The following is a 72,089-nucleotide window of genomic DNA, read 5'->3' on the forward strand; positions in this document are numbered from 1 at the left end:
GCTCATTAATATCTAGCTTCATAGAAGGCCCAACATGAACTTACTGTTCGAGCAGTCCCCGGCTTAAGAATGGATAGGTACTAAAAAGTCAGTTTTTAGTAGCTTTTTCAGGGTATCACTTATCTACTGCATAACTACAGCTTATTTAAAGTGTGTGACACTATGGTCTTTAATGAATTCACAGTTTGATGACCATTACCATCATCTAAAAGGTCATTTTAAAGAAGCTGAAAATTCAGAGTGCAAATTGATGACTCAGTTGTTTTGGGCTATCATGGGGTTCCTGGAAATTGTGGGCTCTCTCCTAACATCTGAGCATGTGCTCCTGGGCACAAGAATGTCTCCCACACAGCTTCAGGGAGTGCTGGTCCTCCAGCGCTGGCCAAGTCCCCTCGACCAAATCAAAGTGGTAGGCAAAGTGATTTCTTATTCATTTTTATATGATCTTCCCACTCCTGCAATAATAAACTCCTTGAAGCAAAGCAACCAGGCTTGAATGTGCCTAATTAGAATGGATTAACCACACTGGCTCACTTTACAGTCCCCAATCCAAGTGTGGGGACTTTGGCTCTATGCTGACACTTTCATGCACAGTCAGCTCCTACTCCTGGGCCAAGAATGTAGAAAATGGTTTTTCACACCAGTCCTCACTAAACCACTTTCTGCCAAAGACACACAGAATACTTACTCCTCTACACATTATAATCAAGCCAATGGAACAAAAATAAAGAGTCTAGAATTCAGGATTCCCAAACTTGTAAGATGTGCCAATGAACAGAGTTCTAATGGGAATGATGACACATACTTTGGTTGGGATCTTTGGGTTTAAGATGCAGGCCGATAAACAAAAAGAATCTATTGGGAAAAAATCAGGAATTTGCAGAACTCATATGAAGCCAGGAAAACCTGGAACAGAAGTCAGCAGTATGGTAGACTTATGTCCTTCTGGCTAAATCCAACTTCCTTCCTTGCTCTGGGGCATTTCCCATGACATGTAGCATGGCTTGTCGCTCCTTTGGGTTTACCAAAGATAGAGTCTTTCTACTTCTCCCCCAATGGGTGGGCAGTGACCCGGACTTGGCAAATCCCATCCTTCCAATGACTCTGAATCCAGAAAGAGAGTTGTGGAGACAAAGGAATAATTAGGAATAATTTCAGGGTAGCAAACGGTAGCTTAGAGAGGTGGTAGCAGCTGCAAGTTTGTTCTGGTGGACCATTTTTACTAAAACATAATTTCCATGCTTCCTGTTTCCTAACCCTCCATGGCCATGTTCAAAGTCTGGTCCCATAGCCACCCAGTGGTTTCAAGTTTTCATGTCCTTCCCGTGAGTTCCTTGTTCCTCCTTCAGAAACTCACAACCAAGGCTGTAGATTGCAGCCCAACCCCTAACTGACACAGACCATCTGGGCCATCTCCAGAGACTTGAAGCGGGAACTGCAGAAGCCACCCAAGCCACGAGTATGTGGCCAGGGCACTGCAGCTGAGACTCATGAGTGCCAACCTCTAAGCCACCCACTCAGGGGAAGAGACAATCCCCATTGTTAGCAAAACACGTCCATTGTTAGCAGGGGAAGTAGCTGCGGAGTCTATTACACCATGGAAATTTGCCCTTGAGAGATGAGGCCGTTCTCCTCCCTACAGTCGCCAAGCACAGAAAGGTGCAATATCCTCCAGGTACCTCTGGACTGAAAATGTGTTTCAATACCTACAACTTGCAAGCACATGCAACCGGGAGAACAGACGTCCATTATGTCCTGAAGGCTGTTAGTATGCTGAGAAACTGCACCTGCTGCTCTCTGCTGGTGGGGTGTGCAATGGTACAGTCACTCTGGAAAACTGTTTGAGCCTCTTAAACAAAACAAAACAAAAGCAGGTCGAGTTGGTTCAGCTATGCAAGGACAATGTGAGAGACGCTTTGTGTTGATGTGATGGAAATATTTAGTACCTTGACCATGTTGGTGTCAATATCCTGATTTTGATATTGTGCTAGAGCTACCCAGCTACCTGTAAGCCATCCAGTTAGAACAGGTATGGTTTTAGAGAAGGCCTTCATCAAGTTGAGGAGTTAGTTCATCTCTTCCTGCTTTCCAGAGCTTTTGTCATAAATGGACATTGACTTCTATCATGTGTTTATTCCTGCATCGATTGATATGATTATGTAGCTTATTTTTAGCCTGTTAATATATCCCAACTACATGTAGATCTACAATTGTCTCAAAAGAAAGTTTATTACAAAAATTGAAAGAAATGATCACCATGAAAGCTGGGACAGTGGTTACTTCTGGAGGAAGGGTGGAAGGCGTGATTGGGACAGACTGGTAAAATTCCACTGCCACTTGGGTAGCAGTTATGAGAAAGTTTGTACAATTCACCAAGCTAGACATTGGTTTTGCATGATTTTCTATATTTGTATTTACTTTTACAACTTAAAAAAAAGCAGCTCTCTGTGTAGATTCTGAAGGTAATGAATATGGGAAAATAATCCCTGTCGATCCACGATTGACTTGTGGTATGAGCAATAACTGATTATTTGTTCCCATCAGCAGCTAACTCATCACTATTTATTACAGCAGCATAATTGGCCCATCCTGACTGATACTCATATGGCAGCAGGAGAGTTTACAGATAAAATCTGTCTGAATTCCAGGGTTTAAGGATTAGATATAAGCCAGGGAGCTTCACAAGGAATGGCCTTTTGTCGGGGGGTGAGATGTTAGGTGAGCTTAACGAAATGAGAACTAATACCCATTTTCCTGCATAGGCCCCAGGCCACCACCTGCTAGAGTTTCAGCTCTCTCTTCCATGCACCTGCCTTGTCATTTCAACTGGACAGGATCTATCAGGATGTCTGTGCTATAGACTGACTTATGCCCCTTCCAAATTCGTATGCTGAGATCCCAACTCCCAGTGCACCTCAGAATACAGTTGGATTTGGATGTGGGACCTTTAAAGAAGTGATTAAAGCTGTCTGTGGCTACAGAGATGCACCCCAACTGGAAGGACTGGCGTCCTCATAAGAGACTCTGGAATGTGTCCACACAGAGGAAGGACCATGGAAGGAGGTAATGAAAAGGCAACCCTGACCTTCATGGCAGTGTGCTGAGAGGTTGGCAACACTCAACATCTGGATGGGCCTCCAGGACTTTCACCAGATGGAGTTGGAGGGGTCCCCCAAAGGGACATGAGGACCTCAGCTTGGCCTCTTGAGCTCTTGAGTAGGTTTCTTTGCTGTTTTGGTTTTGGTTTTGTTCTGTAATACTAGGGGTTGAACCCAGGGCTGTATCCCCAGCCCATTTTTATTTTGAGACAGGATGCCACTAAGTTGCTAAGTTATTCTCACTGGGCTCAAACTTTCAAATCTCTTGCCTTCACCTTCCAGGGTGCTGGGATTACAGGCAGGTACCACCTACCCTCTTTCTCCCAAAATAAGACCTAGCTGGGAAATAATCAGCCTTGAACATGGAGATCAGATATGCCAGCCCCAGTCAGCCTGTCCTTACCTTACCTGCCGTCACTTTTCTCTTGCTCTGAGTCTGCTCTGCAAGGCAGTTCAGAAGGGACAGGCAGGGCAGACAAGGGTAGACTTGTCCTCAGATGCTTACAACGCGTCCCCCCATTCAGGGTTCCATGTGTGTGGCCTTGGGGCAGAGCTGGCATTGTGATTGGTATGTGTGGCATTCAAGGGAACACACTGCCTGATGGGAAGTTTAGTAGCTTTTAAAATTTAAAAATATTGCAGGAGTCAGGCGTGGTGGCGCACACCTATAATCCTGGCACTCAGGAGGCCAAGGCAGGAAGATTGCTGCAAGTTTGAAGCCAGCTTGGACTACACAGTGAGTTCAAGGCCAGCCTGAAACAAGACAAAACAAATATAAAAATAAAAAATTACAGGGATACAGTTGAAATAGGATAGAAGAAATAAAGGTAAGTACTTTGTTTTCTTTAATATCGTAAAACTCTGGGTCAGATACCTGCCTGCTACTTAGTCTGGAAGTGTTGGTGATGCAAGATCTATTGGCCCTAAACTTGCCTAGTCTGTCTGGTCCCCCTTCAAGTCTGAGGACACCAAGATCAGAGTAACTAAAGTAATTTCAGCCTGCAGGGACACTCAGTTGCCATTTCCCGGCCCCAGCAGTGATGCCGACAAGCCTCCATTCCCACAATCCCCTTGGTTTCCAGGAAAAACAGAGCCTTGTAGGCCACCCCATGATAAGCTCATCTCCCCGAAATTTCCCCATAAGGGACACTGAGGCAGCCCCCTCCCACACAAGGACAGTCATGTCATGGGAACCAAACTGCCCCTCAAGCCATAAGATTCCTCTGGAGCTATGGAAACCAGAACTGAGATAAGGATCCACTGGCAGTGACCCATGTCAGCAAATCCATAAAAGCTGGTCTTGTGCTTTTATGAGTGGGCCATCACATTCTCCAGGTGAAAAGATCCCCCACACACTAGGGACAAGGGCTCCTCCTACCCTGGCTGCTCCTGCACAGATTGGCATCCTCCCCTGGGGACAAGGGTCAGGGGGGCACAAGGGACAGTGGAGGGACCGTGTGACATAATGTAGAGAGCAGAGGCCTCATGTCCATGTCCAAAGAGCTGTCCCAGCCCAGGAGCCCATCTTGTGAGCAAGAAAAGTCAAACCAAGGTCCTCTCCCAACCATGGGCTTGGCAGGTACAACTCGGGGCACATGCTGGTCTCAGCTGGCACATGGGTGGAAAATGTTTCATCAGTGCATACACCTGTGTCTGTGTGTGTGCAAGCATGTGTATGCACGATTGTGTCTGTCTGTGCATGTGTGTCTGTCTGTCTGTGCATGTGTGTGTGTCTGTCTGTCTGTGCATGTGTGTGTTGAGAAGAGCAGAGTCGGGGGAGGCTGCAATCAAACCTTACCTCAGTCATCCAGGGAAGAGCTTTTCAGCAACACTGGGGAATCACCTGCTGCCCCCTTCCTTGCTGTATCCATGCTATAGGGCTTCTGCTCCCCAGCAGAGCCTCATGGAGAGGCTGAGGCACCACGTCTAGCAGACCTTCAGAGGCAGCAGGAACTCTGCAGAGCAGAGGTGCACACAGCTGGCACCAGATAAGCCTGTGAGGGATTCCTAGCTCAGAAGACCCCTTCCCAGCCACTAAGCGGGGCACAGGACCCTTGATTGTTACCTGGCAGGAACTCTAGGTCTGCTCCCCTTGGAGAGCATCCTCTCTCCCTCCAGCCCACTGCTTGAGGCAGATGCAAGGGTGACCCATAGTCACACAGCCTCTTTGGTTTGTCTCATGTACCTCATTAAAAATCTAAATACAGGAGGGAAAATAAACTAAGGAAAGGAGAAGATAGTCTGCACCCAGATCTACAGATGAACTGCTCCCACCTCTCTTCAGGTCCCTGGGCCAAGGAGATGAAGGACACGTCTGTGGTTCCTGTAAGACCTCAGGAAATGGCTGAGAACACAGTTGGGAACAGCTGTTTTCACCTGGGGGCCAGGACAACCCTGTTCTTGCTCTGGGACAGCAGGAGCCCTGAGCATTCCCAAACCTAGAGGGCTTGGGCTTGGGAACTTTGGGTGGCATCAGACAAACCACAGAGCTGTGGGGCACCAGGAGAGCCTTGGGTCCCAGGCATTTGCCACAATTGGAGGATTTTCCATCTTGCCTTCAAGAAGAGACTCAGAGACTCACTCCACAGGCTCTGACCTCAGGGACATCAACCTCTTTAAGGCTCTTTCTCCACTGTAAATACAGGTGCCCTAATAGAAGCTGGCTCTGCGGTTTGCACAGCCCATGCCAAGTCAATGTGCTGCATATTCAGTAAGGTTTGCCCATCAGTGCCCCTTGCCATAGCTCTGCCACTTCCAAATCAAGAAGCAGACTGTAGCCAGGTGAGGGGCACATCTGTAATCCCAGCACACTGGGAGGCTGAGGCAGGAGGATCACCAGCTCACCAGTCTGGCTAACTTAGTGACTTAGCAAAACTCTGTTTCAAAATGTAAAATAAAAAGGGCTGGGGATTTGGCTCAGGGTGAAGGCCTGGGTTCAATCCCTAGTACCACAAAGAAAAGAGGAGGAGGAGGAGGAAGAGGACAACGAACAAGCACAAGGAAATCCAGTGTCCATGGGAAAACTTAGAAGCAAAGTACTGGCTGTATTATTTCTCCCACCACCATAATCATTACTGGGCATGTAGAAAATAGCATCACCTTAAAATTTAAAAGCTTGGTAAGGAGACATTATAACTAACACAGTCATACCCTCACTTAAGGTCTAAGTGTTTGTAATTTAACAACCAACTTAATTTTCCCAGCAACTCTACAAGGAAGAGATTGCAACCGTACCCATTTCACAGATGAGAAAACTAAGACACACAGGTGCAGTAACACATGCCACCCAGCAGGTTGCCATGGTGGCTGCTAATGTTTGCTTCCATAACAACCAATGGCTGAGGACACTAAATAGTCCATCTATAATGGGAGATTTCTTTGGATTTTCTCTATTTTTTTTTCAGTTACCACAACGTACATTCTAATTTAAACAATAGAGCAATGTGGTGTTTAAGGAATCACACAAGCACTGGTCCTGTGCCTCGGTGCTGGCTCAGCGCGATGAGACATTGTGCTCCGTGAAAGAGGGTCCCTCCAGGCCACACTGCAGGCCTCCCTCCCTGGGTCCCAAAGCGGGCAGTCACGTGTGCTGCAGCCCTGTCTCCCTCCCGTCTGTGTCACAGTCCTGCTTACAGCACCTAATGTGCATGGGTAACAGATCAGACCCATCACCCAGCTCCCAGCATTGCTCTGAGAGCCAGCTTGAAAAAGCCCAGGGGTGGCCCTGGTAAGAAGCAAAGGCCCTAGCTGTCCGAGCTCTTTCTTGTCCAAGCATGACACAATTTTGAACCATTCTGCCAGCTGATGCCAAGGCTGGGACCTCATTTTTCTCCCTTTTGTCATTTGGTCTTTTGCACCAGATGGCAAGGAAAGTTCATTTGCAAGTGAAATGAGGCTGGGTGTTACTCAGAAGGCTGAGACAGGAGGACTGCGAGTTCAAGATCAGCCTGGGTCCGTAGTGAGATGCTGCCTCAAAATAAAAAATTTAAAAAAAATTAAAAGGCTGGTAGGTAGCTCAGTGACAGAGTGCTTGTCTAGCATGCATGAGTGTCTGAGTTCTGTTCCTACTACAGAAAGAAGGACTGGAAGAAAGAAGGAAGAGAGAGGGGGAGGGAGGCAATAGGAAGGAAGAAGAAAGAAATCCTATGCAGCAAGTGAAGGTCACAGCCATAACCCCACGATGTAGGCAGCAGTCGAGAGCCACTTGGATGCTGTTTGGAGCCCTCAGGACCCCACTTGACATTTGGCGACCTTCTCATTGGGGGCACGAGCTGCTGTCAGGAGCAGGAGGAGCCGCAGCCCTGCTGGGCTGAGGGCCAGAGTGGCGGATGAGCTCACACAGTGACCAGCTGGAGCCCTCAGGATGACGAGGAACAGGCTGCATTGTTAACAGGGTTGCCAAACTCAGTAAATACTACAGGTCGCCTGGTTACGTTTGAATTTCAGATAAATTTCAATTATGTGGGACACACTTAAAAGATTATTCACTGGCTACCTGAAGTTCAAATGTAACTGGGCATCCTGTGTCTCTCCCACAGCATTACCTCGAAAGAATATTTAAAATAAAAGCCCTGCGCTCACTTTGGCAGCACGTATACTAAAATAAAGCCCCCTACATACCCTGGGCCCAGAGAAGGGCACACAAGAGGCCAGGCACAGCAGGCTGTTTCCACAAAACTGCATCTGACCCCAACATATCCAGGAATCCTGGGGCTGACGCTGGCTCTGGGGTATGGCCAGGACCCTTTGCTCACATGGGACTTTGTTCTACAGGAGCTAAGGGAGTAGAAAATTCTAGGTGGGACTAAGCACTAAGAATAAAGCTGGTACCCAAATGGCACAGGTGACCAGCCACTGGTCAGCGTGGGATGCTGAAATGACATTTGAGCAGAGAGCCATGTGGCCATTGGGAGGAAAGTCACTATAGGCAGAATAGTTTGTGCAAAAGCCCTGTGGCAGAAGAGCTTAATGTGGCCTAGGAGAAGAAAGCTAAGTTATAGTCAAGGCCAGAGGGGCTGCCAAACCAGAAAGTGGAGTTAGACTTTACATGTGTGGAAAGACACATATGAGATACATGTGAGAGCTTATAAAATGACATGATAGGACCTAGGGACACATGTGGAGCCCAGAGAAACAAAGTACCCTAAATTGCCAGGACTGGGACAAGAGGTAAGATATTTCAGGTGCAAAACCGAACAAGACCCTGGGCCTCAGATTCCTGCAAGTGCCAACTCTTCCCAGCTCCACTTGTCTCTCCAGACCCTGCCTGGAAGCCAACTAACCGCTGTCATGTGACTAGAGTGGCCTAGCACCAGCCCCCACCTATGGCAAACTTGCCCTTACTGTCCAACCTGCTGCTGGAGGTGGAGGGCAGGGAGAAACAGGAAGGGTAAGAGAGTTACTGTTAGCTTTATCCTTTGGGACAGGCTGAAGGTTCCATTTTCCTGGTGTCTGGGCAGTGCCTGTCACACCCTAGGTCCCTGCCTTTCCCCTTCAGTCTATTGTCATAAAGGCGAGGGGTCTGGGGCAGGTCCCCCTGCAGGAGCATGGAGTTCCTGCAGCAATGCTGACTTCTCAACTGAGCTGGCCACAGAGCCACGGTGCTGGGGATCCTGAGCTTCCAGTCCTCTGGCCATGTGGAGTCCCACACACCCCAGGCCCAGTGGCTTGGAGGGAGGTGGGTGCAACCTTTACGCCAACAGTCCTTTGTATGTCTCCTTTCTTCTACCCAAGGACCATCCTGAGCAGAGGGCTCAGGAATGTGACCCTGGAAGGGAGTCTCAGAGACCTGCTTTCCACTGCCTCTGGCTAAGCAGCTCTGAGGCCCCAAAGTTCCTTGGACATCAACCTTAACCAAAAGTGCTTGTCTCATTCACTTCCTCCATCCCACCTCTGTCAGAAATGGCCAGGCATCCTGGGCCTCTACTTCAGGGAGGACCCCCACTGCTGGCGGGGGCAGTATGACAGCTGGGGCCCTCTATCCCTCACCCCCTTCAGTTCCAGCAACTGCTGGTGGCTGATGCTACTTGGAAAGCAAAGTGCCTCTGCTCCTCTGGTCTTGCACACAAGTATACTTGGTCATGCAGCAGTATGCCCAAGCCTAGACCTGCCCAGCACTGAAAGTCTCCATTACAGTCCCCATTGGGCTCTAACTGGTCTCCGGCTCATGGGGGTTCCCTGTCTCCTTCTGTTACCTCCCTGGAAGGGGTGGCCAGGGTGGCGGGCTCTGTGGAATCCCCAGAAGGTACTCTCTAGTAGTAACTAAGTCCTCTCCTAGTCGTAACCCAGCACAGGCACAGCCTGATGATCAGGTCACTACTGATGTTGCTTAGTTGTACATCCTGCACTCCCTGCTGCCACCATGAGCCAGTGGTCTGGCTGAGCCTGGAATGCTTGTTTCAGTCATCGCTATAATCCTCACACTTCGGGGACATTAAACTTGGCAGGACATGTAGAGCTTGCTGGCAGTACACCCAACAGGTACTTGGGGTGGGGATGAGAATCTTCATGCAACAGTGACCCTAGGACCAGATGAGCTAACTCACCATGAGAAGACAAAGGAGTAGCTAATTCATATCCTCATACAAGAAAGTGGATCTGAAGATCACCCTCCTGGACAAGGAAGGAACCAAGGGCCGGGGATTTAGCTCAGCGGTTTGGTGGTCTGCCTTGAAAGAGCAAGGATCCGAGTTCAATCCCCGGTACCAAAAAAAAAAAAAAAAAGGAAGGAACCAAGGGCCGGGGATTTAGCTCAGCGGTTTGGTGGTCTGCCTTGAAAGAGCAAGGATCCGAGTTCAATCCCCGGTACCAAAAAAAAAAAAAAAAAAAGGAAGGAACCAAGCTGAGGTCAGTGACCAGTCCAGGGTCACACAGCCAGTTAGGAGATGGGCTCTGATGTGCAGCTGCCACCCCAAAGTCTAAGCTGGTACTCAGCCTGCAGACACGGCTGGATTGCACCTCTGGGCCTTCCTGGTCTCCAGTTTGCAGACGGCAGATTGCAGGGCTTCTCTGAGGTGATGCTCATGTGAGCCAGTCCCTCATAAGAGATCTCTCTGTTACACACATAAAAGCCTCTGTTGGGTCTGTTTCTCCAGACAACCCTGCCTAATACATCCCATCCTCTTTTTGGAACGTGTTTAGGAGAAAAGACGGAATTTTGTGCTCATCTTTCTACCCTCATGCAATATTCGGGCAGGAGCAAAGAGCTTTGAGGGTCTCCTACTATCCACCCTACTATGGTTCCTGGCACCCCCAAACCCAAGAAAATGCACGTGTCTCATGTCCCATCATGATTCACCAGTCCTTGACCCCATCCTTTCCAGGTACCTGACTACTAGGATGTGTGACCAGGCAGATGGGGACCTTTGCCACAGAATTTATCTGCATTCACACCCACCAGAACGGCTAAAATAGGCAATGACAAGTGCTGATAAAGACACAGAGAAACTGGAATCCTCAATACTGCTGTGGGAATGTGAATAACGGGGCCACTCTGGAAAAGTTTGGTAGTACCTCAAAGTGTTAAATAACCTTATGACCCACCTTTCTGCTCCCAGATACATACCCAGGAAAATCTGCACAAAATCTTCTACACAAACATCCACAGCTCAGTTATCTGTAATGGTAAAAAATGGTCAGTGTTCCAAAAGTCCATCACCTGAAGAATGGACATGATGTATCCATCCAAGCGTACATCTGGACTTCAAAAGGAATCAACTACCAACATGTGCTAGAAGCAGGAAACACTATGCTATGTAAAGGAAGCCAGCCCTAGAAGGCTGTGTGTGTCATGGCTCCACTTACACGAAATGTCCAGAATAAACAAATTGCTGGGGACAGAAGAGCAGACCTGTAGTTAGGCACTTGGGGGGAATGGAGAGTGACTGCTCTCAGGTACGCAGCTCCCTTGGGGTTGATGAAGATATTCTAACCTTGATGGAAGTGATGGCTGCATAGCTCTGAACATACTGAAAAACAGCTGGACATCATGGCATGTGCCTGCAATCCGAGCTACTCGGAAGGCTGAGGCAGAAAGATCACAAGTTCTTGCCCAGCCATAGAATTCAGCAAGACCTTCTCTCAAAAAGTAAAAAGAAGCTAGGACATGGGTCAGTGATAGAGCACTAGGTTCAAACTAAGTACTGCAAAAGGAAATAAACCATCCAGTGATCTGTATACTTAAGTGGGAAAATGATTGGTAGGCGAATTAAATCTCAAAGAGGCTATTTAAAGCAAAGAATGCACTTGCACTCACAGGAGACCTTTCTAGTCTTAGCACTGTGGCTTCATTTTCTGATTTGAAAGTAGAGCACCCTTGGGCACCAGACAAGACACCCAGAGTACATCTCCTCAAAGTCCCCAGTTCCTCCCACACCTGGAGTGAAGCCTGCCCAAGTCCCACAGTGTGGACTCAGAAACCTGAAGACAAATCGCAAACACCAAAATGATTGCCACGCCCACACCTGTTCCTACAATCGCTCTTCGAACTTTTATTAGTTATCTTCACATGGCAGATACAAAACCATTGTCTTCTGTGATCCAAACCCATGCTGGAAGACCTTGGAACAGTTTTCCTGACAATCTGGGGGTACTGAAGGGTGACCGGCACCTTTGCACATGCAGAAGAGAGTATCCCTCAATACCCCAGAGCATCTGCTGCAGTTCGCCATTGGTGGAGGTGACTTCTGAGGCTTTGGGTTCGTGAGCTTCCCCCGCTGCAGGCAGGGGAGCCCCCCAGAGTGGAGGGGCTGGGTGCAGTCCATGGATGTGAGCAGTCATGAGACAAAACTGTGTCACTGAGATAAGGAACAGCCACGACTTGTACATGCTTGTGAGCGTTAACTGTCGGAGCACGCGGAAGGATTCCAGTTCATGATAATTAAAAACAAAGGACAGACTTGAGGTGGGTGGGAGACAGGAAAACATGTTGGCCAATGATCTGCATTTTTCTGCCTATGTGAGGACCTCATGAGACCCTCTCCTGGACCTATTATCAGACCTCATATTGCAGCCAGTCGACTAATTAATTAAATAACACATGTTATAAAACTTTAAAAATGGGGCATTTACAGTCAGGGACATAAATACGTGCTTTTAAAAGTGTCTATATACATATTTACAGAGTTGCAAGATTAACCATAGTAGCCCTGAAAAGAAAATCCCTTTATTGTGTGACAACTCTCCCAAGTCTCCTCCTTCCACTTTGGGTTTCATACATCACTTCTGGAATAGAGCTGAGAAGACAGCACCAAAGTGGCCTCAGGCATCCTTGTCCGGGGCCTGTCCCAAAGGCACAAAACCCAAGAGCCTCACTGAACCAGTTTCCAACTCTGAGCTCAGTCACCCGTTTCTCCAATACATGGACTATCCACCAGAGAGGAGGGGTCAGCCTCATCGTTCCCTGGAAAGCAATTTATGGCCTCTGGAAATCTCTTCTTCTTCTTCCCCCCGTGCTTTTTAATCCTTCCATTTTTTCCATTTCCTATTTTTTTGGGGGTGTTTGTATCCCTTTGCAGCTAACTGAAGATGCTCAGGTACTAAAGGTGCAGGTGGTCCCACCAAGCAAGGCAACAGGGACCCAGAAGAGGCCCCTCTGATGCTCCTTCCCCATCACCTGCTTTTCTTGGGGAGGAGTCAGATCTACAGATGTGGACAGATTTTACCCTGGATGTAACTGCTTTCAGGCTTCTCTGCAAAGATTCAAAAGTGATGTGACTAGAATCTCAAACCTGGAAATAGGAGCCAGCAACTTGAACTGCTCAGGCAGGAAAGGGAGTTTTCCAAGTGTAGGGGCCAAGGGTTCAGGCTTGACCCCAATGGGTGTAGGTTATTGATTCCCAGAGATGTTGGGGCAGAGGGACAGAGGGGAGTTGGGATGGTACTGAAGGGAAACTTGGCCTCTATCTGAAGGCCTCCCTCAGATGGCACTGAAACAGACCCCTGGGGTCAGGCCAACATCCCTGTAACAGCAAACAACTCAAGAAGCTGAAAGCAGGGTCAAGGAGCTCTTGAAAAATTGCATAGTAGGAGAGGCCCCACTCAGACAGGAGGGCTGAGCTGTAGAACTGTCCCCGGGCCATCCGCAAGGGTCACCCAGGGGACAATGTGGAGTGGCTTCCTTCCTCCCTCCCTGGGGCTCAGGGCCTGTGTCTGCGACCATGTGCATGCACCTGCAGGCATGGACACACACACACATGCGTGTACACACACGCACACACACACACGTGCGCTCCCTCTCTCCTGCAGGCTCACACAGCTGGGGTGAGTCAGTGCTCCCAGTCAGGGCAGACTGCCAGTCCCTTTGGCTTCACTGATTCCAGGTCACTTCCGGTGCTGGGGAGAAAAAGGAAAGAAAAACAGCCACAGTGACCACGTACTATCTCACTTAATTTCTGAAATTAAACTAAAGTGTATCGTGTACACAGAAAAAAGTACAGCTGATGGATTTTTTAATGAACACACCAGGCAAACCGGCACCTGATGAAGAAACAACAGGAGCAGCCCTCATCGGCCAGGACCACCCCCCAGGGTAACGACTTCCCTCAGAACAAGCCACCCTCGTCTCTGGCACCTTAGGCTGGCTTTGCTTGTTTCTTAATTTAAATACTCTGCCAAGCAGTCAGGTTTGTGGTGGTGGGCCTCAGCCCCACGGCTGCACAGGGTTGGAGCCCAACCACTGCAGCGGGCATAGGAGGTAGGGTGCTCCAGGACACTCAGAGTGGACATGCAGGTGCAGGGTGTGCAAGTGCACTGCGCTGACACCCTTGTGCGTGTTTCCTGGCTCACACGTCCAGCTGGGGCAGCCCTGGTAGGGGAACTGCAGGACTCAAGGAATCCCTGTGTTCAGTTCTAGGCAACTTTGCTGTATGATTTTCCCTGTGGCTGCTCTTCCTATCTATTCATTTGATAGCTCACAGCAGCCCTCCTGGAAGGTGGCACAGGCCCCACTGTCTATGAAGGCAGTGAGGGCTTGGACAGCACTTGGATCAGGTCAGGCCAGTGATGAAAGGCGCAGGTGGACCATGGGTTCTGGCTGCAGAGACACAGCGCCTGCATCCTTGCCCTGCACAAAACGTACTCGCAGTGTTCCTGGACATGCAGCCCGGTACTGGGCTGGGCCCAGTTCACACACGAGTCTGTCACCCGTCCAGTCACAGTCACTCTGATTACTTCTAATGAGTCCTACTATTTGTATTACCACTGCTAATAATAATAAAATGATTCTATAATAACAGCAATAGTGGTTCCAGTTTACAGAAAGCAGGACTTCTCTTAGTGCTTGCTTCTCCTGATTTTCTACGTGATTTCACTATACTCAGGCCTTTGCAGTTGGTGACCCAAGGCAGACATATGAGGTGCTGCCACAGTCTGGAGTTGGGACTCAGCTGCAGAGATGATGTGGGTCACCGGCCCACCGGACTCCCCGAAGCCTCAGGGTGGGACTGGCCGGGGCTGCCTGTGATGGCAGTGACACCTGAACTCCAGAGGGGGCTCCTCGGCTGGTGCTGTGGGTTAGAGCAGCCTAGCCCACCACCCTGTGCCCTGCCTGCAGAAGGGGAGAAAGGAAGGCAGAGCCCAGGTGGGCAGGGAGAGGAGGGCTGCCTGCTCCGGAAACAATTACCTGTCAGATGCCTTGGGACTTAAATAAGGCAGCCTCTGGCTATGGGTGGGTCTTCATCACACAAGCTGCAGCCTCTGCCTCTGCTTTGCAGGGGCTTTCCCTGAACATCCTGGTGAGAAGCCAGTGTTGGGGGATTTTCCTTATCTCTATAGGGGGTTCAGTGAGGGTGACCAGCATAGCTCACACCTTTGAGACTTTTCTGCATACAGGCCCAGTCCTAAGCACACTCTGGCCTTCATTCTGAGCTGTGCACTTGCCTACGAGGGGTGGGCTGTCCTTGTGCCCCTGCGATGGAGAAGGCATCACACTGTGAGGAAAGAAGAGGCTGCCCCAGAAGCCCACCTATCAGGAGACAAGGCAGCAGAGGCTTAGGGTCAGGGTCAGATCTGCCCCACAGAGAGCTTCCGGATTACCAGTCTGAGTCAAAGGAGCGGAGGCAGCTGAGAGGAGGCTGTAACAGTGGCCAGAGGCATAGGTCCCTTTCCTAGACTTGTCCTCTTAGCCCCCTACATAGAAGTCCACTTGCTGAGGTTGGGAAAGAGAAGAGGAAGAGAGAACATACAGCGGAAGCCTCTGCTAACCCTAGGCAGTGGGCACTTTGCTACCTGGAGGTGGGCGGAAAGCTGGTGGGCTGAGCCCGAGACCAGCACAGGGGGGTACAGCAAGGCAACTGGAGGAGCAGCTCCCCGTGTGGTGCCTTGCTAGGTTCAGGCCACCCGATCAGCTGGGCAGAGCCTTGATTCCCACAGGGCAGCAGGGCAGAGCAGCCAGGGCCTGGCTCCTTTGAGAGTGGCCCCCCTATCAGGCACACAGAGCTCTGGATTGGGGGGCACAGCCTTCCTGAAGTCCAGCATCCAGAGTGCTGATGCAGTTCTGCTCCCAGCCCCCGTGCCTCAGTTTCTCTCCTGAAATAACAGTGTTGACTTGTACACACCTTCCCAGGCTAAAATCCTTCGCTGCAGCAGTTGAAAAGTCATCCTGTGCTGTGTTAAACAGTGCTATGGATTGAATAGTGTCCCCTAGAATTCACATGTTAGGTTGGACCCCTGACCCCCAGCTGACACTATTAGATGGGCCTTGGGGGGGAAATCAGGTTTGCTGAGGTTTTGGGGATGGGAGCCCAGGTAGAACTAGTGCTTCTAGGAAGACATCAGGGAGGGCGCCCTGTAGCCACCCCGAGAATGTGCGGGCACAGTAACCAGGCGGCAGCCTGCCAGTCTGGGAGAGGCCAGCCCCAGAGCCTGGACCTGCAGCCTGGAGAACAGTGAGGGAATAGCTGTCTGTGCCGAAGCTGCCCGGGGCATCACATTCTACTGCAGCAGCCACAGCAGACTGAGACCAACAGTGCGAGACAGGAAAACAAACAAATTTAGCAACACATGCTTGGTGGCTTAGAGCAAACACACATTTCAAAAATAAAGTCAAATGGGATTTCAGGTACAATTTGGAGTCACTTAGAAATTAAACTGTTGTCTGGAACCTTAATAGTGAGCAAATAGAGGCTGCGAGTTGCAGATACAAATTAAATAGCCTCTGTTCATTTACATGCTTAGCCTGGGATACTGCATGTGCTTGAAAATAGGGCAAAGGTGGTGTCCATCTACATGGTGCCTGGCCTCGGCGAAGGGACAGCCCGAGCTGCTGAGGCCTGGCTGATGTCCCATGTGTAGTGCTGTCATTGCTGGCACTGCAGTGGGCCTCCATGTTGAGGGTGCCAGTGCAGCTGCACCTGGTCCTCCTCAGGGCACAAAGGACACCTGCTGGGATGGCAGCCTTGCTCTGCTTGCCGTCAGCTTAGGGGCTCATGCAGCAGCCGCCACCCAGAAAGATGCGCTCATTCTGGCTCTGCTCCTGTTTTCCAGGAGACTCTAACTAAGCCTCTCTTTCATCTGTACAGTGGGAGCAGGGGAGGGCTCACCTCTGGGGCCCCGGCTCCCCGCTGTTTAGTCCATTTCAACCCTGCTCCACAGGGTCATGTCTCATATCCCGTGTCAGGGGCAGCTGGTGCTCAGAGACGGGGAACAAGGGTCGTATTGTCACGCCTCCCTAGCCCACAAAGGAATAAGCCCAATCCAGATACTCCAACTGCTTGAAGGAAGGGGAAGGGAGTGAGCTAAGGGGTAGGGTGGCAGCAGAAGGAAGAGGGGTCCCAGAGTTCCAAAACCCAGCCTAGCTTGCCATGCACAGCACTAAGTTCTCCTACCCCAGGAGCTGCCTGGTGGCAAAGGAGGCACCTGCGAGTGCTCATGTCCTAGCACTGCAGGCCAAGCGGGGTGGCCCCTGGGTCTGCATCTGCAACTATGTCCCAGTTCTGCTACTCAGGTGCTCTGGATTCAGAACTCGGGGGAAAAGAGTGAACACAGTTCTGCCATGTCACTGACAGGGAGCCCAGCCTGCTTGTGGGGCACTGCCAAAGCCCAGACACCAAAAAGAAGAGTCTGGCTTCCAGGTTTTGCCATTAAAAAAACCTAGAAAGACACTATTTGGGTTCTCCATAACGCAGTCCCATTTTACAGATGTGGAAACTGAGGCTCAGAGAGATCAGAGGACTCACTTGAGTACCTCCAGCCAGGGAGTGCAGAGCTGAGCTCTGAACACTGATGGAACAGACCCTGCATTTTGGCCATTAAGTGCCCTCCTGTAGGAAGGCTGTGAGTCTGGGCCATGGCCCAGCATTCCTCCCTCCTGGTCACATCTTCCTTTCTCACCCCGACCCTCGCCCAGCCACCCAGATGGTGCCACAGCAGCCACGTCCTGCCTCCTACCTGTCAGGGAGCAGGCGAAGCATCTACTCCTTGAGGAAGGGTCCCTGGCACTGGGCTGCAGCCGGGGCCTTGGCCTTCCTGCACTGCCTGGTGCTGTACGGGGCGGCTGGCGGAGGGCATCGGGACGCCAGGCGGAGGCTATAGCTGCACAGGAAGAGGAATGACATACCGTTACCCCAACACGGTTGGTGGTGGGTGTCTTCAGTGCTGGCTACCACCTCCCAGACGAGAGCAGGATGGCACGTGCCAGACACCTGGAGCTGGGTACCAGCCTCAGCCATGTCCCTTTGCCACGTTCACCTTGGAGGTGATGACAGAAGCCTGGGCAAGAGGAAGTGTCCATCTGCTCAGCTCTAAGACACCATGATGGGCAGATCCTCCTGGGGACCCCAGGAGACACGCAGGTGAGCCAGAGTGAGTGCTGGCCACGGCGAGAGGACAGGGTTAATTCCTTGGAACCGCTCTGGGTCACTGTTGCCAAGGCACAAACACACCTGCCTGGAGACAGGAGGGCGCCCCACTGACATCCATCCCAAGCGCCCCAAGGGGGATGTGACTCCCAACAGAGATGTGAGCCCAGGACCTTTGGAGGCACCTTGGCTCTATTTTTAATGACTCCCCATTAGATGGGGTTTGTTTTTTCAGAAAAGCTTTTAAAAGTTTAAGAGATACATAACCCACACCATGGCTCCTCCCCTTCCTTTGCCTGGCTGTCTTGTCGTCATCTTTCAGATCCCAGCTGGGCACCTCCTCTAGAAAGCCTTCTCTCTTTAACTCTTCTAGGCTGCCACTGGCCTTGTTCCTCCCCACCCTACACTGTGACACAGAGCTGCCTGCCTTCGTTGGAACCTCTTTGCTGTTGCACCTCAGCTTAGCACAAAAGAAACAAATATTGGTTGAGTAAAGAACCACAGGGCACTCACGACCTGCCTGGAACAGTGCTAAGTATTTCACAGACACCAACTGTCTTCCCCTCCTACACCCACCACAGTTATTACCTCTAATGGACAGAGGGGAATGTGACTGTCACCAGCTGCCCCTCTGGACACGTGGATGGGGAGGGAGCAGGGCTATGGTCAAAGCAGGGAGGTCAGGAAAGGAGGAAGTGAAGCGCAAGTCTGCCTGGAGCTGGCTTTGCTGAGGAAGCCACAGTTGGGAATGGGGTCAGTCTCAACATGGCCAACACAAGGGCTTAAAGCAGTGGTTCTCAGCCAGGTTTGAGAGTCCATGGCTGTAATCCCAGCATGCAGACAGCTGAGGCAGGAGGACTGCCATGAGTTCAAAGCCAGCCTGGGCTACACAGTAAGTTCAAGGCCAGTATCATTAAAAAAACAAACAAACAAAGAACATCCTTGGCTGTCCCCAGAGTACATATATAGCAATGTCTGCAGACATTCCTGGTTGTCACAATTGAACAAAGGGGTACTGATACGGGGACACGGTGGGCAGGGGAGGGAAGCTACCAAACACCAATAACGCACTGGACAGGCCCCCCATAACGTCTTGCAGCCCCAGTCACTGACACAGCAGGCCTCATTAGCCACAGGGGACACATTCCAAGAGCTCTGTGATGTCTGAAGCTGCAGGTAAGTACCAGACTCCCTGTACACTGTTTTCCCCCTTACAAACATACTTATGGTAAAGCTGAATTTATAAACTGGGTATGGTAAGAACTTAAAAATAACTAATAACCACACTGAATGATGATAACATATACTACAATAAAAGTTATATCAGCCATCCATGGTGGTGTACCCCAACAGTCTCAACACTCTGGGTGGCAGAGTCAGGAGGATCACAAATCTAAGCATAGTAGGGAGCTTAGTGATTTACTGAGACCCTGTCTCAAAATAAAATTAGTTTTTAAAAAAGGCTGGGATATAGCACAGTGTGAAGGCCCTAAATTCAATGCCTGGCACTGTAAAAATAAAATAAAACAAGTTATGTGAATGTGGTCTCACTCTCAAAATATCTTACTATACTTTCACCTTTTCACTTAAAGGAAGTGCTTCACAGCTTCACCTTGGCACATCTGAACTGCCAGGATCACTCAGGACGACCCGAACACAGCACCGTGACACAGTGACAGCTCTCCGATCCCCACCAGGGAACTAAGTGACTAATGGGTAGGTAGCACATACCCTATGGATACACTGGATAAAGGGATGACCCCCACCCTAGCCAACACAGAGCAGAGATGGCCTGACATAGCCAGCGACTGAAAGTTATTATTTCTCAAATTTTCCACTTAATATCTTCAGATCACAGAGGATAACTAAAACCACAGAAAACAGGTCCATGGTGAGGGAGAATAACAGCCAAAGCCGAAAGAAGCCCTCAGTAAATTTCTATTTACAGACCAGGCCTGACTTCTCCTGGCTGAGTTCTTTCCTGCACGCTGCATCCTCAGCCCATGATCATTCCACTTGCCAGAGCAAGAGTTGGCAGGAAACTGAGTCCCAAAGCCCAGCAAAGCTGGTGCTCCAGCTGGGCCACCAAGGCCTGCAGGGATCACAAGGCACTGAGGAGGACTGCTGGGGATCTCCAGAGCTAGTGGTACCAGCTGGGCTGGTGAGGTGCAGAGGGAGCCCAGCCATCCAGGCAGGCGACACATCCTGGCAGGAGGGGCTGCCTGGTGATGCGGTCAGGTTGGATATCTGTGTCCTGCTGGGGAGCAGTGCTGGCACATGGTAGGTCCTTCCCTGGCATGCAGTTCTTAGAAGATAGCTTCACCAGAGTGTGGCAGGACCATCACTGATTTCCAGTTCCTCTCTCTATTAGGACCCCGAGCATCTATTAAACATTCAAATACAGATCCATCAACAGGAAGAAAGCCAGACCTCTCTGGCTCCTCCAGCTGTCTGAAGTTCTCTGCTCCCTGCCACATCTGCTCCACTCTGTGGGCTCCTGAGCTGTAGCCACACAACTGTTTTCTGGGATGGGGGCTTTCTCCCCTCCAGGGTGTCACCTGGGCGGGGAGCTTATGGTCGGGGCCCAAGTCTGCACAGGATAGAGCAGAGTGTCAGCTGAAATGCACGCGACCCCTGGGTTTTGCAGGTCCTCCCAGCTTTCTCCCTGGACCTCCTGCCTCAGCCCCACAGGCAGGAAGAGTAAGTGCTTCTACACCCACTTCATGGGTGAGGAAATCAAGGCTCAGTCAGACAGACACAGACTTCCCTGAGAGAGCAGCACCCAGGCCTTTTGCAACATGAGCCACAACTGTGGGAGGACACCAGGTCACACCTTAGCCCTCCAGGACTGGGCAGGGACGTCCTGCAGGACAGACACCTTCCCAATCATGATACTGCCACTGGCCAGAGAATGCAAGAGAGCCCAGTGGTGGTGGAGGAACAGGAACCCTAGACTCCTGGATTCTGTAGTCCTGCCTACGGTGAGCCCTTGATCACAGCAGTAGGAGACTCTCAGAACCGCATGATCCTGGCTCCACACTCACTAGCTATGTGACCTCAGCAAGTTACGACAAGTCTGAACTCCAGACTACACCAGAAAAAATGGGAATGCCAGTTTTGTGGCTTCTGTGGCCTTTCGACTTAGAGGAAGCTCCCTGCACCGTGAACACTGGCACTCCAACACGTGTGTGACCAGGAGCAGGTAGCATGGCCCTCAGATACATGGAGGCATGGGGAGCTCCCTTCCTCCTATTCAGTGGCTGCGTGACCAGGCTCAGCACCTCCAAACCTGTTTCCTCCTCTGTGGAAGGGAGACACTCACTGCCAGACGCAGTCAGAGCACTGCGCTTTGCCTGCTGGGAAGAGTTCAGCGCATGTGCGAAGTGTCTCGCAGGTGTGGTGATGCGGGGCATGCGCCGAGGGGCAGAGCACAAGGTGAGCCCGCCCTCACCCTTCCTCAAAGGTTGGACAGCAGGGGCTTCTGAGCTTCAGTGTCGGGTCAGACACTTGGCCCCATCTCCTGTGCAGGGCCCCTCCTGGGCACTTCCATGTGGCTAAGCCACTGAAACCTTAATGTGGCCTCATTGGGACCTTGTGTGGTCCCAACTTGCCCCCAGCCCCACCCCCACACTCACCAATCACACAGGACTCTCCTCCCCTCTTTTCAGCCAAAATGTTGTTGTTAACGATCAAATCCTAACAGCGCCTTGCCTTCCTTTTTCTTTTGTGGCTTGCACTTAGAAACCATCCAACCATGCTCGTTTCAGCTGTGGGTACACACTAAGCATGGGGCCTTCCACATCTCCCCTTGCTTTACCCCAAGCTAACCATCTCTGAGTCCCTTGATCCTATCTGCAAACCCGTGTAGCTCTTTGAGTTCCCACTGCCCACAGCCTATAGCATGACCATCTACCACAGGGACAGCGCAACAGCCACTTCAGGGGTCCTCACTTCCGCTCTTTCCTTCTCAATCCATTCTCTCCCAAGCAACGAGAGTGCCCTTCACAGAGACTGCTGGACTTGACACTGGACTACATCACAAGACAGTGTGCCTCTCCTTGCCCTGGGACTCCCTTCCCCCTATGGGAGAGGCCGGTTTCACATCCAGACCAGGCACTTCCTGGTGCCCAGCATGGTCTGTTCTGGCCCCGCCCACTCTTCCCCTCAGCCAGTGCCCCCCACCTCTCCAACCCACTAACTTGCCCACTGCCATGGCCCTTGCTCCTCTCCAGCACGTGTTTTTCTCCCTTTTCTTTCTGGACCTTTCACTCAAAGCAACCCCTTGTCTGCTGAGCCGTCTACTTCCTCACTGCCCTCTCCACCACCAGTTCAGAGGCTCCTTGAGTCTTGCTCATAGCTGACCCGGGAAATGTCAGCTGAGTGCGCACACAAAGGCTGCCTGAACTGGGATGCGGATGGCCAGTGTGTGGCACACAGTGCACAGGGCTGCAGGAGTGACTGAGGAAAGGGGAAGTCTACAACGGACAGGTAAGATGGCCCTCACTGGCGCCCCTGGAGGGGAGCACTGCCAGGACCACGCATGGCTCCTAGGTGGAGCTCACCACCCAGACATGCAGAACCAGTGTCTCACAAGCACGGACTGGGAGGAGCGAGGTCAGCAAAGGGCAGAGACAGAGACTGGAGCAGGCGCACAAAGGAGCAGACAGCTGGGATTCAAGAACCTGGTTCAGTCCCTGCTCTGTGGTTGGCTTGTTGTGTGGCCTCTGGAAAATGCCTCCACCTCTCTGCACCAAGTTGACTTGACTGCAAAATAAGGATGTCAAACAAGGAAAAACTGTAATGATGTCACTCAATAAACACTTAACTATGTGCTCAGAGTTGCTCCGAATGCTCTGTGGAAGTCCCTCAAATCTCCAGACTAAGGTGAGTCTTTGTCACAGACAGAGAGGGGCAGAGGCACAGAAAGGTGCAGGGCTAATCTCCCAGCTCTCAACCCAGGACTGTTTGCTCAAACCCCAGGGCCGAACACGACTAGCCTTGCGAAAGATGGCCCGCTGGCGCCCCTGGAGGGGAGCACTGCCAGGACCACGCATGGCTCCTAGGTGGAGCTCACCACCCAGACATGCAGAACCAGTGTCTCACAAGCACGGACTGGGAGGAGCGAGGTCAGCAAAGGGCAGAGACAGAGACTGGAGCAGGCGCACAAAGGAGCAGACAGCTGGGATTCAAGAACCTGGTTCAGTCCCTGCTCTGTGGTTGGCTTGTTGTGTGGCCTCTGGAAAATGCCTCCACCTCTCTGCACCAAGTTGACTTGACTGCAAAATAAGGATGTCAAACAAGGAAAAACTGTAATGATGTCACTCAATAAACACTTAACTATGTGCTCAGAGTTGCTCCGAATGCTCTGTGGAAGTCCCTCAAATCTCCAGACTAAGGTGAGTCTTTGTCACAGACAGAGAGGGGCAGAGGCACAGAAAGGTGCAGGGCTAATCTCCCAGCTCTCAACCCAGGACTGTTTGCTCAAACCCCAGGGCCGAACACGACTAGCCTTGCGGTGGTGAGGATGGAAACACAGAGCGCCCAGAGCAGGGGGCCGATCCTCTGCCACAGAACAGGTGCCCAGGTCTGATGTGGGTTGGAACCCAGTTAACTCAAGGGAGTCCTGGAACACAGATTCTCAAACACAAGTGTTCATCAGAACCCACAGGGCAATTACGCCACTCACTCCCAGTGCCAGCTCCCACGCCTAAGATTCTCACCCTTGAGAGTCAGTCTGGGTACAGCCTGGCTTTGAGGGCTATGGAGCTCTATTCTGTGGCTCAGTGTGGCTGGTCGAGCCAGCATTGGCATTCATGGGCATGTTGGTCCTGCAGCTGCCAGGCAATGTACAGAGGCTGCAGGTGCCATGCTGGGGCAGCCAGGCAGAGCCTGCAACACAGGGGCCAGTGCCAAACACCCTCTGTGAGGGGTCAAAGCCAGGAAAATGCAGGTGGTCACTGGGGGATGAGATAAAACACCAGCCACGACCATCACTGAGACTGAGATTCCTTCAGTGGGGACTCTCCAGGGCTGTCGTGCCAGGGACGCTGCACACTGGCGACAGAGCAAGCACAGCCTGGTGGGGTGTTTACTGCTATCCTCTGCCATGAGGGGTAATATTGTGCCATTTTTGTGGCTGAGGGGACAGCAGCACAGAGGACCAAGTCACTGGTCTGGGGTCATGGCAAGGTGTGAGTAGACCAGAGGCAGGAGTCCCATCTAGACCTCGTCCAGGGTGGAAGGGGCCCCTCAGCAGCACCTTTCCCTCCTTCTCTGCCACCCTAGGGAGGCTGCCCCAGGTCTCCCAGTCTGGCTTCTACATGTGCACAGGGAAGACCCTTCTGTCCTGCTCTGTGGGGCTGCTAGATAGGGCCTGAGGTTTTCAAGTCCCCAACCTGTTCTGCATGAACTCCAAACACCTAGCATGTGACAAGCTCATAACTCCTGACCAAGTTATTAGGAAGACTGTCCCAGTCTCCCAGCCTAGGATGACCTCAGCCACAGGCAGCGACCAGTGGGGAGCCCCTGCCCTGACCGCCTGCTTTCTGCAGTATAGGACAGTGTCGCTGGGAATTCAGTTCCAGACAAGGAAGCTGAGCTGGAACATGCAAGCACCCAGCTCATGGTCATGTGACACGCTGTTCCAGCGGAGGGGCACAGGACAAAGGGGGAGAGGAAGGGTAGTGAGAGCCCTAAGAGATACAGGGAGGATCTCGAAATGCAGGGAACCTGTGCTATGTGACTGCCCCTTGGAGCAGGAGGCCTCTGTGAGCAGTCTGCATCTGTTCGCTTCTTGCCTATGGAGCAGCCACCATGCCTGGCACAAGGAGGTGCCCAGAAACGGCTTCCTCAGCAAATAAACAGCAAGCCTGGAGCCAGACTCCTGACAGTTCATCCAGTCTCTGTTGCTCAAGAACCAACTTCTCCAGTCACCTGGCTTCTGTAGGGTTTTGCTCATTGCCAAGCTCCCACCTACACGATGGGCTGAGGCCCTCATTTGTACAGTGCTATGACCCCAACTCTGCAGCTCTCAGCCCTCTTCAACAGAACCCCTCACTATGGCCAGCACAGGGGTTAAAGTCGAGGGAAACACGCCACTGTCCCTGGCATGTCCAGCTCGGGCAGAGAAGCCCCACATGGGCACAAGAGCAGCTCCCAGCTTCCCAGCATCCCTCTCACCTGCAATCACCCAATTCCAACTCCATCCCCACTCTTCCCTCAGCGGAGCCAAAGCAGACTGCTTTTTTTAAAAGGAAACTTCAAAGAATGAGAGGAAAGTTGAGAAGAAAACAGAAGCAAATACAAGCATGTAAGAACCCTGAATGTAGGAAAAGCAGATTCCTAACTTGGGACAGCAAGAGACTGAGTAGGACTCCTAGTGTAACCACTTCCTCTATGAACAATGATCAAGGCCAAAGCCGTTAGTTAAAAGATGAGGTCCACTCCACAGACAAAGAAAAACTCAATCCTTGCTAGGCTGAGATGCTGGGAATAAAGGGTTCCCTAAGCCTGCATGACAACCATGCTAGTTTCAGGATTTCTCTGCTCCCAGGTTTCTGAAGACCACATGGCCTGGGAACAGGCTCAGGATACTGAGGACAGAGGGGCTACTCTCTGCAGGGCTTTCTGCTCCTGCCTCCCTGAAAAGCTGGGGAGCTCAGGGACTCCCTTCCTGCCCAAGCCAGCTTGCCTCAGGGGGCTAGGTGTGCCCGGCTGGCAGAGCATCCCAGATGCAGGGCTGGCACTGTTGTGGGAAAGACACACTCGCTGTGCCCAGATGGGCATTACTCAGCAAGGGGCATGACACTGCCCAATGGCAAGGCCGGGGTGTGCACCAGGACAGGAGGCAGAGCCTGCTTTGTGCCTTCTCCCATCCCTGCTCTCAAAGCCCAAACCCTGCCTCCCTCCTGGGCTCAAACAGGTTGCAGCGTGGTGGGGTCCAGCAGTCCACCCTGTCTCACACTCGATGAGACCATGAGTGAAGTGGCCCGGCTCCTCACTGGACCTTGTACCCTGTGGAGCTGGGAGTCTCTCACCGGTTGAAGGAGATCCTTCAAACAGGCCCCTGCTGGTGGGGGACAGACACGCAGCACCGCTGGGTGCTGCTCAGGTAGCCCAGGGGCTCACGATCAGCCCTCCTGAGGCTCTGTCCGAGTTACTGTTCCGTGGTGGAACTGGTCCCAGATGCCATGAGTGTCCTGAGTGTCATTTGCCTCGTAGGAGCTGGCACTTATCTACTCTGTGCCAAACATGTGTCATGGAATAATGAAGTTAATCCTAGCAAGAAGTTCATGAAATGAGTTCTGTGTACCAGAGACCAGGGACTGAGACACAGGATGTTAGGCAATTTGTGAACGAATAAGAGCCAGGGCTGAAGCCCAGGCCATTTTACCTGTGAAGCCAAACAGGTGAGGTCCTGAGCTTTTAAGGCCAAGCAGGACAGATTCCCAAGAGGAGGACACAGCTTGCCGGGTCCCCAACTCCCTGTTGCATCGACCTGGCAAGTCCTCACCACCTAAGGCGAGCTGGGAGGCACTGAGCACACAGAGGCAACTCCACAGAGCCTGTTCTGCTCAGACCTACGCGGAGCCTCCAGGGGAGCGTTCTAAGCATCAAAAATATTTTTTCATTTAACTTTTTAGAGTAGAAGTTCTCTGAAATCAGGCCCAGGGTCAACATGTCCTGTATTTTGCTTTGTCTTCTCTTAGAGAGTCAGGTTCCCAGCTCTGCCCATCTTTGGGAGGCATGAGGTGCGCATGCTTTCTTGTGCGCACGTGGAGCAGAGCTGCATGTTCAAACTGTCTCTTAGCAGTGCGGACTGACCAGCCACCTGCTACGGTGCCCAGGTACCTTGGTACCTGGGGGGACTGGTTCCGGGAACCCCCTGCCAACACGAAACTCCGTGGGTGCTCGAGTCCCTTCCATAGCCCGAGGGAGTACTGCACATCCTGCCTTGTTCAGACAATGAAGACAAAGAAAAAGTCGGTACAGTTTCAGTAAGAATGCAGGTGTCTCTCCAGCATTCCTACTCATGGTTGGAACTTGCAGGTGTAGAGGGCTGTGGGGTGCCCTGCAGCGAACCAGACAGAACGGGTCTCTCCCCTGTGGGACAGATGCTAGAGGGGAAAGTCACTACCTGTGTAACACAGCACAATAAACACTGAGGACAAAAGAAGCACCTGCCAGAGCTCGGCACAGGGACCTGACCATGACACCACCCATGTGCAGCGTGAAGCCTGCGTGCACTTTATTTCCACCTGATACCTGGGTCCCACGGAGCATAGGAAACAAGTTTTCTGATCTGCCTCACTTTACCATGCTGTCTCTTGCTTCAGTGCACTGGAGGGAGAGGATGTAAATAACTTCATCCTCAGGGTTGAAGAGATTCTAGAAGAGACCACTTCTGCCTCTGAAGCAGAGGGATTCAAATCTATTGCTCTCCAACCATTTTCTATTTCTTGTGCCTCTGGCTCAAAACAAGTTTCATACAAGAGATTCAAGGAGTTCTGAAACTGGAACAAGACCAGTGTTAAGGACTCTGCTCTCTTCCTTGGGAATGGCTCTTTTCTATTGCTGCTTCTCCCCCACTCCCCCAGACACAGGATTGAGCCCAGCAACTCTCTGCTCTAAAGCACATCCCCAGCTCTGTTTATTTTGAGACAGGATCTCAGCTGTCCTTCAACTTGCAATCATACCTCAGTCTCCTCAGCCTCTAGCATTACAGTTATGTGCCACTGTACCTTGGGCCTTTCCTGAATATTGAACAGCAGGTCTATTACATGGAGTCTTACAACTTTTACAAGCAGTGGATCTGAGGGTTTGTGAGCCCCTGAGGAAAGAAAAGGCCATTGATTTTGGACAGGGTGTGCTTACTTGCTGCACAGAGGGGTTTTTCTGAGGCCCCTGTCCACAAACACATCTGAAGAACTACCAACAGCTGAGCTGTCTGCCCAGACAAGTCAGGGACCCAGGTCACAGCCAGGACTCGGCAACACGCACCTGCTCCAGCTCAGATGCAGGCCTCCTCTCACAAGGGCTCCTGCTGAGCCACGTGCCCTCCAACAGACATCACTTCGGTCCACGTGATGTCCTTGCTCAGGGCCCTGTCCTCACCCCAGGAGCACATGGGTCTCTGCCTGGCTCAACACAAGCTCCCTGTGAGCAGAGAGCACCGGGGCTGGCGTCTGATACTCCCAGCCTCACCACCTGCAGTCACCCTCCCTCTCAGAGCAACATCCTCTGTGACACAGGTGTGGGGCTGGCTGTGTACAGACAGGGATGCACTTTAGCCTGTCTGCAGAGCTGGAGGCAATGAGGGAGCTCAAATCAGAGAGTCTTCAGGCAGACTCTTCATTGGATTTGGCCTAGTAGGGAATCCACAGCACTGCCCTCCTCCAACATTCCATAAATTTCAACCAGAACTCCAGCAGTGTGCCCTCACTGACCGCGATGAAGGAAACCCTCACATTTCACACCAACGTGGGCTCCAAGGCCTCCTGACAACCCTCTAAACCAGGCGCCCTTGCCCTCTTGCTCCATCTGAGTGGCTGCTGCATCTTGTCTGCTGGCCTTGAAGGCCTCTCCATCCCTAGTCTCCACTGGTGGCCTCGCCTGCACGTACAGCTAAAGACTGTGATATTCCTACCACACCTTTCCCCACCCACTCTTGCCCAGCTGGACCCCACAGCCCCCTTCTGTGCCACCTTCTCAGGGATGGGGCTCCAACAGCCTCCCCAAGTTTCCTTTCTCTACTGAATCAGCCCCATGGGTGCACACACATTAATTTTCTCCACCTCGAAACAGCGCTGGCTGCTCTCTGCTCAACTTCTCTGGAACCCAATCCAGGGAAGCTCCTCCTGTGGGGGCTAGAAAGCCCCCTGGCCAGTTCTCACCTCTCACTGTGTGACCACCTGCTCTTGCCATGTCTCTGATAGGATTTCCCTCTTGCCTGTCTTGCTCCACAGGCTCCCTGCTGGAGTGTAACAGATACAGTTCTTGGGAGTCTTCTTCTCTATGTTCACTCTCTAAGGCTCCCAATCCTGACTCTAACACCACGAGGAGCCAGAAGATGACCAAATCTCCATTTTCAGCTGGGACCTTTCTTCTGATTGCCAAATCTGTTCACCTTTGCTTCCAGCTCTCCCTTGACTATACGGGATCTGGAACTCAGCATACTAACATTCTCACCTCCCACACACACAGCCCCTGTATATGGCCTCCAGTCCTCAGCCAACTTGTGGTTCTACCTCTGAACTAAATCCAGAATCCCACAGCTTCTCATCACCCCATCACTGCATCCCAGTTTAGCCTCTCGCCTGGACATTGCATCTGCGTCTAACTGCCCTCGGTTTATATTTTTGCCCTTTCCCACGCTGTTCTTAATAGATCAGCAGAATGATGTTTTCAAAATGTGCTTCACACTATTACTCCTCCCTCGATCCCTCCAATGAGGTCCACTCAAGAGCAAAAGCTAAATCTTTACAATGGCTGCCATATCTCCTAAAAGCTAGCCTAGGTTACTCCCTGACCTCACCCTGTCCAGCCACAGGGCCTCTTCTCTTCCTTGAGCATGCTAGGGAGGCTCCCACCCCAGGACCTCTGCACTGGCTGTTCTAACAGCCAGGTGCTTTGCTCCCCTGTGCTCACAGGCTGGTTCTCTCATCTCCAAATATTTGCTGATCCTCTAGCCGTCAGGCTTTCTCTGACCCCTACACTTAAGATGGGTGTCTCCTGAGCCCATTTTCACTCCAGAACTCTGCCACCACACCACCACTTTACCCCTCTCTATAGCATGTATCATCTGATAGTCCCTTGTTTGGTGTCTCACTGGAGCGTGAGTTCCACAAAAGTGAATCCCCTCAGTTTTGGTCACTGCTATATCCTCCACACAGCACCTGGCACTGACTAGAGGCCTCAGTCCTCCAGTGCTGAATGAATGAAAGGCCAAGACCTGCACTGCCTTTCTTGACTACATCATCTGGGGTTTCCAGTATTTAATGTTGGGTGAGAACTTATAAAAACAATCAGTACAAAATCTTCCTATGCTACATGATCTCCACCCTACTTCCTGCAGTTTTAATTCTTGAACTGTATTGTGATTTTTAAGCAAATTACTGTGGGCCTCTCTAAACATTCAATTGGTTTTCAAAAAACAACTCTATGCTGTCATCAGTTTGCACAAGGGTGATATTGAACTAAACCGTATGAGTACAGTAATGAGTGGCCCGAATGGGTCTGGGAACAAATATAGTTGACCTCTGGGAACGTATGCTCCGGGCTCTCCCAGGCAGTGGTGGTGAGGACCGCAAAGGCATCCAAGAGCACCCATGACCACGTGGGCTGGGGTTAAATCGCAGGCAGCCAAGTTCCAACGGTGTCATTTCAACCACACTGGATGTTGTAACAAAGTACAGGAGGATTTCTGGTACCACCTCACCCTCCCAGGTCTTGTGCTTTGCAAAATGTTCTCCTGGCGATTCTCCCTCGGGCCATGGCACACACCCTGGGCCAAATGATCCAGGAGGAGACCCAGACGTCTGTGTTTCCCCCATCGGAGTGCCCACTTCTGTTACCCTCAGATTCTGTTTGCTGGATCACTTCTTTAGCGGCTCTGATTCATGAGGCTCAGGGACACGGTGGAGACATCGAGGTGAGAGACACTGGACTGCCCATCCCGTTTGGGGAAAAGCTTTATTCAGCACAGAACAATCAAACCGCACTGCAAAGTCAATCACTGAAGGTCCAGTAAGAAGGGCTTGCCTAAGAATATGCCAGGAAAATCACCTGTGCAATGCATGGCTGTGCTAGAGGAAGCCCTTAGAACATGCTGGGTGTCAGAGCTAAAGAGGGACCAGGGGAGGGTAGTGCTGTTTACAGGTCCAAAAGTTGGGGAAATAAAACCTAAAAACCAGAGGGAGTATCTAAGCAGTTCTCCTCTGTGACATTCAGAATGTTGAATGATAGGTCAAGCCCGGGACCTTTGCTATGTGGTCCCGTGTAGACTGGCAAGGGGAGAATACAATTTTACTAATACCTTTGAATTAACCATAGTGGTCTTTAGTAGAGTTCTGTCCTGGTCTCTATGGTTTACTGATCAGCTGTTGTCATGCATTCTTAATCTGAAGGACTGTGCCTTAAGACAGTAACTCTTTGATACTGATTATCATTAGCTATCACCAAACAACTGATCCTTTGCTTTCAACTTGACTTTACTGAAGCCGTGCTCTGTACTCACTGGCCAGCAATTAGCTGCCTTAAGATTCACATTTAACCCAAAAAGTCATCCGTTAGCATCATGTATGTAAGTCTCTGAAGAGGAGTGGTAATTCAACTCTACTGTCCCTGGAGATTGCTTGCTTTTTCTACAAATACTGAGCATTTGCTGAGTGTTTGTGCACCAGTAAGAGCTTGGTGAGTGTGGTGGGTCTCCCAGCAGGCACAGCATCAGACCAGACTCATCATAGGAAAGGACCAAAGCTCATACTTCCTCCTCAGAAAGACACAGAGCAACCACACACTCTGGCAACTCCTCGATTCCATCTCAGTTCTGACACTCAGCAAGGTCCCAGTTTGCCACTAGATGGTCAGAAGGAATAAAGCAAACAGATAAAGGGGAAGATGCTCTCAGAAGTGAATGTACCAAAGACACTGTAGATAAACAAAGAAAAAGAACTTAAAATGGAAAGCAAATTAAAGTGAAGAGATGGGTGGTCCATGTCATTCATTTTCTTTCCTCACGGTGGAGAGAACTCTGAAATTTGGCTGACTCATTTGAGAAGCTGACACAATGAAGATTTCCAAGTCTCATCCCAGAGATCATGGTTTAGTAGGTCTGAAATGTTTAATAAACCTCCCCAGTGATTCTGATGCAGGTGGTTCACCGAGCAAACATGGGAGAAATAACAGGAAGCAGGGCCACTTCACACACCTGGAGCAGAAGTGGCAAATGGCACTTTCTTGAGCTGAGAACAGCAAGACCATGCCTATGAGTGAGTGAAGCACTCTCCTCACCTCCTCATGTGCTGACACAGTTCAGAATGTCACCTTAATGAACACCTGCTCATGGATGGCACTAATGGGCTCTATCTGCAACTTTTTAAAGATATTTATTTGAACATATAAACACCACTAATGATAATGATGAATTAATTTAGCACAGCACATATTTAAACTATGATGGAGACACGAGTATTCGGATAGATCAAAATAGTTGGCTTTTACACTGATGCAGTTATCACAGATTTGATTTCATCGAACAGTTGCAAAATTCAAAGGTACCTAAAATATGAACACTCTTACTGCAAACCTACACCACGGCTATTACAGAAATTCAAAGACGTTTGGAGCAACATTCCAAACCAGGAAGAGAAAATCACCAAGCAGTTTCACTAGCCTCAGCCTTGCGTAACAGAGGATGAACTGTGGCTACCTCTGTACAACTGTAGGGACCAAATGCCTACAGCTATGAGGATCCAGCCACTTTTAGCACAAGCCATCAAGCAGAATACTTATTCTAAACCATCACCCAGGAAGGGATTAACCGCACTTTCACCAAACTCAGTCTTCAACATATCACTGAAAGCATGCATTTTAGGAGTTTAGAACAGAAAAAATATGTGTTTATCACACAGATCACTTTCCTGTCCAGAGAGCACTTGTCCAGCAAAGAACCAAGAGCTACAGTGAATTGTGCATTAACTGGATCTGAAAGTCCCTATTCCTGTCTCAAGCTGCTGGAACCTCTGGTGCAGGGCAGGATGGCCTGGGTGCCTCAACCCTCTCAGAGGGCATCACTTCCTGAGGGGAAGTACTGCCTGATGCCATCAGCCTTCAAGCCAACGTGAAACAATGCCCAGGGAAAAATTTAAAAGCAGGAAGGGGCAGACACAGTGAGGCTATAATGGCGATACCTGGCACAGCAGAAACATTTGCCTTTCTGCATCCAAAGCTGATGGGAGCCCTTGGAATGACTGCTTTCTCTAGATGTAAATGCAGCCCCAGAACCCAGCTCTGTGCCATACCTGCTGCTCCTCACACAGAAACCTACTCCCTACCTGTGTCTAGACAGACTTGTAGGAACAAGCTTCGATTCTCAGATAAAGGTAGTGCCTGGATCTGCTCCTCACAGGATATACACACACTAGGTCTGGCTAAGATGCTCACAGCCTGAATTCCCAAGAACACACAAAATGGGGTACTCCAAGGACAATGGCTGTTCCCCTCCAACTGTCACTCAGTTCCTTTGAATTACGTGGCACAAGTCCACTTAGGTAGCTGCTTCCTAACAAGTGGGGTCTCCTTGCTTCTGATCCTCTTCTTATCCTGCCACCAGGAAGCTGCAGCAGGGGCAGCATGATGTGGGGCTGCCACTTCTTGCTCCCAGACCAGCCAGCCAGCGGCAAGGTGCCTTCATAGTTAGACCAGCCAGACCGCCTAGATTCCTGGGTTCCCTTCTTACTAGAAATGAACTTCTGCCTGTTTCCCAATCTACAGAATGGGAGGATATGAGTATTTACTTCACAGGTTGTTAAAAAGACTAGGCTAATACATGAAACCCCTTAAAAGAGTGGCTAATGAGAACTTAAAAGTTCAGCAATCATTACACTATTTCAGTAGATGGGGTTCTTTGGTTAAATGTTCAGCTTTACAGAGCCAACCAAAGTTTTCTTCTGAACCTAGGCCTTCTATATTTTTGCTTGGTTCTGAAGTTCAAATCAGAAGAGAAATAAGAAAGTATATGGAGTGAGTATAAGAATGAATCCTTTTTCCCTCTTTGACTTGGAAAATGATTTCTCTTTAGTTCAGCTGGTTTCTCTTTAGTTCTAATGTGTGGGTGGGGCACCTGGCACAGGGAGAACCTGTCATCTGTAAATTAACAGCTGTGACCCAGCTGAGTCCCTGGCGTCACTGGTAGTAGAACCAGGAGTTACAGGCCACCTGTGACCTCTGTTTCTGGGCAGAGGCAAGACAATGAAAGTTCCAGCTATGGCAACTGGTGCAGTCAAGGAATTTTAGACATGGCACATCCACTTCTGGCACCAGTCACTACTCCAACTGAAACCAACACCAATGATAACAATGGCTAGTGTTTATGGGACTCTCTACAACAGGTAACGTCCACAGATGTTATCTGTTGTCTTCACACAATCTATTGTGGTCAGATTGATCATCACACTTTACAGGGGGGAAAAAAAAGATGAAGTAACTCACAGAACAAGGTTCCAGAATGAGTATGGGATAAAGCTAGGATTCAAATATTTTAGTCAACACTTACAGAGCTACTACTACCTGTTAAAGATATTCTAGACGCCGGAAATTTGGCCATGAACATGCAAGTTCCTCTACAAGAAGAATTCTTGCTCAAGGAGAGAAGAGATGCACAGGAAGCAACATTGGCCAGTACCCATATGGAAGGTTTACAGTGCCTCAAAGAGCAAGGAGAGAGCCAAGGGCCAAGGTTGTAAGATGTTTACTTCCTGTGAACCATTTTTCTTTCAAGATTTTTGTGTTGTTTCTTCAGCAGCTTCCTCTGAAAGTTCCTTGGTGACCATCAACATTCAGGTCCCCCGCTCAGCTGCTGCAGGTTACTAAACCCTGGCAGGTAAGGAGTGGGGCCCTCCGAGGTCCATTATTACAGCAGTCACCAGTCACTGAGACCCTGCTAGGAACATACGCCACGTCACTCAACACCTCCACAATGGGAAGTGAAGCATAACTCCACTTTGTAACAGGGTTCCTGTTACAAAGGGAACAAAATCCCAGATCGGGGGAGTTCAAAGCCAGTTCTCATTCCACTACGCGGTACAGCCTCCACCTTCTAGGTGATGACATAAACATCAGCCTGCACTGGAGGCTTTCTAAAACCCAAATAAAGTAGATGGTTTCACACCAGAGAGCAGTACAGTGACTCTGGGATCAGGATAAGGGTTTCCACGTACATCAACGGGGCACAATTCAAGTGATGTCACCGCCCCCTCTGACTTAATGGGCTTACCTGTAAATGAAAACCTGCCTCAGGTTGGGAACAGCTCAAAATGAGCTAAGTCATGTGATACACTCACAGCAAAGTCTCATTATGAACCAGACTACAGACTCAACTCCCTCCACAGGGTCTCCCGAATCCTAAGGGCCTCTCAAAGTCCCAGTACACAGGGCTGCTCTCTAGCCCCGCGGGAGAGGACAGGAGATACACAGGATGACACTGAGATGATCCAGGCTGACCACACAGTAAGATGTTTCCTGAATGGTGGACCAACATAATTGCTATAGGAGAATGTGCCTGAATTCACAAGTCCAGTAATAGCTTGGAAATAGAAGCCATCTGAAAATATTCCCCCCTCCATCTGGGTTGGCAAGGATTGGATGTGATTATAAAAATAAAGTAAGAAGGGAATGTTACTGTAAGGTAAACTGACTCCATGTGAGTTTTAAATAACTTCATTCCAATAACAAATATTAAAATACATTTTGGCAAATTTAAATGCTAATAAATTCAACTGCTTTTTGAGTTAAATTGTTTTTAGGTTAAAAATTAAAATTGCCATAACTGTATTGTAAAAGTTATTCACCTGTGTAGCAAATTCCAAGTCTTTTTCAAATGAATCCTGTTTAAAATTTACATTTAGAATTAATGCTAAAATTAAGCAGTTAAGCAGAATTCAATCACACAATAGGTTCCTGCCTAAAGATTGATACAGAAATGAAACCTGTCCCATAAGGTCCTGAGGATTCATTGCAGCCCAAACTCCACTATGCAAATCAGGTAGAAATGTGGCTCTCACCATAGTGTGTTGGCTGGACATGGGAAGGTATTAGGTGCTGATGCCTTCCATAAAATGTTTATGTTCTCTGCAACATCCTCCTGCATTCTGTAATCATTATCAGGAAGAGCTGAAAAGAAATCCAGCTGGCCCAAGTGAGGCAGAAAATGCAAGTATGTGCAAATCCTATTACCACAACAGATCAACAAATTTACTCTAATAAAAGTATTTCCAAGCCCCGTTTAGCAGCTTGTGATTGAATGTAATTTCTGCAACCACAGCAACTAATTCAGTGCAAAGTCCTAACAGTTTTTCCAATTCTTATTCTTAATCCAGAAAGTAAATGAAGTCTTACATGTACCCACCGGGTCCTGATCCTGTACTCGAAAATAATTTACCACCAGCAGATTTTGTTTTGCTAGTAACACATTATTTGCCAAGATAGGGAGGTGAGGTGAGATCCACTGTCTTTTTGGATTAATACCAGCTGGTCAAGATTCCATGGTGTTTATCTGAGGAGATTCTGGATGGAGCCTTCTTTAGAATCATTTTCAAAATTCACATTTTCAAAAGTGACAGTACTGAGTGTGGTTTCTGGGGAAGAGTGAGGATGTAGTGCGTGGCTCTATAAAGCCAGTGAAAAGGACCTGAACTGCTTTGTCTGAACCAGCAGCAGAGGCATATTCCAGCGTCAGGAGTGAAACTGGATGTTGGCCTGGCAATAGCTCCTTCTCAAATCCCAACTGCACTGAGTCTTGTGCATTCTGGACAAACCATTTCTCTGTCTGTTCCCTGCTTGCAAGTGACCCTGTGCTCACAGTGTGATGGTCTATACTCAAGTTTTACAGTGCTTACTTAGCACAGTGCCTAGCATACAGCAAGCACTCAAAAGCCACAGTGAATTCCCCTAAAGCTCATCAGATCCTTTCTAGTGGCCCTGGAAGAGGAAACCACAAAGGTGGGCAGTGGATGAGAAATGAACAAGGGCAGGTGGTGGGCCTGTGGCACCGCCTCAAGCCAACCAGAGGGCATTCTGTACTTCCTTTTTCTCACAGATCTCCAATTTTGTCCTATTAGAAAAAAAAGTTTTTACACTGGATGTCACCTTCCCCACCAATCTGGATCTCATTTCTAGTAATAGTTTTTATCCCATAGCACTTTAAATCTAGGGTCCTGTTATAAGGCAAGCTCTGTAGGACAGTCAAGGCTCTGGAAAGGAGGAGCCAACCGGGGCCTGGTCTTGGAATGAACCTAAGACAGAGACTGCAGGAAGAGAGCATCACCCCTCTCCACTCAACCTGCTTTCTCTACCTGCTGCTGGCGAACATCTCCCGGCCCAGGACTCAAGAGTGGCATCAGAACAGCCCCAGCTCCTCACATCAACCCTAGAGCCTCCGGCTAACAGGAGGAAGAGCAGCACCTTCTTTGCAAGGTGATTGTAAGGATTATGAGTGGCCCTGAGGCTCAAAGGAGAACACATGTGTGCTACAGCAATTAGAGTTACATTTCAATGCTTCAAATATATTCAGAAGCTCCTAACTGTGTCAAGTTACACAGAGCCTGCACAGGCACATGGGCAAGTTCTCCAAGTGAATGCAAAGGCACTGGATTGCAAGTCAGGGCTTGTGGCTCCCCCGTTTTCGTGTTTCTCAAATCCACTCTCAAGGACATTTAAGGAGAACATTCCCTTGACAGGAGATCCCAAAGCTACATCCATAAATTGGTGCTACCAGCGAGGAAGGGCTATGGGCTGCTGGGCCTAGAAAAAAGCAGACACTGAAAGACCATTTTCCTAACAGCTTTGGCCTCAAAAGTATCTGTAGTGCGGCCTTCACATCCGCACTGCTCTTCACACCTATCCATGCACTACCCTATTTTCAATATAAATCAACCTCTATTAATATATTTTTTAACATAACTCAGTTGATTCAAAGAACACTTCAGTATCAAATTAAAACCCAGATGAAGACTAGGGATTTAGCTCAGTGGTTCCGCTGCCTGCCTCGCAAGCACAAGGTTGAGTTCAATCCCTGGTACCAAAAAAAAAAAAAAAAAAAAAAAAAAAAAATCCAGCTGAATATCAAATGTATTAAACTAACTGTAATTGTACTAGTCACTTCAGGGGAAGTAAGGAAAGCCTGCAGCACCTAGATGTAGCCCTCAAAAACGATGCTAGAAGTATCTGTGTCTAGCTTTGGGAAATTGTGACAAAGAGAGGAGGCGTCACACTATGATGTAAACACAAGAGGAAAGGGCCACTAGGCAAACATAAGCTTGAGGGCCTCAAGAGTTTTGTCTACTGATGTATCCTCAGTATCCAGGACACAGTCTGGCGTACACTAAATTCTCAATAAACTAATGTGATTACCAATTATCTGCTAGAAAGTATTTGCAGCAACCAAGCTAGAACAGGCAGCCTACACAGGGATTTATGAGAGGAATGCGAGATAAGGGACAGAAGACGAGTTAACTTTTTTATTTTTAAAAAGTACAACCCTACTTAAAGCAAAAGCAGCCAAAATGGAGCCACTCCTTCCTGATGAGACAGATGTTAAGCAACTTCTCGAAGGCTCCTCCATTCAGTAAAAGTTGTGCTCTAGGGCTTGGAGCAAAGAGTAAGAGACTCAGCCCACATTCGATCTACAGTGGGTCTCTCACAGAACCCACATCCCTAAAACACAATGTCTGCTTCACACTTATGTGACTTCTTTTTGCAGCAGATCCAGAGAGCAGCAGCACTTGCCCAAGGCTAACTCCACAGAGCAGAGGGGCACTGAGGGTGCTTGCACTGTGCCTGTTTCCTCTGAGGGCACAGGGAGCAGATGAATGGCGAGCACAGGGATCAAGGAGGAAACACAGGTCTGCTTCCAGGCAAGCGCTTTCTACGTCATGACATCCGCCTCCGCCACAGGACACTGTTGCCCACTTGGCGCTCATTTTAGTACAGCGTTTAACACTACTAACACCGAAGCTTTTCCAAGCTCCCAGCAGCCTTTCCCCTCCTCCTCAGGTTTCTCTAACACAGGACCCCTGTAGACCAGAAATGTGACACGTGGGCAAGGCAGTCAGCCCGCGCACCTTCAACAGAGGAAGAAAGAGGGTGAGTGCTGCAACAAGAGCTGCATGGTGCTAGACTACAGGAAATTAATAACTGCTTACACTCAACCAGTTTTAATCTTTAAAAAACCCCAGCACTGTGAAGAATCTTTAACACAAGTTACTTCGATTCGTGCTGAGGTCCATAAAAATAAGTGTCAACCCACAAATTAAACTGTGAGCAAGCACAGAGGAAGCTGAGACCCCAGTTATAAAATCCTTTATTTCACTCTTAGCAAAGTAAGTTTGCGAGGTTTTGGCACCACTGTCCAACTGTGTGCCACTCTAGGTAGGGTGTAACAACTGCCACAAGCAGAAGTCCAGCAAAGCCAAGCAGAGGCAGGTGAGTGAGAAGAGGCCGTGGGCTGACCACACAACACAATGTCGTCAAGCAACTGTCCTCCACCATTTTCACCTTTCATCTCCCCGCTTCGGTTCCCAATTATATACAAAATGCAGTCCTTCCACAAGTGTTCAGAAAATTTTTATTGGTTACAATTAGGTAAAATGTCCCATTCAGATTCTCCCCTAATTATTGTGTTTGCAATAACAGCATTTAAAAAAATCTTTTATACATCTGACCAACCAGTGATGTGCTTGATGCTAAAAAGGGAGCAGGAGCAAACACCATCTTGTCTGTCAGTGACTCAGTCTCTGTCTCTCGCTCCCTCTCAAGGCTACATTGGTTAAAATTAACAAACAACCTCTTTTGTATGTCAAATTGTAAACTTTAATGATTTCATTAGAATAGTCTTTTATAGCACTCTCCAACAAGAAGCAATGAAATAACTAACAGCAAACTTCAATACAGGAACACGCTCCAGATTAACAATGCAAACAAAAAAGTAAAACGTAGATCACATATAATACAATTGAAGCGTCCAAAACAATTTAAATAATTTTAAATATTTTATTTTTAAACCGCTACAAATGCTTTATACAGTATTTCAACATAAAGTCCCCATAACAAAAATGTAAAAAAAAAAAATGGGAATGATAGTGAAAGGGTTAAAGTGGCACAAATTCACCAAAGTATTCAACTACAGATTTTAAGAGGTAGATTACTTTTAGAGTTGAGAACAAAAAACTGTGTGTATGTGTGTGTGTGTGTGTATATACACACACATACATATATATACACACACATACATATATATATACACCTAGCCATTTTCCACCAACTCAGTCATTAATTAGAGGGAGGCATAAAATGCACAGAGAAATGATTCTCAGACATAGGAAGAGGCTGATTTGTTTTAATCTCTATCAGAGACTGAAGTGTAAAACTTGGTAAGTAAATTCATTCATACTTACACGTAGACACACACCTACACAGGCCTGGATGCATCCTGCACATCTCATAATATAATAGCTACAAATTAGTGCCAGATAATAATCTGAGAGGATAATATCCATTTGGATAAATAAACAAGACACCGGAAGAGGAGTAGAGTCCATACCCAATCTGGTTTCCTCTCCATTATGCTGGCAATATGCTTGTGATTGAAAAAGGGGTGAAGGGGTTAAGAGATGAGCCAAATGCCTCTCTCTTTCTGTAGTTCATTTAAAAGAAAAGCATCAAGAGCTGGTGTATGACCAAATGTTTTTAAATGAGTGCATCTGAATCTGTCTCCCTGAAATCTACAATACACTGACATAACAGAGAAACTTGCTTTGCAAGGTTATGATCAAATCATTCCCTTCTCTGCTATGTGCCAAAGATAAGGGCCACACTCAGATCTGAGTTCCCAGTCCCATGACGAGGAGCCAGCCATCTAGCCGGACTGACAATGCCCTTTGCTCTGGATGTCAAACACCCAGGAGCCCAGCATGGGTGTGGGCGCCAGCGAAGGAGTGGACGCCTGACTCTACCCAGGGCAACAAGAAGCCTGCAGGCAATCAGCTGTATGTTACAACTTTTGAGTCAGCTTCAACTGGTCTTGCAAGCTTGGTAGATTTCGTATCCTTTGCCGTTGTGCTTATCCTAAGTTGAGCATGCAATATCTTTTAGTCAATTAAGGTTTGTTTTGTGTGGGGGACTTTTCTACAGGAAGTTCCTAGAAAATAAGAAAACTGAAGATAAATGACAACATAACATAACCTCGCATGAATTGACCATGTTAAAGAAAGAGGTGAGGAGACCATAAGACAAATGTTAAAAAGACAGCAACACACAAATGACTCTGAAGCTATTTAGGAACTCAGGTGTCCTATCCCAAAGACAGGCTCTGGGAGAACTGCCAGCAGGGGCCTCTGTGAGTGTGAACTGAGACAGGGTCAGGAGAGCAATTCTTTCTCACTTCATGGAAAATGGGACAACCTGGTCTGGCATTTCATTCTGCTTCTCTGTTTAAGTTTTCCAGACTGGCTGCAATGGGAGCTCAGTATAAAAACAAAAAAACTGCTCTACAAAGAGCATTAAAAATGTGAAAACACCATGGGACTTACAAGGGTCTCACTGGAGCTATGGAAATGAGCCTTCATACCAGATTTAAAATCAGCACCAAGAAATCTCAGGTAGACCGTGACTGCTAAGTTGGGGAGGATCACAGCATTAACAGCTGGAGAAGCTGAGCACAGGGCCTGCATTCCCTTGCTGCTTTGTCCTAAGAAAGGGACTCTGTGGGGCACGTGGCTTTTTCACATCTCGAATGACACAATCAATGGTTGGTGCTCCAGAAGCGACCAACTGACAACTGCTGAGCTCTCAGTGTTAAACAGGAAACCTCTGCTACAGCCTCATGGCAGTACTTCCGAAATCCTGAACTAGATTTCAAATGTAAAAACCTGAGAGCTGGGGACCAGCTCAAAACACTGTTTGTTGCAAAGAAGTGGGAAAAAGACATGCTGTCAGTTTTGTGACGAGACCCTCAGTACTAAACAAGGAAAGCAAGGGTACAAACTACTGGAAACAAGAGTGAAAGCAAGTTATTTCTCATAAAATCATCTCTGAAGAACAAATTCTCAAGGAAAAAATGCACTGAAATGGGAAGCCAACTGCAAGTAAAGTGACTCCTAATCAACAAAATAGAACAAACACGCGTGAGAACAAGGCCCCCTCTGGAACAGCCTTTGCAAGATGGTAACACATGCCCTAGGTCTCAGTTTAGGAACCCTGGCTTTGCACTAAGAAGACCAAAGTGAACTTGGATGAAATGAAATACGGGGTCCAAAGTCAAAATACGGGGTCCTGTTGGACTGTGGGATTTACTTTTCTTTTGTAATTCTCAAAAACACTTCATGGGGGAATGTCCACGTCCTTCTGAACACCCCTGGCACTAGAGATGTGTCCACAGCACATTTCCAGCAACTCACAAAAGGGAGACAGAGCCACCAGGGATGCCTGCTGCCACCTAACAGCTGGACCATACCAGCATTTTCTCATCCAATTCTCCTGTGCTTCCTTTTGGGATAAATTTCATGCCAATACTGTAACCCTCTGTTAACTATCAAACAAAGGGAAATAATTAAAATTAACTGGAGCAAAGAAGAGAGATATTCTTGTTTAGGCACTTCAGCACTTGGTAGGCTTAAGGACTCTTGAAAGTACTGGGTAAGAGGTTATATAAATGAATTTCTTAAATGCATAGTTATTCAGCTCTGCTTTACAGTACCTAAAATTTTTTTCATATGAATTTAACCCTTAAGTTGTATAAGTGGTGTCGAGCACAAACTAAGCGATTCTTTGTTTTTGTTTGTACCAGGGATTGAACTCAGGTCCTGGAGCTTGCCAGGCAGGCGGCAGAACCCCGCCTAAACCCCGAGCTAAGTCCCCAGCCCTAAGCGATTCTTTTAGATAACATCAGAGGCAAAAATGATGAGACAGAACATTCTAAAGCATTAGCCACCAGGGAGTTATTTTTTTAGAACAATTTGTGAAAACGGCTGCATATTCTGGCTAAGACATTGCAACTTGAAAGGACACAGCTCCACGATGCCTTGCTGGCGTGGAACCTGCAGATAGTGGCTGAGCACATGCAGGTACATGAGGAGCTGCTGGGCAGGCAGGGGCTTATTCTCACCAGGCTAACCCCAGGAGGCTATCAAAGCATGTGCCAGGGCCAATGCATTCATCAGATCTATAGCAACTGAATTAACATATTTACAAAGTAATTAAAAAAAAATATGATCCTGTAATTCTACAGTAAGCCATTCAAACCAACCCTGGCTAATACTATTCTCTACATCTTTCCCTCTTTCTTTTCTCTCAGGTTTTTGAGACAGGGTCTTGCAATGGAGTCCAGGCTAGCCTTGAGCTCTCAGTGATCCTTCTGCTTCAGCCTCCAAGTGCTGGGATTACCTGCATGCACTACTACACCCAGCTCTACACCTGTCTTCAGCTACAATTTAATCTACCTCATCAGTGATAGTGACAATGGCATGTTTGTGTCCTCATGACCTCTCCAAACAGTGGTTGTTCCATAGTTATCCCTAATTCTGGTTGCTTAAACAGCAAAGAAATTTAAGGCACTGAAAATCATAGACATGAAAGTCCGGAGCCAGGTCACTCTTCATACTCTAAAAAGACAAGACTTAAAAGTATTTATAGTCATGAGACTGGCCCATAGGCAGTATCAGGAAACACAAGAATCCTGAGAATGCACAGCAAGTCAGGCTAGGCAACTCAGAAAGGTCACCAAGTGTAACAAATCCTCCTGTCATTATTGGGGCAGAGGCACCAATACATGAGGCTGACCGGCCCCGGGCACCACACACGCCTGAGAGAGCCTCACAGGCTGCCTCTATGTAGTTCCGTTCCACGCACCCTCCCCTGCTCTTCCTCCCCACTGGAACCTGGTCCACTGATCTCTCTAGGGTGGGAGGCAGAGGAGGAATACAAGGCATTTATAAGAAATAAGGCACTTTGTTTTGACCAATGTGGCAATGAAAGAAAGCATAAAAATAAAAGCAGCCCCTTTTACTAATAGCTGTGTTTAAACAAGATTGTAAGGTGGTTTGCTAATCTGTGGTCTATCCTAACCTTAAAAGTCATCTACCAAAGACACTGAGCTATTACCCAAGAGATGAGGGAAGTCCGACAGAACAACATTTTTTCACATGGGGCATTTTTGAGAGCTTTTCCATGGCTCCAAATCTAATTCATATCTGGCCCTATCAAAGAAAATGACACCACTTTGAGTCCCAAGTCTAGAATAAAAGCTAGTTGTTTGTTTCTATAGCTGCCAAACCAATGACCCCTTTCATACCTACAATTTACCCCAAAGCTATTATTTCTTTTAAATGCTTGTCAAAGTTTTACAGGAAAACAAAAGTAAAAAAACAAAACAAAACAAAACAAAAACCCTCAAAAACACCTGCGGACAAGCCTACTGTCTCCTCCATGGTCCTTGGCCCACCCCAAGCTCTGCGCTTACCTGAAGTCCTTCAGCTCCTGCTTCGCACTGCTGTCTTCTCTCCTGCTTTCACTTGGGTCCGCAGCAGCTGCCAGCTGAAGGCTTCGGGTAATGGGGCCCCCACTCCGCTCTCTAGATTGTATACTGAACCGGTCTGTTCTTTTCTTACTCGCCAAAGTGGACTTGCTTTGTAAAACAGCTTTGCTCTTCTGTACCCTTGCGTGTAGGCTCCGGGATGCTTTGCTTGAGAGCTGAGCAGAATGATTTTTGGCCACAGCCTGGGGTTTTTTCCCCTCCACGTAAGTCATTTTGGCCATTCGTATAGGACTAGAGTTCCTTAGAGAGGAGGAACTTGGCTTTCTGGACTTCACTGAGGTGGCAAACTTGACATTCTGCTTGGACCTGAAGGACGGGGAGGGCAGCGGGGCCTGGGCCGGGCCCGAGCTCCGAGCTCTGGTCTTACCCAAAGGTGCTTGCCCACTCTGCATCTTAATCTCCGCGTCCGCCGTTCGTCGGCGGTGGCTGTTACTGTTTTTGTCACTACCTGCAGGTGACAAGTGTCCACCTCTCTTGGCTGAATGAGTTTTTCTTTTGGAAGGAGAAAGGGGCTTTTTGGGACAACTAAAAGCAGCGTGTTTATTCAGGCTCCCAATGTAAGTGAACTCTCGGTTACAGTAAGGGCAGATGTGAGACGATGACTCAGAAGCACTTTTCAAGTCAGCCTTCTGCTTTGCAGATTTGTTTTTCTGAAGGATCGCTTTCTGTACAAGCTGATTTTTTTTCTTCAATGCACTTAATTTGAGCTTACTCGGTGACATTTTGCTGAGCTCAATACTGAAGTTCAGTCTTTTGGGCTGTCCCATACGTCTAAAGGCATTTTTCCCCGAGCTGTCTAACACCACCACTCCGTTTTTGGGTTGCACAGTTTGTTTCAACGGTACTGGATTTTTCTTGGGGGTATACCTCTTTTTGTCACTCGCAGAAGCACATGCCAGGATATGTTTGTGCAACTCAGGCATGTTGTCAACACCTTTCCCACATTTTGTGCAGCGAATGGCAGTAGTGAAAGTCTGTGGAATATTGTGGGTGGTGAAATTTGTGGCTGTCACACCGATACCCATGGGGTTGCGGTGGTGATACTGAAAGGGAGGTGGTTTAAAGCTTGGGTAATGCTGATTGAGACCCAATCGAACATCTGGATCTTTTGTCTTTATTCCAGAAGCCATTATTTTTATGGTGGTGTAAAGCTCTTCAGAGGAATCATTTAATTCTTCCTCTTTTTTGGAAGTTTCCAAAGGATCTTCCGGCAAGCCCTGCATATGCTCCATCTGGGCCTTACTGGGGTCTGTGAAGTTCTGGGGCCTCAGTGTCCCACTTTCAAACTCATGGTGTGTACATACCTCATCTGGGTGCAGATCTCGCTGGTGTTGCTGCAAATTGCACAAGAAAGCAAATTCTTTTTTACAAATGGAACACACAAAGATATTCCCAACTCCATGAAGCAAAAAACGATGTTCTGACAGATCAGACTTATCCTTAAAAAGCTGCACACAAAATTCACATTTGAAGGGCCATTCCTCAGCATGAACAGATAAATGTTTGGTTAGGTCTTTAATGGAAAGAAAAGGTGATTCACAGACATTGCAGACAAAGTTTTTGCTGAATGTTTCCTGAATAATATCCTGCTCGACTGAAGACTGGGGCTCCTCTCTGGGCTTCAGACTTTCATTCTCTAGTTCCTCCTGTTTAAAAGTTATTGCAGGGAGAGAAGCCTCCAGATTATCACCAGAGGACACCACAGATGACACTGCCGAGAGAGGGGGTGGCGAAGGGGATGACAATGAGGGTGAGGATGAGAATGAGGAGGAGGAGGAGGAGGAGGAAGAAGAAAGCGTTGGAGGCCCAGGTGAAGCAGCAGGCAAGAGCAGCTCCACAGGAGGAGCGGGAGAGGGCGAGGGCGAGGGCGAGGGCGACACGGTCGGGGACAGAATTGGAAGTGGAGACTGGGCAGTCGCACTTGAGAGTGGAGAGGGACCGCGGTGAGGAGAAGCGCTGGCAGACGGGGCAGGAAGAGGGACTGTGGGGAGGAGAGGAGGGGGCAGAGTGGCAACAGTTAACACAGGGGGGCATGCCAGAGGGGATGGTGGATCTGTGGGGATCAAGAGAGGCGGCAGCTGACTGGATGACAGGGAGGGCGTCTGTAGGGGAGGTGACGAAGAGTGCACTGCAGGGGGGCACTCAGCAGCAGGAGCAGAGAAGTGAGAGTCAGAACCCAGGTCAGAATCAGGCCGGGCTTCTAGAGATTTACAAGGGCTTGGGCTTCTGGTCACATCAGGGGTACTTTCTACAGGTAAATCGATGCCATTATATTCATTGAGAAGGACCTTTTGCAGCATGCAGGTGGTTGGTTTCTTCTTCTTTACAGCACTACAGGTTGGCTGAGCTGAAAGATGTTCTTTGAATTCCTTGCCTTCGGAGTCACTACAAGGCTTTTTATGCACACTGAGATCTAATACAGATTCCCACTGGACCAGAGCCTTGCCTGTTCCTTCAGCCTTCTGTTTCACTCCACTGGATAAATCCAGTGGTTGTTGGTTGCACACATTGCTAAAAGTAGAACTGGCCACCCAGTCTTTTGATATTTTGTATTCATCAAAGCAAGGAGGGCTTCCAGTATCTCTCTCCTCTCTCCCAGACAAACTCCAGGCAGGTGAGTCACTGTGACTTTCTAACTTGGGTTTCTTGGGAGCGAGCACCGTGTCTGACCACACAGCTTTCCCATCGCTTGGCTTCCCGAAGTCTCGCAGGGCAGGGCTGTGCTGTGGAGAACTGGGTGGAGAGCTGGTCCGCCTCTTAAACCTGCTGGTGGTCACAGCTAACATGGATGCAGGTGCAGACACACACACGGGACCCAACTTTGAGACTTCAGCTGCTGAGATCCCTGCAGGAGGAGCCAGCTTGTCCTGGGTCTGAAGAAGCTGTTTGAGCTTGGATGACAGGTAAACACTCTTCTCTTTATGGAAAGACACAGCCTCTGCTGTTGATATGCTAAGAGGAAGGCTTAGGGAACAAGAGGGTGCAGAGGGGTCAGAGTCAGTTTCAGCTTTAATTTTGGGGAGCACAGGTGGACTTGCAGTCCTCCGTTTTTTGGACTCACAGTTGGTGCTGCTGGAAGTCTCTTTAGAAAAGTCATCTGTTACAGAGGCCGGTGTGGCCTTTATACTCTGAGTAATTTCCACTGTAACTGGAGTGAGTAGACAATTTATGCCATACAAGTCTGCTGAATTAGACTCCATCTCAATCACATCACAGTTACTAGTCGTGGTATTGGTTTGAATTTTACCATCAATGTAATAATTTAAGTTTTCAGAGATATTGCTAGAAATGTCCATGATGTACACATCATCTGCCTCCCCTTCCTCCTCTGGCTCTGTGCTTGGTACATAGACATTTGGGGTGGGCTGGGCCTGCTCTGCAGAGGGCTGGGGCTCATCAAGGAGGCCACCTTTCCGCCGGACACCTTTGGGAATCAGGTGGCGTTCATGAACTCTACGCTGATGCCGTCTCATGTTAGTATGAGTGCCAAACACCTTCTTACAGTATTTGCATGGGTGAAGTTCCTTCACTTCCCCATTCTCTTCCACAACAGAAGGATTTGATGTTTCTTGGGAAGGTATCTCTGAGTTTGAGATCAGGTAGTCCTGTCCAAGATGCGGAGGAGTCAATTCATTTTTAGGAGTCACATTTTCTCCAGAACCTTTGTTATCAGCTAGGTCCTCAGATGGCTGTACTGTTGCACTGGGTTTTCGCTTTAGCCCTGCTTCATGGCGACGCTCATGCCGTCTCCGGTTAATCTGTGTGCCAAATGCTTTCCCACAATACTTGCATTTGAAAGCATGATTGACTGTAGACATGTGGATATGCATGTGACGTTCCAGCCCCTGCTTGGTGGTAAACTTCCTTTCACAATGCTGACACGGAAACATAAATGTTTCAAATACATCACCATTGGCCTCCTCTTTAGTTTCAGGGATTTGGATGACTGGAGTTACTTCGGAAGAGTCTTCAGGAGTTTCATTTGAAATGCTTTTGGTTTCTTCTAATAAATCCTCTGGCTTCTCGTCGCAATGTATTTCCGGCTCTTTCACAGAACTTTCATTGGGCATGTTGGCTTCTTCCTCCCCTTCTTCTTCCAACTCATCATCATCATCTTCCTCTTCTTCTTCCTCTTCTTCCTCCAGATCATTTGCTTCACAATCTGTGGCTACCTGTTTCCCTTCTGGCTCTGGTTGGGGCTCGCAGGCAGGAGGAGGGATCAGCAGTTCTGGAAGTGCATCCTGGCTGACCACCTCCTGTGGAACACTTAGCTGCTCGGGGGCTTCAGCCAAAGGCCTCTCTTCCTCTTCTTTAGGACCTAGAAAGAACAAGAACAAGAACAAGAAGAGAAACAGAAGTGAGGTCAAAACCAGGCCCTTTTCAGTCAATTCCTATGATTCTACATATTTCTCTTACCACCTAAAACATGTGATAGCTGTAGTTAACAGTAAATAAATTCTACTTTATACAGATCATTTGTAAGTTAAACTGGCTATGAATTCTATTCTTTCTTTTGTTTGCTTGTTCATTCATTCATTCAACAAATATTTACAGAGTACTTGCTTTTTACCAGGCAGCATTTTGGACCCACAAAAGACAAGAACTCCCACACTGCACTTAGAGCCTTCTTGGTATTTAAACATATATATCTACAGCTTTAAGAAACTGTAGCGCCTGGGGGTGAATATGGTCAAAATATATCACATGCATTGAAATCATCCTCCCCCAAAAGTGCAACTACTGGGGAGGGTGGGGAGAAGGGGTTGGGGGCAAAAATCATTAAATTATGTTATGTGCATGTATAAACCTGCCAAAATAAAACCCACTAATCTGTGTAACAAATATGTATTCATTAAAAAAAAAAGATGTGCTTACAACTATGCAGGAATCACTGATGCTGAACTTCAGGGACTACCTGTGAATTCCTATTTTTCATGATTCTAAACTGAAACAAAGCAGTTGCTAAATTTATTGCCAAGTTAAAATTCTTGATTGTGCATCTTGAATAGGGGACCACTCTCCTTTGAAACTATGTTCTGAGAAACTAAAACACTTTCTAGAATCATGTAATCAGAAGTTTTTCAGGTCAAAGAGACTAAGAAAAAAATCAAATTATTAACTTAGTATCTATCTCACTCAAAGAAATGTCCAGCTCAGTCTTGTGTAGATGGGAGAAAGGACTCCGTAGAAAGGTGAAAGTTAGGCAAAATATCTAACGGACAGAAGTCCTCTGAATAGCAAATACGTAAGTTCGTAGTCAAGACCATGCTAGACATTCATGGAATGTACAAGGAAGCCAGTAGACTGGGGGAGGGTTCGGAGGACAAGGAAAGAGGGCAAAGATAAGACCAGAGAGGTAACCAGAGACCATATGGACTGCTGGCCTTTATTGAGTCAACAGTGAGCTACCACAAGGTTCTAACAGAGAAGTGATATAATTTAATTTGTATCCAAGAGAATCACAGTTGCTACTAGGAAGATGGAAAACTCTAGGTGGACAAGAAAGACAGGCAGACAGGCGGACAAGAGGAGCCTGTTACATGCTCCAGAAGGCAGGATAGTGACACAGGTGGTGGGGCTGGGAGAGCAGATAGGAAGAGACTCTGGATACATATTTTGGAAATAAAGCTGAAAAACTACCTGTGGAGTAGCTGTGATTACAGAAAGGAGCTAAGAAAGACTGCACAATCGGGCCATAACCCTGTTTACTAAATCATAAGGGTGTAGGAGGAGCAGGTTTGGTTGTGTGCAAACATTGTGAGGGAAATCAAGAGTTTACTTTAGACGTGAAGTTTAATGTACACAATGCAGATGTCCAAATAAAGATTTTAAGTACATAGTTTCTTATGAATCTAGAGTTCAACAGAAAGGCTAAGCCTAGCAATGTCCAAGATCTCAGGGTGAAGAAGGTAGAACAAGGCACTTCATCCCAGTGACTCCAGTACTGAGAAAGTAAACAAAGGCCAATGAGGTGTGTGGAGAGCAGGAGTGTGGCCCTCAGGCCAAGTAACCTGTTTCAAAGAGACACTGATCAGCAGAGTCTAGTCCGGGCTGGGTAAGATGAAAACTAAGAATGGGGAGCTCCATTTATAAGGAGGGCCAGTGACCATGACAACAGCTATAGTGCAATGGTGAGAATGCTTAATGGAGTTCATAAAAGAATGGAAGGAACAGAGAGAGAGAGAATGGGAGCAACTCTTTCAGGGTTCTCTGTAGAGGCAAAGATACAATGGGTCAGAATTTGGAAGGAAACGTGGAGAGAAGGAAATGAAGTGGGCCGGGGATTTAGCTCAGTGGTTCCACCGCCTGCCTTGCAAGCTCAAGGACCAGAGTTTGATCTCTGGTACCAAAAAACAACAACAACAGCGACAACAACAAAAACAAAACAAACCAAAAAACAAAAACAAACCACAAGAACGGAATGATGTATTTCCCCAATCATCTGACAGATTTGTACCATGCACACACTATAAGCATCACTAGATAAACGAGATGAATGAAATCTATCCTTCTCTCACTTTTAACTTATCTGTATCCATGAGGGTAAATTATAAGCATACAGTACAATAAAATTTTAACCAAAGCTGCAGGCAACTATCCTATAAAGTGTGTGTAGTGTAGAGACACCCGGAGGTGCATCTGACTGGGCTGGATTAATGACAGAAGGCTTTATAGGCAAGCTGAACCTGAACAGTACACCAATCAGTGACAGAAGAGAAGCTTACAGGGAGAAATCAAACGCACAGGACATTGTGAGTGTGGACGTGTCTAGATGCACTGGACATTGATTAAGGTGTTGGGAAATGGCAGGAGAGTCCCACATGTGAGATTTGGCTGTAGGGACTAGAAGAAGGACAGAGCTGGATGTGGAGACCAAGACTGATACCCGAGTTGTTAGGATGGGCCAGATGGGCCAAAAGATGGGAATGAAAAGAAGCATGAGAGGCAGGCAGGAGTGTCCCAACTGTGAGGACACAAAAGGTTGCTAACAGACATGGGAACATTCCGGGTATGAGGAGAAGGAAGGACTGAAGCCCCAGTGCGGAGAGCCTGACATACACATGGTGAACACAAAGCTCAATACCTGGTGCTGGTCCTCTTGCAATGTAACACTGGCCCTGCTTTCCCATGTGGTACCACATTTACTGGCAACAAGGCTCCTACTTCTAAATGGAAACCAGCTTTATCCCCTAGACAGATTTCATCAATTCCATGAGGCTTCCACAAGATAGGATATCAGTTATTCAACTGTAGTAATGCATTTCAAATCAGGGGCTCTTTTCAAATTTTCAACAAAGACCCACTAAGTCAAAAATGAGGCAGCAGAAAATTTACCTGCAAAGCTCAGAAATTTCTTTCTTAAGCATTTCCTGTCACAATACATGCCATGCAGAGAATGAAGTCTTTCCTGTGACTTGTGAACCATCTCAGATTTGAAACTGGCCAAAGTGACTATGAACCCAAAAGTGTGTAACTTCATCAATTAGTAAGGCCCACGCCAAAGTTCATCCATACACAGTGGGGCCTCCTAAGTTTTAAGCAGAAATCTGCACTTTTATAGTCCAGCTGCTGAGGACAATGCAGAACACCCAGGGAGGCCCACAACAGCACTGTACAGAATCAGAGGCAAAAGGGGGCAGGCAGCAGTAAGCTGGTTCACAGGGAAGCATGGCAGAGCAGAAAACGGTAACTCCCGATGTACTGAAAAAGGATTTATTTTTCTCTTTTGCTACCAAAGGTAATCACGTCCTTGAGTAATTTTTGTGTTCTTCAAAAAAGAGAAGCTTGTGTTTGGTATTAGGAAGCAGAACTTAGTTTGACAAGGATCTTGGAAATGAACTCATCTCATCTCTTTTTTCTCTCAACAGAATAAGTATTTATTCCTCACTGGTGTAAAGCACAAAGGAAGGCTTAGCGACCAAAATGGAAGATCATCTCTTCTCCCTTCAATCAATTCCTTTAGTCTTAAATCATACTGACTTCTCAGTTGACACCCAGGCCACCCTGGAGTCATTTGTACGATAGTCTCGATGAATTCCATTGTTCTTGCTTCATAAAACAGCACAGAAAACTATGATTCTTTATGAATGTCATCATCACAAACAGTGCTAATAAAATGGCTATAAAAGGCACCTAAAATGTTTTGTTGACACCCCTGCCCCCTCTACAAATGTTTCTTGACAGAGTCACAAGCCTGCATTCGGAAATTTGCCAGTTTGCCTCACTATGAACAACTCTTGAGCAAGCTCTGGTCTTGACATAAATCTGGCCATAACAAATGAAGACACACTCCCTCTTTTCTACACGAATAGTTCCAACATGGTGGCTCAACCACAGAGATCACAGAACAAGCTGTCTTTCTGGTGAACTTGCAAACCCCTGCTTTCTACAAAGTCTTCCATCAGGAAAGGCCTAGAATATTAATCCTCAGAGAGAATGTAAGAAGAAAATCTTTCAGCAAGAAACACAAAAAGATAAAATGAGAATTTAAATTCTAGCCAAAAATAAGTCAATGTTTTATTGAAGTGTGAATTACCCACTTGTTAAAGTGGGTAAATCATAAAGTATATAGCAAGATGAAATTTTTACAAAGTAAGTATCTCCATGTAACCACCACACAGAATAATGGTACATGGTTAGTATCTTTAGAGACCTCCTCATTTCCCTCCCAGTCTGTTTTTTACCACTATAGATTTGTTTTGATGGCTATGAACTTTCTTTATAAATGCCATCATGTAGTATGTTTTATTTAGACAAGAGAGTAATTTCATTTTTTAACAAGGAGGCATCTTTAATAATTTAATAAAGGCAAGCTGGAATGTGAAAAGTTCAATTCAACATTTTTGCTGTTTAACACCCTACTTCCCCTATGTAATTCTTGGACCATTCTCAGAAAGGCAAGACAAGGAGACACAAAGTTTACTGGTAATATATACCCAAATCACACAAGTCCAGAGTCACATGCTTACCTTCTGCAGAATCTCTCATATTTGCAGGGGTGGAATCTGGCTCACTTGTCCTCAGCTGTGCGTCTTGGAGTTTGTTTCCTTTGTTTTTATTTTCCTGGGATTTTTTCTTTCCTGCAACACAACATTCATTCATTACCATTCTGAATTCTTGAAGGAGACAATTATTAACTCCACCTAGCAAACTGTGAATTTCTAGGCAATTATCACTTTGGATATCAGAAAAAAAGGAATGATAAATATGGATATTTTCAAGTCATGCCAGAGAAAAGTAAACTATGAATCTGGTATTCTTTTTAGAACCTCAGTCATTAGTCTCCTTCGTAGCTGTAATAGCTATCAAATTAACAGATAATATATTCTCAAAAGTTTAACAATATTAAAGACAAAGAAAGATTAGTAGTAACACCAAGTTTAATGCCACACAAATGATAGGGCAGGCAATTATTGAAAGAAGTAGATTAAAGAAAAAGAATACTGAATAGTAGTACAATTTGGACCCTTCTGATTATTTCTACCTGTCAAAGCAAAACAACAAAAGCAGAGATTCTGCTGAATTACAATGGATCCACATGCACAATGGCTCAAATATCAAATGCGGAGTAGTTATGAATAATTCACTGTAAGCCAGCACAGCCTTCAGGAGGCCCTGAGGGATGTGGCTCTCAGTCCAGCACAGTTCAATATTTCATTAACAATTCGGGGGACCAAATCCAGGAAATACTAATTGCACTCCAAGTGACCCCATAATTTAGATGGCAAGATTAAAATGCAGTATCTCTCTGGGAATCTGAACAATGAACTTAAGTCCTAAAGGCACTCAATAAAGACACAGGACTCAAAAGAAGCACCAAGTATGACTGTAGGTTCAGAAGCCTGGCCTCTTAGGACTAACCTAGAACTAGCCCTGCTTTTCCAGTTTTTAATTTCCAAATTTCTTTTTCCTAGCAGTTAATATTTTCTGGTATTCAGATGCAGGCAGGTGCCCATGAACATCTCAGCACACTGCTCCCCCGCCACAGGAAGCCCCAAAGCCCCTGGGGCTGCCCTGTCTCTTCTGGAACAAGCTCCCTGCCAGGTGCATCTCAGAATTAGTAAAACTGCAAATGAGAAACTACTCAGCTTCTGGAACACATGAAAATTCTGTTCTCTATGATAGAGAATCACCACAGAGAACTATAATCAGATAAAATATAGGCCCTAGATGAAAGAGAGGTCAGCAACAAAAGAGCACCATTGAATAGATCATTAAAAGTACAGAAATAAATTACAACACAAAGCAAGTGCTGACTCTAAAAAAATACCACTTGGTTTTGACAAAAATTTAAGAGATGTAACAAGGAAGAAATAAGCCATGAAATACTAATTATCAGTCATTTAGCTTGTTAGTCTTAAAAAGGAAATTCTAAAATACTATGTTAAGGGCTTAATTCTTCAGTCAGTAAGAAAACAGATACATCTATCGACCACAGTATGCAACAGTTCACTCAAATTGCTGTTAATGTGCCCATACATTTATTTCCATACTAGCTAGGACGGAGCTTGGGACACAAGCACGTACTTTACAGGAGCCACATCCTGGTGTGAAGTCTAGGGCCTACTGTAAATCAATCCCTTCTGTAAGCGGCACAAACACAGACATCTTTCCACAGGGGTAGACGCTCAAGATTCTGTCTCCCTCAGTCGAGCTAACACCATTTATCCTACAGCTGACGATGACAAGGCCTCTTGAGGGATTCAGTTGCATAATTGGGTTCTCTCCTTTAGTCAGTTCTCTTATACCCAGTATGACATATGCCCTTCCTCAGTTGGCATCAGATTACAGATACTGGACAAAATACATGTTCCGCAGAAATGGGACTAAAATGACCAGCTACCTGCAGAACAGGACCTGACCCTGATACTAAAGCTGCAACCTGTCGAAACCCACGGCTTCTTTCCTCATCATGTGGAAGGCCCTTGACACTGCCCTCAAAAGTTAGATTCAGCCAACTGAGTTGAGAGAGGCTCACAGGACAATACACACTACTACTCCCAGTACTCTGGGAAGCTCAAGCAGGAGAATCACAAATCTGAACTCAGTGTGGACCACTTAGTGAGGCCTTGTCTCAAAGTGAAAAATACAAAGGGCCAGAGATGTAGTTCAGTGGGAAGGCCCTGGATTCAAGCCCCATTACCAGCCCCCCCCCCCCCCAAACCCAAAACCAAAAAACAAACAAAACAGTTAAAGACTCAACAGATGTTTTTCCCTGAATTAAAACCATAAAAATTTTATATCTGTACTACCTCATGCACCCAAGAGAGCCAAGGGATGCGAACTCTGCTTAGTGACCACTTATTTTCTACTTCATACGTGTGTAAATAATGGAGAAGTATAGCCTAAACCTGGCCTCTCTGCTTAAGTCTTATAATCATGACTCCAAGTGCTGCGCAAAGCCAGTGAGCAAGTCAAAGGAAAACACAAAGCACACTGGTTTGTATGTGAATAACAAATAAGATTTCTAGACTTTTATTATAATAAAACAAAACACAATTTTAATATAATTGTTCATTACAATGTACTCAAAATGTAATCATAAAGCTATCTAAAAGGTAAAAGTTGTATTTTTATTCCCTGACTAAAAAATATCAAATGTCCATTTTTGGACTCCCCAAACCTAATCAACACGAAATTCTTTTTGTGTCCTCAGGTGTCTGCTTTAAAAGACGTGACCACTGAAATACAACCCACTGGGAAGAAAGGACACTTGCAATAGGAACAGCTCCTATACCCAAGCCAATTCAGAGGACTAATGAGCATGCTGTCAGACAGCTAGGAAAGTTTCCACTACACACGATGGCATTTAAAGTCTGGTAATTCTCTGCTGTGGGCATCTGTCGAGGTACTGGAGGGTATTTTGCAGCACCCATGGGCTTTACTGACTAGATGTCATTAGGGCACTCTCTACTGTTGACAGGCACCAACCTGGGGGAACAAAGAAGCTTTCCAGTGGGCTACACCAATGTATGGAGTTTCTGAGTCACTAAAGACATACGGGATATTCTCTAGACTATGTGTTTATTAAAAATGACAATAATTACTTGGATAACACTAATAAAAATAAAGGAATGGAACAATTAGATTTGTCACTAAAATAACTTAGTGACCAATAATATATCTCTAGTATAAATCTTAATGATAGATTCATTTATGGAACTGAAATTATCTGACACATCAAATAATTTCCTCAATCTTATTCAGAACCATTTTCAAGGACTTCCTACTAGGGCCTTAGATGGGAGATGAAAGGCTTATCAAAATTACCTGTCCTACTTGCTAGTTTGTGGGAGAAATTTTAGGCTGGGGCCACAGAGGCATAAATCAGCCTGTGACAGAACCAACAGTTAAAACCAGGGGTCCTGCTCACAGATGTGCCTGGTGTCTCAAGGGCAGGCACAGGAACTTGCTACATGCTCTTAAATCAGTAGTTCTTTCCTATGCTTGATTTCCATCCTATACACCATCAAACTAAAAGGGGGGAAAAACCCATTGGGACTTTCAAGGGGGTAAGGTGCTTGCCCAGCTTTTGTCTGCAAGACAAGAGGGACAGCTGGGTGCCTGGCAAGTACACGAGTGCACTTACCATTGAGTTCCTGTAGGGTCCTACGTGGCGCTACTGCCAGCTGGCTGCTCCACGTGGTCTAGACAAGAAAGATACAGGAATGAAACACAGCAAAGTGAAATGGAAATGACCATGAAGAAAAGTAGGAAGGACAGGACAAAGCTTTATAACTAGAAGGTGAAGAAATATACACACAAACATGAAGAGAAGCAGGTGAAACAGAAGGAAAACAACAGTTATCTACTGCACTAAGGCTCTCACGTACAAAACAAGCTCATCTCTAACAGTGTAGTTAGTTACCAAAGTTAGGGGCAGTGTAGCATACTCACTCTGGGCCTGTCCCAGGCCATGCTGTTTAGTTCTGCTAGAAGACCTGGAGTCCCAGTGGAGGCTCTCCTTTTACAGAGGAGACACTCAAGGTCCAGAGATACATAGGAGTTATCCGCCCAGGGTCACAATACTACATTAACTACGGAGCCAGAACTAAAACTCAAGGGTAACACTAACAGTGCTGTCTCCTACAACTCTTTAAGACTAAAATGGCCTACGAATGAGAAATTAGTTTCATTCATAGGAAAATGGATACATATTGAGGATATACTCCTAACGTGAAATAAGTAAGTTACACATGTGTAAATACTGAGTAGTTTCTCTGGTGTGAATAAACTATAATAGTACATAAGATCCTAATGAGATAATTGACAATGTGAAATAAGAAGAAAAGGGCTAAAGGTGTAGGGAAAGTGGGAAGGACAGAGGAAAGGTAATAAGGGAAAAGAAAAAAATAGGAGAAAATGAAAAAATGGAAATAAAGTGTTTGTAAATGGGGAGGGGAGAAGGGGGTGAAGGGAGGGCAGGGACAAAGGGAAAAAATGAGAACCAAGACCTGTCATGTAAAGGTACATTCATCCCAAGGATGAATGTAACTGTGCTGTATACCTAAAATGTACCAATAAACTCAATGAGAAAAAAAAAGATTATAATGGCCTAATAAGCGTCCTTTATTCTTTACACTTTATATCCACTATTTTAATTGCAAAATTAAATGAATTACATAAAGATGTCCACTGCATTTATAGTAGAATAACAATCAAATTGGAATGTACCATTTTCCATTATGATTTTGTCTTATACCAGAAACAAGTTATTGGTTAATGGCATAGACCCTGATCTGAACCATGAATGACTCATCACCAAACAATATTAATGACTTTCTAGTGAAATAGCTGCAAAAGAGACACTGGGCAGCCATACTGACTACTTTCTTAGACAATGGGCAGCATTATACCGCTGGTGTTTGGGGTATAAGTTGCAAAATCAAAATTGCCTAAAGCAGCCCATGAATAACTTAAACTAGGTCTGGAATATGTTCTACTATTCTAATAAACTAGACAAATACCAGAAAATTCTGAAGAATAATGTTTTGGTTAAAAATGTTCAGGCAACAAAGAGAATGCAAAATTCTAGGTTTGCTCAAGTTACATTAAAAATTCCTGACAACAATGAAGGCCTGTGTACTCTGTGATTCAAGAGAATAAACTTAAAACTATATGAAACTCTCCATGTGGTGCCTCCTTGATATGGAGCTACTCCAACTACAGGACCCTCAAGTTACAATTGGCCTAACATATGAACAACTTGGGTTAAGTTAATGGAAGATTCATCCATCTCTTGTTGTATATACATGTACCCAGGAAAACATCCAGATCTCAGCTGTGGTGACTTATAACCAACTTGAGTTACAACCAGCCCTCAGGAACTGATTGAATCCATAAGTTAAGAGTCCACTGTATAAAATCAATTAAATACCAAGCACAGAAGGCAGGGCTGCCTAATCTTCATTTGAGGTGCTCACCTTCTTAGATATACAGTTGATTTCAAAACAGCAGCCTGCAGGCTGCAGTTCCACAATTATGCCATGAAAGGTCACCAAAGATATGGGTGACCCTGAATAGCTCCACACCAACTTTCTGAAGGACGGGCTGTCAGATGGCCCTTTCTGCAACTGAATTTCCTCCTTACTACTCCAACGGAACACCACTTTCCCGAGTTTCCACTGATCTCCTAAGTACAAATCCAGTATTGTTTTTCACCTTCCTTTGCCCAGTTTCCTCTTCTCAGGTGATGGTGTGATGGATCTGTCATTCCTACAATTCTTCTCGCAGCCCTGTACTATGGCTCTCGAGAATCTCCTTTTGCACCCCTTTCTATTTTTAGCCCCTGAACAAGGCCCCCCTCCCATGAGAAATCTTAAGGCCAGTGCAAGGCTTTCACACTAGGTTGAACAAAGGCATCAACAAAGGCACAAAGCAAAGAGAAAACACAGGAGCTCAGGGAACAGGCAGACGTGGGAAAGGAGGATGAACTGGTAACTTGACCAGCACGCACAGGAGCTATGATCAACCCCCAGTACTGCAAAAATAAAAAGAAAGAAAGAACAACCAGAAGACTGGAGCAGTAGGGCCTTGATCACCCTACTCAACTTCCCTAATTTCACAAGTACACCCCTCTGGGCTTCATTTCATTTCATGAATGGCCTCAAATCTCAAAACAAGTCAGCAGCAAAACAGACTTCAAATTCCCATCCAACTCAACATGCTACCCTCTGTGCCCTTATGCTTCTCAGTGCACTTTCTAGGTTTTACATCTCTTTAAAAAGATGTAAAAATATCATGTGCAACTCATATATACAACTGTGAGAAATTCAATGAAGTATAAAAGTTCATCATATACCTTTCCATTTCTCAAGAGGAAAGATGCTTTTTCTTGATGGTATGCCAGCGAAGGAACAGTATCAGCACTCTGCACACTTGAGTCAAAGACAAGTGTGAATTCCAAAAGCAAGATGAAAAGGTCTAACTGTGAGAAAAGCACCAAGCGTCTGTTAAATGACTCTTTCATGAGGTTTTTATAAAGCTAAAATCTCTAATAGATGTTAGTAAGGAAAGAGAGTTGATGGATAATAGCAAAGCTGCCCTTTAAAAAAATGGCCAGATGATAAAAGCAAGAAAAGAGCAGGCATGCATTAGACCTCAGTTGTTTTGTACTTGGTGGTAGTCTGATGTATTGAAACTGGTCTGATGTCAGAGAGGAGAAAAGATGGGCACTGGTATTTAAAACCAGGGCTTTCCACAAGGGAATAAGTCTATTTTAATATCTACAATGTAGATATTAAATTTATTTTAATATCTACGATGCTTTACAACAGGTACTCCACAAGTTACCAAAAATCAAACTGAGAAGCAGAAAAAAGAGGCAGCAGGACTGAGTAAGACTAGCGCCTCCAGCACTATGACCAGAGGCAGCCTTAAAAGCCAACAGTGTCACAGCAGGGGAGGGGACAGTCAGAGGTGGCTGTCCCAGAAGCAAGGGGGATATCAAAGGGAAGACAGGGCACGAGGGCCATGCCCACTGGTGTGAAATTTTAAGGTGCTGTGATGGGGGATTTTATGAGAGTAACAGGCCATGCACTTTTTACAGATTTCTTTTTCACTTAAAATAATTTTGAAAGTTACCTGATAGTAAACATTCTGCTAAGGTCCTTTGGTATAATTAGAAATCATTTTCTGCAGTTAAACTCATCAAGAGCTTTCTAATCCTGGAGGCAAATTAAAAAAGTAAGAGTCTAGTTTTAAGGTGCTCATGGTACTAAAAGAGGACTCTAGGCTTTTCTTCCAACAGAAACAATGGAAAAGTTCTGGATTCTGCAGTCCTTCAGACCACGGGATAAATCCCTGAAATGCTTGCTCTGCACTGTGTGCGCACATGTGTGGGGGTGCTACAAAGGGCATAGCTGAAGAGAAACACACTTAACTTTTCTAAAACAAGCTTTTTAATGGTTTTCAGGGCCATTCCCAATCTCAGTTTTGGAATCAAGGTACCACTGTAATTATAGAGGGTCTATTTTTCCCCTTCTGATTATATTTTCTACGATAGCCATTTGGTCACACTGGTCAAGCTAGTGAATAAATGACTTTGAAAAAAAATGTGTGCAAAAGGAAAATGAAGACGACTGAAAATATTTCTATTGGTGACACAATTTTACAAAAGCACAATTTGAAAAGGGCTTCTACTCTTCACTTCGCCTGCACAGAACCAAGTCCAGCACTGATGAAGGGTTCTGTCCATTCTCTATCTCTCCTACTTGTACACTGATAAAACCAGTCAGAAAAAAAATCAGCATCCCCAGAAACATCAGATCCACATCAAATCCATACCACATATATAACATTATAAAGAGAAGCAGATTAAAAATATTCACAACCCATTACTAAAATGCAAAACTGCTCAGCATCTGGTGTACTGTACACCCTTCTACACATTTTCTTTTGTATCACATGACTTCAAACAAAAAATTAATCTGTCTCCTCTCGGACCCAACACTTCATATGTTTTCTTGTTTCACTGTACATGGCTATTATACCCATCATTATTTAAGTCAAATATCTAACTTAAACAATCATGCTTCACAGTGTCTACTGGCATTAACTTGAGGGCCAAGATCTCAGCAGTAAACAGTGACGGTCATGAGTATTGTTCAGTAGCTCTTACTTTGCCTCTCCTAAACATGCAAGAGTTAGTTAGTACTTGAATATGCTACATTTGTGGTAGAGGTTTGTAAAAACGGGAGCTCTCCAAGCCTGTCACCATGCCTCTACAGAGCTACTGAGAGCAACACATCATCACTCCACTGGACAGCATTTCAGACCTCAGGAGGCATCCACGTGTGTGGGCTAAAACACAAGACAGAGTCCACAATGCTAAGGCTGTCTTTTGGATTCAAGAAGTACGGAAGGAATTAAAATGCATTCTCATAATTATTCAAGTTTTAAACTACAAATTTCATTTAAAGTCCATTCCAAGTTTTTCTAATAGATCTCTACCTAAAAGCAAAATTCTACGAGCCTACTCAACATGTCTCGTTCTCAGATATGCTAGCTACAGACCACTATTCCAATTTAGTCCAAGCTCATTATTTATGCTAATTAAAATAATTTTTCCAGATACTTTGTAAAGGTTCTAGAATAATAGTGGTGAAGTATTTTGATAATTTTAGGGTTATTAACTATGTAACACTTTAAAAGCCACAGGAGATATGAGTAAAGATGTCTGCATTAGGAATTTAAAACTGAAGTTACCTGTCTTGATTAACTTTATTATAAAAAATACCCCCGAGCCCTACTAAAAGGCAAGAAACAAATTTTGAGTGAAAAAGATGTTCTATAGAATCTATATTTTATTAAAAATAAAAAGGGGTGGGCAGGATTGAGGAGGAGGAAAGAACAGAAGAGGCTGTGGGACAGAATGTGAACACAGGGCCAGGTAAAGCAGGGCAGCTCCGGAGGGGATACTGGGCCCTCAGGGTCCACTCTTAAATAATGTGAAAGTTAATCATTCTGCCTATCAAGGCAAAATATCTGGATTTTTAAAAAGCATTTTAGAAATGCTGAAACTTCATTTCTCAGAAGTATACCAATAAGCCAAAGGACAGGCAGAACCACCACATGGTGAATTTTGCCAGTGCCAACCACTATAATGGGATGAACCCGAGGTCGCTGGGCCAGCAATATTCTCAGTGCTAAGAGTAACCCTGAAGGGTAGATCTACCCTTGCTTTATACATTAAAGGCCAAAACAAGTACATATGCAGAGTAATCTATCCAAAGTCAAAGTATTATTATCTGGTGGCTACTATTTTAATCTGGTCATATAATTCTAGTGTGCCACGATAAACACTATGCTTTGTACATTTCCTAACATCAGATACAGATGTGTCTACAATCCCACCCCCCGCCACTGAACACACACACACACACACACACACACACACACTTTAGGCTCATTTTAAACAAGTCATCCACCTGTAAAGCAGAGGAATGATGGATCTGTGTTCTGTCTAGAAGGAACGGTGAAGCCCACACAATATATTTCTACCCAGGTAAAAATTTAGGTAATTTAAAAATACATACATACATACATATATAATTTGGCATAAATTGAATGGAGGGTCATTCCATGTAGTTTCTGACAACTACCCATGAGACTGATAGAAACTTCTCTCTCTAAAACTTAGAAGGATCATAAATGAAGCTCAGCATCACTTTTTAGTATTTTCTGTACTACCGCAGCCATAAATTTATCTTGGCATAGACAGTAATTTATATTATTTTCTTATCTGAATTCATGAATTTATACTTTCGACAGAATTATAACTGCAAACAGGCACTGTGCTTACACTCAAATTCGATCATGTTATTAAACAACTCCTACGATCCACCTAATATGGAAAAGATATTTCCTTTGACAGTACATTTAGCAGCTAATAAAACTTTCAAAGAAAAACAGATTCGGAATCTCAGACCCCCTTGTCCAAAAATTCCAACCAAGATATGACTGTTGATAGTTTGATATTTTTTATTATTTTATTACATATTTATTTGGACACCACTGCGAGGGAAATTAACTTTAACTTCAGCATTAACCCTATCAAATTACAACCTCTCCTCTGGCAACAGACAAGAGAGTTCCACATGGGAAAGATCAGAACACAGACTATTATCCCCATTGTACTGCCAGCATAAACCTCCAATATTAACTTTTTCACAGTGAAGTCCACACTCTTCTCTGGGATCTAAAGCCAGTAGTCACTTTAATCCATAGAAAAAGAAGCTCTAACAACCTCATGATTAAAAACAAAACAACAACAAAAACAGCCAAGAGAACCAGCAAGACTTTTTGTTTTTGTTTTTTGAGACAGGTCTCACCAGGCAGTTCAAGGTGTCCTTAACACTCTGTGGCGTAGACCAGGCTGGTCTCAGACTCACAGGGATCCCTCAACCTCCTCAACCTCCTGAATGCTGGGATCTCAGGTGTATGTGCACCACCACGCCCTGCTCAGAAAGGCATATTCTACCCTTAAACCGCCAAACAAATGAAAATGAAACCCAAGACACCAAGCAGCAAAAAGTGTTACAAAAGGCCCAGAAATTGCATTGTTGTCCACTCTAAACCGCACAGGGACTCCAAACATCACACACTTCCATTCTGAGGATCTAAACAGGGGTGAACAAACCAGTTTGCCTTCATTTCTGTGGCATGCGATGTCTTAAGAAACCTACAAAAGACTGCACCCAGAGGTAGGATTATAGATACAGCAGGAAAGATTGTTTATCATTATAGTTCAAATGGGGGGGGGGACTTTAGCCTAAGTGGTATTTACTGCATTTTTTTTTTAAACCAAAGTGAAGAGAAACCTTTGAAATTACCCAGAACTGAAAAGACCACAGCTTATTAAGGGTGAAATCATTTGGACACTGACTGAATAAAAACATAAAACTGAGAGTATCAGATTAGCAAGAATTTTAGGTGTCATCTTATTTTAAAAACTGGTGTTTTTATATAACGCACACACAATACCATTATTCTATCATCTGAGTAAATCAATCCCTTGCCTCTGAAATTATTCAAACATTCTCTGTATATTAAGAACAAATGTTATGTACTTTTAACATATATCATTATTTAAAGAACTATACATTTAACAGCTAATGATCAAACTTTCTATCAGAAAGTATTTTGAAATTCTGAAATCATAATCACAGACATAAGACTAGGAAACCGCTATAATGTTTCTCTAGTAGCCTACTTCGTAATTCCTCAGGACTTTTACTAATATATGCACTAAATTTTAATCTTTTAAGTAAAAATTTTGGAGAAAAGGGTAATCCAGAAAGAAAATGCTTAAGAGATCCAAGAGATGAAAGCACACGTAGCTAAGCTACAGTTCTGCCTTGTGTCTGTGGTGTGAGTGGTGTATAAGGAGGCATAAACTACCTGCTACGTCTTTAGGGAACTGGACAGAGTCCTCTCAGGAAAGGCTGCAGGTACAAAGAACCATGTTGCATTTTATTCCAGAGTCAAAAATTTTAAAATTTATACACACACATATATATTCCAAAGATGATACTGTGGAATAAGCACAGAAAGACACCCAGTTTATTAGGAAAATTCAAGAATGCATGCAGCAGGTTAGGACAACTCTTCTCAACTTCAGGTATCCCCAACATTCTTCAGGTACAATGAGTCAAGCAACTAGGACCAGGACAGCTTCATCAGCAGACAAGACCTCTTTAAGGAAGTACTGCTTCAAACAGCACACAGCTGACCTTATAAAGGCAGCACATTTATGAAAAGCTATTCCTCACAAATAAATATTCTGGCAAAACAAACGCCCCCAAATCCCTGTCTTTTTGTCACATCCTAAAACAGTGAGAGAAGCAAGTACAATTTAACTTCACTGTCTACAAACAAATCAGAGCCACACTTAGGATCAGTTTCTAAATTCATTAGAAAACTACATACACCATGACCACGATCCATGACATTCTGCTTAAGAAAACTTTTAAAGTTTATATTTTATCAGTGGATCAACCAGTCATTCTCACAAGAGAATGAGTACTGCCGAGGAGGAGGCTAAAATCATCACTCTCTCAACTCGACAAAAAGATAAAATGAAGGCCCCTCATCTCCCAGGCCAGCTGTGCAGAGGGGTTTGGGGGAAAAATCCTGCTATGTTCCTATGGTTTCAAAGCTGATGCCAAAATAATACAAAACCTAGAAAAAAGAACATATTCACAAAAAGCCCAAACAAACAAACATATCTTAAAAAAAAAAGATAAAAGGACTAAAAGTAATATGTTTTAAAGAAGTGCTTAAAGAAATACAGTACATTTATTAAATCCAAAACCCCCCAAAGTAAAAATAACTACAATTACCAGTTCTCAACATAATTTAGTTTTCCTGCAACAAAGACTTCAGTTAATCATTGCCTTAAGATTTAAAGAAGGCAATTCCATAGCAAGTACTGAAAATTCAGCCTGGCTAATTAGTCAAGCAAAAATAAAACAAACAAGTGACGTGTACTTTAGAACTGTTCAACACAGAAACACCATAAATAAAAACCGGATTTATGGGGGAAGCCCACTTTCCAGTCCCCCTTCTATCTCTCTTACACAGCTTTCTTTCCCTCAATAAATTCTCCCTACTCTGAAAAAAACCCACAAAACACTGGATTTATGCAAGCAGAGCCACTCTTGGTACCTGTTTGATATGGGCAAAGCATGTAACCCATTCAAGCACCAGTTTTCCTCTCCTACAAAAAAAGACGACTCCCACTTTTGCGAAGTAACTGGAAAGATTAGATGGTGCGACCGAGTGCAGGGCCAGGAACCTCAGTCACTGCCGCCATCAAGACAGATCACTCATCACATAAGGGTGTAACATGCAGCTAAGTGTCCAGTCATGAGATGCATCTGTATAAAAGCGCCTCTCATAAATCAATTGTCACTCTCATAGAGTATAAAACTGTTTCAATCTGAGTTGTCACACACAAAAAAAGGCCACTTTCAGTATTTCTCTTTTTCACTGAGAAACCTCATCAGCGTTTTCAAATAAACGACTTGCTTCTCTGTCACTCAGTTTTCCTAAACTATTTCGAACCAAACTATTAACACTAACAAAACCAAACCTCAGCACTGTTCTTGGCCACGTGTAAAATATAAACAAGCAATCTGAATGCCATCAGTGTGCCGTGCCAGGCTATCTGAAACTGCAATTTCCAGTTCTCCCCTCAACACTTCACTCCAAGCAGTGCTTATTAACGTTCAACCTCTAAAGCGGTGTTCTTGGGGCGTCTATACATCCACTCTGTTCTTTAGACACAACTTCAAATACAAAACCACACCCTCCTCTCTGCAATGCTCCTAGGAGCATTAAACCCACGTATGACACTAGATAGGTGTAAAGTGGAATGGAACATGAAAACTGTGTGAGAAAAGGGAGCACTGCAGGACTTTTTAAATGATTTAAAACTCTTCAGAAAAGAACCTGGTGTTCATGGAAAGGGAAAAGAAAAAAGAAATTGTTCTTTTGTTTTAGTTTTCAAATTTCAAGTGGATTTTTAAAAAGCCAACTAAACTGTTTGGAACTTATTATAAGGGTCTTCTTTTATACCTTCTAGAAAACTTTAATCACAAACAAACCTTTATTAGTACTTGGCAAGTCTCACCTTTCAAGATATAATGAACAGGAGACCAGAATAACAACCAAAGAACAGACAGAACACAGCACAGTTCTTAGTACAAGCAAATGTGTTTGAGAGAGTTTTTCTATCACAGTGTGTATTAGGATTTTGCAAATTCATCCACTAAAATATAGTAGAAAACTCTGGGAAAAGTTCTGAAGGATTAGTTAATTCACATTAATTTCCCATAAACAAGGTCACATATATTAAGAATCAATGGAACAAAACAAGTGAACAACAAGAATCTGTAGCAATGGACAGAAATAGAATTAGAAGTTTAAAAAAACCTCCTTCCCACTGTTGCAAAAAATTCAAACTCTTTTTAAAAACAGCTCACAACAGCGGCAGAGTAACCAAGATGGACAGCAGCTACCAGAGCTGGCGGAGTAACCAAGATGGACAGCAGCTACCAGAGCTGGGGCTGTCTGGTGCTATGGCAGGGACAGCCCCACCACGACCAGCCAAACAGGGCCCAGCCTGCGTGGGTCCATGTGACAAACGCCTGCAAGCCATAAAAGCAAGCACAGGAACACCATGTCCCCCAGCTGCTCCATGCTGCTCTACACCTACAAACAACTAAGGATGAGTGCTCTGCAGATCCAGGTGCAAAACCACCCCACCGAGACGCGTGGGGGGGGGTGCATCTGCCATCAGACTCACACACGCCGGCCAGGCCTGCCACTCAGCATTGGCCAAGGAGCGGGAAGAGGAGCTGCGAGCCACTGGGAGCGGATAGGAGCACACTCCACAGCAGCACACCAGTTCTCTTCTTTCATTAAATGTATTCTCAAATGTCTCAAATGTCTTTAAGTGGACCCTGCGCTTCCCCTTATAGCAATGTTGCCCGATGTAAGTGCAAGCGGAAAAGGCACGGAACATGTGGGTTCAAGCTGTGACCCTGATACTCTGGCAGAGCGATGCTGGACAAACTCTCCAAGCCTGAGAAACGCCTGTTCCCACCAGAGCTGGGACACACCATCCCAACAAGCACAGGTCTAATAGGAAGGTTCACAGGACTCCTTGGGATGCAACCCTCTAGAGTCACATGATCATCAGAGTCGCCTGTTCACATCTGCTTCCCCCCTGATGTCCAACAGGTTCCTGTGATCTCCCATGTCCTTCTGAGGAACAACTCATGCACTGTTCTTTCCCTTCCCAGATTTTCCTCTCAAGATTCTCACCATGGTGCTCCCGTGATCCTGAAGCAACAAGACTGCTCTCCAGAAGGTGCCTTGCCAACATACACCAATCAGAACTCACTAGTCTGGCCTGCAATGGCACAGACCAGAAGCCCTGAACTAAGGGCATCTAGTGCCTGATGCAGCCACTGCTCAAATGGCCCTGTCAGCCCGGCCGCATACACATGGTGCCCTACAGAGAGGAAGGAGCCAATATGGTCATCTGTAGAAGTGGGTTTCACAATTCCAAGATAGTCATGTGGGTTTCGACACAGTGGAAATTTGCCTAAAATGTCAAGCGGGCCCTCTTTCTAAAGCTCTGAGCCCTTTACTCAAATTCTGTGCCAGGTGCCCCGACACTACAAGGCACGTCTTGCTCATCTGTTGCCTGTGGCACCCTAGGTGTTGAGAACCAGGCCTCTCAATCTGATTCTATGCTACGAATCTGGGGGCCCAGTACTGCACCCAACACAGTCCGTACAAGAACTTGGTGGGGAGCTAGGGAGCTTTAGACATTTCAACTGCTCTGATGCACTGTTCAAAGTCTCCAGGCTCCTGAGCATCCCTCTCCCACCACCCTTTCTAAAAAGGACCTCCCAGGTCAGCCCAGGCTCAAGTGCCTTTTCTTTTTCTTCTGGATGGCGCTGGTCCTTGCTGTGTGCACCACTGGGCTAGCACTTTTCCCTTATAAATTGCAGGAGCCTGAGCTCTCCTAAGGAGCTTTTACCTCCCTACACTCACTGTGCATCTCCATAGGCACTGGTTACTCAGCAGCTTTGGAGAAGACATTCAAATACGTGCAGCTTCAAGTCACTTGAGTGTTGTTCAAAGCACCTAGGTTTTTTATTTAGACAATTCTGACTGGAGACAAACAAAACATTTCCTTTTTAAACTGATCATAATTTGAGTGTTCCGTGATGACTAAGTTACTTACTTACAAACTTGATACTCACAGGCACCACTTAAGGCTTTTATAAAGGATTATGTGAACCTATAAAGTGACCTTAAAGAGCTACACTAAGTTACTACTGGTTTTGCCATACACTTTCTGTCTTCTTCACTGTGCAGCTACCAGGTGTAAAACTTCTTGCTACTATGAATAACTATTCCCCCCTAATTTGACGGAACAGTGAGGTCAGCAGGTGGAAGTCAGGCCTCCGATAAGGGTAAGCTGAGGCTCCAGTGCTGGGAGACCAAACAGAAAGAAGATGGTGCTTCTGTGGACTTTCTGCATGTAGCCATAAATATCCACCCATCAATCTGCAAATTTGGAGTTTCCTTGGCAGAAACATAGATGCAGCACTTACAGTTACCAAGAGCCCACAGACCTTCATCATCTTGCTCGCTCCTGATAACTTGGTGAGGTTATACACACACGTGCCCGTATCATCACTACTGACACCCATTTTTAGACATGGGGGTACTAACCCTCAAGATGACGACTTGACTTGTCCTAAGTGCCACCCTGGTAGAAACTCAAGCGTCTTACATTTACATTCCTTCCACCAAGCACATCTGTGTAAAGCCGGTGTTGGTGTTGTTTCTTCAGTTTAAAAGGACCTCAGGTGGTCTGGGGGTATACTCAGTGGTAGAGTGCTTGCCTAGCAAGCAAGCGGCCTGGGTTCCACCCCCAGCAGTCCCCCCACAAAGGACCAAAGATTCAGGTTTGCCAACAGTCACTGTTTACTGCTAATAAGCAAACTCAATCACTCATTTCTCAGTGTCCCAAATAGTGGACAAAGTTCATGAAGATGACAGGAACTTCCAAACATGGCCTTTTCTAGGCTGCTTTATAGATTATAATACACCTGCAGCTCACATTAAAATAGCCCAACACACACAACACTAAGCTCTCTCTTCCTCTTTACCTGAAGCTTAACTCTGAAAATTCAGTGTCATAGAGGCTGCTCAGACATGTAACAAGTTAAGCAGGAGTACAAAGGTGGGAATCCAAATTAAATTCCAGTTAATAATGCCTGGCATATGTACATCTTTGGCCCATGGAAAAACTGCATGCTCCTTGGTCAGAGACAATATGACCTGTGTTCTCCCAGCACTATGTCCTGGCTTTCTGTACATGCTGTCTGTGGGAGTCTCTGCCAATCAATGAATACTTACTGAGGGCCTACTTACTATCTGCCAGTCAACCAGCCAGGCACTGGTCAGTGACACACTCACTGATGCACTGTCTTTCCCCCAAGCTGTAGGTGCCACAAGAGGAATTACTGCTACCTTCCTGCTTAACACTGTGCTGCACAACCTAGCAGAGGCCCTGGAACGAGCCAGGGGCTGAGCCATTAGCTGCATTACTATGAGAGAGAAGGCTGAGACTGGGTCAGTTTGCTATATCTGAAGGCATCAGGATTCTTCACTGCCTCTGCAGGCCTTTTGATCTGCCAGCAATCGATGAATCCTGAAAGGCCCCACATGCAACACACAGCTGTAGGAATAGCAGCTGTCACACACAGGAGCTGAGGTCCAGGAGTCTGAGAAATCCAGTCCTTTGTTTCTCTCATGACTGAAATGAGGTTGGGTCTAAGTCAATCTACCTGTGAGCTCCAAGTATTCAACATGTGGCTTTCAGAAATATCAATATTGCCTCAGAGAAATTTATGTGATTCACACTCTGACATCACTGCTCGAAAAAGATACTATTTAAATGTCTGAGGTCACACATGCAATCTAAATAGAACTGAGTTAAAATAAAAAGTTCTCCATTTCAGGTCTTTGCAAGCTATAAATTAGCCTTCAGAGTATTTAATTTAAAAATAAAGGTTTGACTCATTATTTAAACTCTAAAACTTCAGGTCAGAGAGCAAACAGTACTCTTTACTAGTGAGCCATCCAAAATGAACTGTATGTTCCTACTGTGAGCTTCATGCAAGACTTTTAATTAAAACTTAAAATCGAGCTGGGTGTGGCAGTGCAGAAATGTAACTCCAGCACTCTGGGAAGCTGAGGCAGGAAGATCACAAATTTGAGCTCAGCCTAGGTAATTTATTGACTTAGCTAGACCCTATCTTAAAGGGCTGAGGATGTAGCTCAGTGCAATGGCTCTGGGTTCAATGCCCAGTATTGGAAAATAAATAAATCAATAAGCACTAGGATTGATTAAGTGGGTTGAATGCTTCCCAAAGCAGGTATAAATACACTAATGGGATTAATTGTAAGAAATATTAATTAACAATATAAAAACCAGTAATATAAGCATAAAATGTGTAAGGAAATGCACAGAAGTTCATGTAATCAGTAATAACAAGTTTATTTTTAGGTTTTTCTCCACATCCAACTAAGTGATAGAACAGTAAATTAAGGACTAAATAAAAGAGCAAAGCATAATGAAAGAGAACTGTACACCAAAGTATGCCAAACGAAGAAAAGCCTTAAAGCAAGGTTGCTATTAAGCTGTTAGCTACGTTTAATGGCTCAGTAGAGTCCCCGTCCCTACAAATCATGACTTACCTGGGAAGGCTGGTGATTCTTTATAAACAAAATGCACATTAAATAAAGAATAAGTCGAATTACACTAAATTTGGAAACAATCACTAAGCTTAGTACCAAGAAAACTCCAACACAGATTTGAAACAGTTTAAAAAAAAAAAAAAAAAGACCTCGAATTTTCTAGACTGGTCATCTGATTCATAATAAAAGCAGTTTAACGGCCTAAAGAGCAACTACATCACCTTAGATAAGTTAGAGAACCCACAGTCATCAAGAGGCCCACCAACTGTCCCTTGGATGAGTTAATATTTTCATTATTCTGAGAAAAACAACATGTAACTGACAAATCAGAACGGACTCTTTGCTTAAATTTTAAAGAGTTTTTTTAAATTCCCCAAATTAAGTTTATGTTTTTATTTGTCAGTCTGAATTCCACAACATACTGTACTTGGCAACGTTCTGGGTAAAGAATGGACTTAGTGTTCAGATGATTAGAAAAATGTACTTAACATCTAAAACAGGCTAAAAAATAAAACAAGTATTTGTATTAATAAAGAAACTTAAAACCTAAGATGAACAAAAAATTTAAAAGTTTGTACTAATTTTTAAAAACTACCATATCGT

At 46.1% G+C, this 72,089-nt stretch overlaps 1 protein-coding gene across 2 annotated transcripts; it reads right to left on the reverse strand.

The window, feature by feature from the left end:
• Nucleotides 1-11,569: 11,569 nt before the first annotated feature.
• Prdm2 (PR/SET domain 2) lies at nt 11,570-57,289 on the reverse strand. Of its 2 annotated transcripts, XM_010619399.3 has the most exons (5): nt 56,788-57,289; nt 53,168-53,278; nt 44,124-48,516; nt 17,484-17,627; nt 11,570-13,430 (listed from the first exon to the last, which is right to left on the reverse strand). In XM_010619399.3, the coding sequence occupies exons 2-4, from the start codon at nt 53,184-53,186 to the stop codon at nt 17,507-17,509; spliced, it is 4,533 nt and encodes a 1,510-aa protein (XP_010617701.1). In that variant the 5' UTR covers nt 53,187-53,278; nt 56,788-57,289; the 3' UTR covers nt 11,570-13,430; nt 17,484-17,506. The 2 variants fall into 2 exon arrangements, with proteins under 2 accessions (XP_010617701.1, XP_010617709.1); XM_010619407.3 differs by lacking the exons at nt 11,570-13,430; nt 17,484-17,627 and adding an exon at nt 39,657-40,805 and having other exon boundaries at nt 56,788-56,845.
• Nucleotides 57,290-72,089: the final 14,800 nt, after the last annotated feature.

Source organism: Fukomys damarensis, unplaced genomic scaffold (assembly GCF_012274545.1).
Source record: "Fukomys damarensis isolate Sample0158 unplaced genomic scaffold, DMR_v1.0_HiC HiC_scaffold_24, whole genome shotgun sequence".
Taxonomy (NCBI): Eukaryota; Metazoa; Chordata; class Mammalia; order Rodentia; family Bathyergidae; genus Fukomys; species Fukomys damarensis.

Bases quoted from the DNA above. Each gene is read 5' to 3' on its own strand.
- Prdm2 (XM_010619399.3), bottom strand. The intron at 17,628-44,123 runs GTAAGCGCAGAG...CTTCCTGTGCAG, and splicing joins CAGGAGCTGAAGGACTTCAG to CTATAGCCTCCGCCTGGCGT.